General features: G+C 39.4%; 3 protein-coding genes and 1 long non-coding RNA gene across 4 annotated transcripts; 1 reads left to right on the forward strand and 3 right to left on the reverse strand.

Moving 5' to 3' along the window:
• Positions 1 to 3,336: 3,336 nt before the first annotated feature.
• LOC137047783 (uncharacterized) lies at positions 3,337 to 13,286 on the reverse strand. The gene is made up of 6 exons (XM_067425657.1): positions 13,056 to 13,286; positions 11,207 to 11,253; positions 4,349 to 4,636; positions 3,902 to 4,147; positions 3,726 to 3,785; positions 3,337 to 3,642 (listed from the first exon to the last, which is right to left on the reverse strand). Coding segments are annotated over exons 1-6 (696 nt in total). The 5' UTR covers positions 13,058 to 13,286; the 3' UTR covers positions 3,337 to 3,589.
• Positions 13,287 to 13,637: 351 nt separating this feature from the next.
• On the reverse strand, positions 13,638 to 43,675 carry LOC137047429 (uncharacterized). Its single transcript, XM_067425061.1, has 6 exons — positions 43,557 to 43,675; positions 41,866 to 41,960; positions 41,402 to 41,689; positions 40,731 to 40,976; positions 14,383 to 14,439; positions 13,638 to 14,282 (listed from the first exon to the last, which is right to left on the reverse strand). The coding sequence occupies exons 1-6, from the start codon at positions 43,673 to 43,675 to the stop codon at positions 14,122 to 14,124; spliced, it is 966 nt and encodes a 321-aa protein (XP_067281162.1). The 3' UTR covers positions 13,638 to 14,121.
• Positions 19,107 to 27,159, forward strand: LOC137048135 (vascular cell adhesion protein 1-like). The gene is made up of 5 exons (XM_067426148.1): positions 19,107 to 19,688; positions 20,426 to 20,686; positions 20,791 to 21,120; positions 25,382 to 25,624; positions 26,061 to 27,159. Exons 1-5 carry the CDS (start codon positions 19,625 to 19,627, stop codon positions 26,171 to 26,173), a joined length of 1,011 nt encoding a protein of 336 aa, XP_067282249.1. The 5' UTR covers positions 19,107 to 19,624; the 3' UTR covers positions 26,174 to 27,159.
• Positions 43,676 to 50,082: 6,407 nt separating the features above from the next.
• LOC137047327 (uncharacterized) lies at positions 50,083 to 52,967 on the reverse strand. The gene is made up of 3 exons (XR_010899194.1): positions 52,685 to 52,967; positions 50,228 to 50,473; positions 50,083 to 50,135 (listed from the first exon to the last, which is right to left on the reverse strand). It is a non-coding gene; the product is annotated as an uncharacterized lncRNA (long non-coding RNA).
• Positions 52,968 to 66,485: the final 13,518 nt, after the last annotated feature.

The following is a 66,485-nucleotide window of genomic DNA, read 5'->3' on the forward strand; positions in this document are numbered from 1 at the left end:
TTTTTATTTATTTTTTTTTATTACTATCTTTACGACTGTTTTAACTATGCTTGTTTTTAATTTTTTATTCATCCATATGGTATTCTTTTTTTCCCATGCATTTGTTACCACTGTTTTAATACATTTCTATGTAAAGCACTTTGAATTGCCATTGGGTATGAAATGTGCTATACAAATAAACTTGCCTTGCCTTTATTTAGGGGTGGTGTCATGCGATTTGACTTGTTTAACTTTAGTTAGTGTGTAATGTCGCTGCTTGAGCATAAACAGTATCTGCAAAGTTACAGCGCTGAAAGTTCACTGCAAACGGAGATATTGTCTTTTAAAGTTACGGCAGTTTATTGCCTACAAAAATGGCCGGTTTGGACTACAACGAGCTTCTTCCTAAGTTGGTGACATCATAAACCCTCGCTGGTCTCCGCAGATGTGACTTTGGCCGTAATGGGAAGGGGCGTGGCCTTATCCTGTGCTTGGCACTTCAGCCAATAAAAATACAGGAAACTATTTGGCCCTCTGACCAATCTAAGACCATTGCGTTTTTCAGAGGGAGGGGCTTCATAGAAGCAGGAAGCAGACGAGCCGTTCAGAGGACTGTGGAGACAGGTTTCAGAAAATATCGGATTCATACTTCCAAAACGCCAGATCCGTGTGGACGAAATGCTGATAAGGTACAATATATATATATATACGTATACAGCTGAACACGTCTCTGTGTGGACGAGACGATGACGAGACTGCAGCAATGTCCTAAAACTCTGACTAAGACTAAATTAACATGCATTATTGTTGACCAAAAGAGATGAGACTAAAATGTTTTGCATAAAATGAAAACTAAGATAAAATCTCTCCTCGTTTTTGTCTACAATCGTCTCTACTTTTTCATCATGAGATGTTTTGCCTTCAAAATATTGTGAATGAGTTCACGCTTTTACTCAAGTACAGGTCTCCTGAACCCTCCTGTGGCTGCAACACGAAACTACATGGAGCAAGAACACAACACCACAAACACGAGCACCGACGACATGCTAGAAGGAAGAGTCTCAACATTTGGTCGCATTTAACGTACAATGATATTGAGAAAAAAATCAGAATGTGTCATTATAACTGACGGGAAGCACTGCGGACAAAAAAATATCTGGGAAAACACCACCAACCTTAAGCGACATCTTAAGTCTAATCACACACTCATTCAGGTAAGTTAACTTAAAGGGATATCTTGCCCTGAAATGAAAATAAAGCCATATTATACTCACTCTGGTGTTGTTCTAATGCCATGTGTCCTATCTTTTTATGACCTCAAAAGCAGAAATTTAAAAAAATAGTCATTTAGCAGTGAATAGCAACCAGGCTAAAACATTACAAAAAATATACAAAAGTATCACGCAATGATACAGTGAGACACGTACCATATATGGAGCGTGTTCAGGAGGCACATACTTAAGGTTTCGAGAGAAAGAAACTATTAGCCTAATCAGTCAAAATACTGAGCTTGGCCGTGCACTTTCCCTTGATCAGTGCGCACATCACAGGAATGCGAGTAATAAGTCTCATAACGTCTCAATGCTGATTTTAAGGCATCTACACTGTAAATCAACCAGTTAGCTATGGTGTTGTGGCAAATACATTATGCAGGTTTTATATATATATATATAGATTTGCATATCGCACTCTGCCCTGCCACGCGGGTATAAAGTGGAAGCGATCACAACGCACTGTTGTCATTCACTTCGGAGCTGAATGGCGTTGATGAAGCATTTGACTGCCTAAATATTCAGAGAGAGAGAGAGTGTGCCATTGGGGATCGCTCGTGCTGGTTAGGCGGCACAAAAACAGCGCGACCGCGTGCTCACTGCTGAGGAGACAAGAAAACCAACTGCTGTTTTCACAACAGCTGTTGCAAATTTTCTGAAAAACTGTAGGTTCCTTTTAGAGCAGATACAGGCTGCACCATATCCTGTATTCTGTCATGGTCTTCCCTTGGTGCTTCAGCACTAAAAGTGTTACCTCACAAAAGAGCAACACGGGTGACGCTGTGTCTTTTTTAAGAAGAATAAATCGGCCTCGCCCTCCCTCGATACCCTCTTGGGACCTGTCTCTGGTGCTGACTGCACTACAGAGACCTTCCTTTGAGCCATTGCAGTCACCAGAGTTAAGAGTTCCTGTCTCTGAAGACGATACTCCTGACTGCATTGACCTCTATCAAGAGGGTAGAGGCCCTGCAGGGATTTTCGGTCAACGAATCATGCCTGGAATTCGAGCCGGACAACTCTCACGTGATCCTGAGACCCCAGCCTGGATATGTGCCCAAGGTTCCCACCACTCTCTTTCGGGACCAAGTGGTGAGCCTGCAAGCGCTGCCTTTGGAGGAGGCAGACCCAGCCCTAGCTTTGATCTGTCCCTTCCGTGACCAGCAGACGGTCTTATGTGGACAGACCGCAAAGCTTCAGGACCCATAGAGCAGCTCTTCGTCTGTTACGGAGGCCAACAGAAGAGAAAGGTTGTCTCTAAGCAGAGGATGGCCCAATGGACAGCGGATGCCATCATCTTGCCGTACGAATCCAAGATGTGCCCTGCCCGCTCAGGGTTTAGAGTCCACTCCACCAGGGGTGTGGCCTCTTCCTGAGCGTTGGCTTCAGGCGCCTCGCTGATAGATATTTGAGGAGCTGCGGGCTGAGCAACACCCAACACGTTCGCTAGATTTTATAGCCTCTGTGTAGAGCTGGTATCTTCCTGTGTGCTTACTTCCTATAGTCAGTAACAACAAAGTGCCCATTCTAAGTGTCGGCTTGGTGCGCCATTTCCTTTCCCATTGAACGGGTACATGCGCTTATATTCTCCAGTTGGGTTCCCCAGAATGGAAAACCCTGTCGAGTCCTCTGCAACCCGCGGCAGTCGGACGTGGCCGAGTATCCGACGCCAGGTCTAAAACTCGTGTGCATTGCCTGAACTTGTGTTAGGCTGGGTTCCATATGTTGTGACCCTCACGTTGGTCCCATATGTGTATTCTTCCGCGGTAGTGATCCCTACGGCGAGCCCGTGTCTTTCCCGGGCTCTGCCATCTCAGCATGGTGTTGTTCCCCTGCCTACAATGGCCGGGCCACCCCTGGGACTTCTGTATGTTGTACTGCCCACGGCCAGTCCATACGTGTGTTCTCCACATGGTAACTCCCTCTGGGCATGATCTGGCTTCCGGCCTGGCGATCACTTCCACTTTATACCCGCATGGCTGAGCGAATTGCGATATGCAAATTTTGTACACCAAATGTTCATTGGCCCGTTCTCTATATCTCGAAGATGTTAGGAGCTCCCTGAAGTGATCCCAGTTCGTTGGTCTCCATTCCCTCCTTCAGTCTAAAATGACAAGACTTTTAGTCAACTAAAACTTGACTAACAAAAAAAAAGATATGTGAATGACTAAATATGACTAAAATTAACAAGGACATTTGGCACTGACTCTAAAAAGAAATAGGTGACAAAATTAACACTAATCTGGGCTACTGTACACTTTCTTCCATTGGGACTTTTTGGGAGGAATCCTGTTCTGTGTTCCTGTTCATAGACTTGTGTTTCTTGATAAGAGAAGATGTAATCAGCGCAGAAGTGCTAAAACACTCAGTCCAATTAAAATCCACACCATTGCAGCTGGAAGGAGAGAAGAGAACACAATTTTTAAAATGTTTAAAGTCACGGTTTAAATATTTTGTAAAGCTCTTAATTTGACTTACTGTGTGGTTCAGTGCCATTAGTGGTGCGTTCAGCTGTCATCATTGATCCTGTACCAGTTTCTGTAGAGGAGATCGAAAGGTTAGTTAGTTTAGCAAATGCTGTTCATGAGAAATCATGATGAATAAACCTCAGTGTTATATGTGTTTTTTCCCCTCCTCCTCTGCTGTCCTCTGACCTGTGAGTGTGAGTGTGATCAGGATTTGTCCTTCAGAGTCCAGAACTCTGTATGTTCCAGTGTCAGTGGATGTGAACGCATTAATGGTCAGATTCCCATCACTGTCGGTCAGTCGATCACTGCTGACCCCGTGACCTCTCGTCCACACCTCTGTCCACTCTCCACTGGAGTTTGTCTCCACTTTATCAGCATTGATCAACAGAAGATCCAACTTCAGCTCCTCACCTGTGTTCACAGAGATCTCATCTGAGGAGAAACATACACACACTCATTATTATTATAATGTGTCAATCAGTCAAAGCCAGAAACACAGATTTAGGGTTAAAGGGACCACTTTTTTTTTTTTTTATCAGCCATTGGAAAACCCATATCGGAGACAATATGGCATTGAGAGTCTCTGATGGTTACAGGCCCTCACGCAAGACCAACACACAGTTTTGACTTTACCCTTAATATGAAGTTGGTATTCCCGGATTCGTGGCCTCTGATCATTAGTGTAATGGAGTCTCAGGATGTATTTCCCGGCGTCCCTCAGTCTCAGATCGTTGATGATGACGTCACATGATCCTATTTTAAATACTCTGTCATTTTTACTCTTACAGTCTTCATTCTGACAGACAAGGAGGTTTTTTGAGAATCTGCTTAAAAAAAGATCTGAAATGTCTCTGGCCTTAAATTCACATGGCAGGGTGGCGTCGCGTCCCCTTTTCTCTGTCACAGATCGAGGGGTGGCTCCTGCAAACACAGAAAAATATTCATTCAGTACAAACAAAGTATCAATACTGTAAAGGTTTACCTTTTCATTATCAACTTTGTAATGAATGTCAAGGTCAAGGTATCTTTATTTCGTACCCGAAGGTAAAATTGCTTTGCAGATTAATACAATTTCATAGTCCAAAGAAGAAAAAATACATACAAAGGACATAATACAATCACATACAAGTTAATAACAAAATACAACCAGGCTGCACCAGACACATGCCTACCCCTCTTGCCTACCCAATGTCTCACACTAAAACATCTCTCTTCTTATTATTACTATTTAAAATCTCAATTGCTGCAGGAACAAAAGTGTTCCTGTAGCGTCTTGTTTTCCATTTTAGGGCCACAAACTGGCAAACCGATGGCAGTACCTGAAACCCGTTCCTTAAGGGATGCAACTCGTCTCTCAAAATAGAACCTGCCTTCCTATACAACTGGGTTGTATAGAAGTATTCTAGAGTCCGTTGATTTACCCCTATTATCTTGCTCGCTCACTTGACAATTCGGTTTCAAAGGATTCTTGTTTTTCACTGACTGACTTCCATACCATACCCCAATGGAAAATGACATGATGGATTCTATAAAAGCAGAGTAAAGCAATGACATCATGTGTCTGTCAATGTGACATTTGGCAAGCTTCCTAAGGCAACTCAGATGCTGATGCCCTTTCTTACAAACCAAATGTCAGTATGGAATCAATGACTACACCTAGGTATTTATAACTTATTACACGGCTCTGTGAGATACTTGATTCTGATTGGTCAATCGCGCATTCCAGCGGTATGTTATTTCCAGATAACACACACCGCTCATCCGGGTACTGCGAGTTATCTTGACCGGTTCTACTTCTGTGCTTAACGCTGGCGCCATCTTGTGTCTTAAACAGCCGTGGGTTACACTGGAAGACTTCAAGGCGGGTTTCCTTCATAAAGTTTTGAATATGGATATTTTTCTGACACAAACGCATCGATTGGAATCAGAAGGCTCTATTAACCCATCGGAGTCGTGTGGAGCAGTTATTTGACGGACAGCTGCATTTTTTATGGACTTCAAACACAACTACAACTACTGCTGGGATTAACGTTAGCCTGGACTTTTTAAATATAACTCTGATTGTATTTGTCTGACAGAAGAATGTCATAAACACCTATAATGACCTGAGGGTGAGTAAATCATAGGCTTGGTTTCATTTTTGGCTGAACTAACCCTTTCAGCATTCATTCTCAACATTTAGCAGCAATAGATAAAGGCTTAAAGCAGGTTGGAACTGTTTTTCTGCGCTGAAGCTTTGCGTAAGAGCTAATAAAATATTAAATCTCTAGACAATATTTTGTGTCTAATAATTTTTTTTTTGAGACTAGTAGCCGTGTAATAAGCGAGATAATGTCCACCCAGCCGGTTGTTATCGCAGAATAAACCCCTTCAGAGTGATCAGGACCCCGAGGCGAAGCGGAGCGTCACTCTGAAGGGGTTTATTCTGCGATAACAACCGGCTGGGTGGACATTATCCCTTACTCAACACGCTCCACAACTTGTCCTTTAATCGTTGTGTTAATGTGATTCACAGTAGATGTTCTAAAATCAATAATCATGTCTTTTGTTTTAAAGGGGGCGTGAAACACCATGAGTTTCAGGCAATCTCATGACAATCTTGAGTACCTATAGAGTAGTATTGCATCCTTAATATCTCCGAAAAGTCTTTAGTTTTATTATATTTATAAAAGACATATGGGCTGTACCGAGTCTTTCTGGAAAAAAACGAGCGGCTGGAGGCGTATCGAGTGGGCGGAGCTAAAGAATGACGAGCGTGCAAAGCGGTGACGTCCTCAAGCGTGGAGAAACCCATCGCTATCTCAGCTAACACAGATATTGATCCAGAATCAGATCTGAGGCTGAAATAAACTGAACAGGAGAAGCAGCAGCAGCAGGACGTCCGTCTCTGTGGTATGGACTGTATTTAGTGGCCTGTCAACATTTGTGTGTGTTTACTCGCAGTTTATGAGGACATGATTCGGTTTATGGACTATTGTATGCGACTAAACCTTAGCAGTTGCAAGCAAAACGGTTTCGCACGTCAGACTAGTGTAACGATATATAGATCAACAATGGAGTCCGTTAGCGCATTTGAATGACGAAGCACGCGATCGTGTCGTTTACTGATGTTTACTCACGCGACGATAGCCGACAGCACAGACATCTGAAGCAGTTTTACTCACCGGCTGCTTCCAAAGCAGGACCGAACCTTTATCGCTGGGACCGCTCCGGCAAAAACACACTTCTTTGTTATGATTTGGTGAAGTCCTGACAGCAGTGACTTGCTGTGCTGAAGCGTTGAAGTCGCAGATAGGAATAAAGTGGAGCGCGGCGGGAGTGTTTACGGCCGTGCATTTCCTCTCTCGCTCTAGTCACGCGCGCGCACCCTACCGGGAGAAGAGCCCGTACGGCCCATACAAGGACCTTCCGCTCTATTAACGTCAAGCCGACCCATACTCGAAAAAAACTCTCCGAAACTTGTGAGAAACCGGAAGGAGTATTTTTGACACAGAATCTTCTAGCTAGGATGTGGGGTTGAATAGTATTGAAAGCAGAAGAAAAAAAATCAATAAATAAAAGTCTTGCATGGGTTTTCTTCCCCTCCAGGTGTTTAGTTGATAAATTAATTAAACCAAGTGAAGCATCCTCAACACCTCTCTCCACTCTGTATGCAAATTGCGTCCTGATTCTCTGTGGTCATTAAAAATCCCATGGCCCTTCTCGTAAAAGAGTAGGGGTGTAACCCCGGTGTCCTGGCCAATTTACCTCGATTGGCCCTTACCAATCATGGCCTCCTAATAATCCCCATCCACTGGATTGGCTCTATCGTCCTCTCTCCTCTCCACCTATCGCTGGTGTGTGGTGAGCGCACTGGCGCCGTTGTACTGTGGCTGCCGTCGCATCATCCCAGTGGAGCTTCATACTGGTGGTGGATGAGGAGAGACCCCTGACATGAGTGTGAAGCGCTTTGGGTGTACAGTAGTACATATGAAAGCGCTATATAAATGACTCATTCATGTCGTGTCTCCTATCAAATCAATGCTTCTTGACTTATACATTCATGCATGTCCCTTCCTCAGAGGATGCAGTGTGTGTTTGGAATATAAATGGGCATAGACCCAATGAATCAAGCTTGAAACCAAGAGCCATAAATCTCCCATAGAGGAATTTCCCACTGGGAAATCCCAACAATCCCATTGGGCAACTCGACCATTGAGGGTGAGATTTCTCTAAGACTCTTAAGAGAGACACACAGATCTGCCCACCCTCTTCTCTCTCTCTCTCTCTCTCTCTCTCTCTCTCTCTCTCTCTCTCTCTCTCTCTCTCTCTCTCTCTCTCTCTCTGGCTGTACCGACATATCATCTTGGCTGGATCCCAAGATGATAAGGCCTACACACACCTCACACCGTGTGTGTGTGGAACAGGAAACCCAATGCCACCACTTGGCCGGTGGGCTAGCAGGCCAAACTCTTAACACCATGTGCAATGTCCTCAACCTCGGCAGAGTCGAAATAACCATGCAAGTTTACTGTTGTTCCTTCACTTAATACAGAAGGAATCGATTGCAACTGGAAAACCATCAGACGGAACCATCAAGACGCGCAGCCGCGACTAGAGAGAGAGAGCAACCGCTTTAGGAAGGCCAGCTTCACGAAACCCACAATGTCACCAAAGAAGTGTGTTATTGGTTGTCAGGGCAAGACAACCCTGTACATCTTCACAAAGAACCCAGCATTAATGGGACAGTGAATGAAGTTTGTTTTTTCCGGAGTTATGCAAGTGTTTTTGTTTGTTCCCTGCATTAATAAATTAGGTACAGTTCAACTCCGGATTTGTAGCTCGTCTAATGCTGAAAGATGGAGCGGTTTTCCAGTGATTAAGGTTCACGGTCATATGTTAGAAGCAGGCGGTGAGTAACTGCTTCAAATGTCTTTGTGTTGTTAGCTATCGACTCGTTCATTCAAATGCACTGCTACTCTATTGTACACTAGTCTGACATGTAAAACCGTTCCGCTTGCTACTGCTAACATTAAAACACATACAATACTCCATAAACCAAATTGTCCTCATAAACCCTGAGAAAACACACAAAATGTTGTAAAACTCACGAGCATGACAAGGCGCTAAACTAATACAGTTGAGTTGTCCTGCTATAGTCATTGTTGCTGCTTCTCCTGTTCAATTTCAGCCTCTAGATCTGATTCTGGATAATATATTTATGACTAAATCTGATTGATCACAATGGTTTATCTAGGATAACGTTTTTTTTCTCCACGTTTAAGGACATCAGAGCTTTCAAACGCTCTCAACACAACACAATACCTGCAAGCGCTCGTTGTTCTTCAGCTCGGCCCACAAGATACGCCTGCCGCTGAAGAAGACTGTTTTATTAGAATTAATTAATACTGTTTTTAATTAATCAAGTTAATTTATTTAACTGATTAAAATATTCATAATCATAATGAGCTATGAATAATTATTAGTATTTCCCCTCTGAGCTAATTTGCTACAACTTGCAAAAAAAATCAAACTCAAAACTCCCTTCCTTCTTCCATAAAATATTCTAGCGTTATTTTACTGGATTTTCTTTTGCTCAAGATGTTTCCACACATCCGAGAGCGCACAGTCCTTGCACAGCACTGAATGAGCCAATGAGCACGTCCAGACAATGAACCGCTCCAAAATAAACTGACTCATTCGGTTTTTGACTGAGTGAGACTGAGTGAGACTTGACCTTTCTATCAGAACCAGCATTAACTTCTGGAGCAGTTTGAGCTCCAGTAGCTCGTCTGTTTGATCGGACCCCACGGGCCAGCCTTCGCTCCCCACGGTCATCAATGAGCCTTGGCCGCCCATGACCCTGTGGCCGGTTCTCCACTGGTCCTTCCTTGAGCACTTTTGATAGATACTGACCACTGCAGATGAAGAAAATTAATGCCAAATGTATTTGGGAAAAAAAGTTTGTTGAATTACACTAAATCGAAACTAATAGGAGGTTTCTATAATATAAATTAAGAAAACTAAACAACCGTGTCCTGTCCCGTCATAATAAAAAGTCCCGCTGCTTGCGAGGCGTGTGTTGCAATCGCTCCAGCAGCTGCGCTCAGCTCCACAACACTCGCTCCTGCTCTGCTTCACTACAGTAACGTTAATAACCAATCGCTCCAGCAGCCGTGCTCAGCTCCTCAACACTCGGTCCTGCTCTGCTTCACTACAGTAACGTTAATAACCAATCGCTCCAGCGGCCGTGCTCAGCTCCTCAACACTCGGTCCTGCTCTGCTTCACTACAGTAACGTTAATAACCAATCGCTCCAGCAGCCGTGCTCAGCTCCTCAACACTCGGTCCTGCTCTGCTTCACTACAGTAACGTTAATAACCAATCGCTCCAGCAGCCGTGCTCAGCTCCTCAACACTCGCTCCTGCTCTGCTTCACTACAGTAACGTTAATAACCAATCGCTCCAGCGGCCGTGCTCAGCTCCTCAACACTCGGTCCTGCTCTGCTTCACTACAGTAACGTTAATAACCAATCGCTCCAGCGGCTGTGCTCAGCTCCTCAACACTCGGTCCTGCTCTGCTTCACTACAGTAACGTTAATAACCAATCGCTCCAGCGGCCGTGCTCAGCTCCACAACACTCTCTCCTGCTCTGCTTCACTACAGTAACGTTAATAACCAATCGCTCCAGCAGCTGCGCTCAGCTCCACAACACTCGCTCCTGCTCTGCTTCACTACAGTAACGTTAATAACCAATCGCTCCAGCGGCCGTGCTCAGCTCCTCAACACTCGCTCCTGCTCTGCTTCACTACAGTAACGTTAATAACCAATCGCTCCAGCGACCGTGCTCAGCTCCTCAACACTCGCTCCTGCTCTGCTTCACACTAACGTTAATAACCGCATCCATGAACGGAGTCCTATTTTCCACCGGCTGTGAGGTGAAGACCTAAGATGCTGCGCTCAAACTTGGCATCATCAAACTACCTACGCTTTTGTTTTGAATAGGCGACGTCTAGCGGACGGAAGGTTGCATAGTGCACCTTTAAGAGGGAAACAAGAAACAGATGAGAAAAATAAATGAACTAATAAACGAAGAAAACTACAAACAAAGACTAAATCAGGAAACTAAAAGACCAAAAGTCTAAAATGGGAAATATATCCAAGCCGGTAAGAAACACAGTTTGTGACTGAATCCCAGTTGATTATTCTCAAAGTTAAAGCCTGTTCAGCTTTTAGGACAGCGGTGTCTTGTTCGATTCTCAGCGCTGATAGGCTTCATTCATGAAGTGAAGATCTGAAACTATCTGTAAGTGCTAAATAACTGCCTGTAGTGCAATCCTGAACCTTAGGTGAGTTTGGGATGAAGGGAATGTCCCAATGATGTCATGGAGTGATGATGTCATATGCTGGGAAATTCCCACGAATATCAAGCAAAGTCACTGCAAAATAGACCCAATCGACTACTAGATCAACAAGACTTGTTACAATTTATAATAAACAACAATGATACTCACCGCTATAGTTGATAAAGCAAAGCAGCAGAAGATGATGTTTTGAGAACCTGACGATAAAAACAGAAGAGCTGGTTATGTCACAGATACTGACACGGTGACAGGGTTGCCAACTTTTAAGTTCAGGTTGGAGTGAGATTTTTTTTTGGGGGGGGGGGGGGGGTGTAATGCTTTTGATCTTGATTCAGTATCAGTTTATATCTAGTATATATACTATACATAATTAGAAAAAATATGTTTGTTTTAGCACTAGTTTAAACATTTCTTGGGTCCAATTACATGTGCAATTCCTTAATATTCACTTGTGAGTGATTATATAAGTATCATTATTTATTAAAAATATTAGGATGCAAGTTATTCAAGTTTTGAAATTTCACATTTAAAGAAATCTAGTGTTTGATCAACCTATCTAAATATTTATTAGAATGCAAAGACTGCAATACTTTTTTGAGCAACTAGATTAGATACATGTATATTTATTAAAGAGCCATAAAGCACCTAATGGCATTACAAATAAACTTTTTTTTTTTTTTTTTTTTTGCCACAGAATGACTGTATTTGTCCTCTTTGAATTGGAATTCTCTATTTTAACATTAATTACTAAACATATTGTAATATAAATATTAGAAGAAATATATACAAATATTAAAAGAAAAACATTTTAAGTGGTCATTTATTGACAATAATTGTTGCACAAATAGTATTTAGTACCAAAAGATCTCCTCAAAATATTCAATAAATATAATTTAATGAGTATGAGTGTGACCTATTAGTAAGGAATACCTGAGGGCTAAATACAAGAATAACATTAATGTTAACAATGTTGAATCTCTATCACTCTCCATAATACAACGATCCTGTAAATATGGCTGACTTAATAATCAATACACACTAACACTATGCTGTACTGTTTACCAAAACTTGCAGCAAACATCTATATGGTGAAACTGTTGTGTATCCGCTTAAGCCATTTAAATTCATTGGCACAGCGCTAGAAGTATTGAGCGCTCATGGGCCACGTGACCAGCGCGCGCCGCAGGGAGACGAGAGCATGCAACTCCGCTTTTCAACGCCTCTGGCTTTAACATTATGCCACAGCGCCAAAACGCTATTTATTGTTTTAATTTCATTAAAACACATTTTAAAAAATTAAAGCTTATAGCTTTGTTTAATATCAAAAGCAGGTTTGGCAATTTGGCGTGAGATTGAGTTGGGCGGAGTGAGAGCGTGACACAAAGCCTGAAAGCCAGATGCGTGAGAGTTGGCAACCCTGCTGACACAATGTGCTTACAGACAGACAGAGGAATAAAGGTCAAAATTTAGTTTAATCACAAGTAATACATAGCAGACAGACAGACACAACACAACTAAACAACACGGCGACCGGACAAAGAGAGAGCAGGAGGAGGAATGATAACTTAAGTAGTGAAAACACACACACACACACACGCACACACACACACACACGCACGAGTCGAGGAGGATAAATGCACACAGATGCCACAACTAATAATGACAGTAACCAAAGAGACAGACGAGTGGTGGTAATCTGAACAAAGAAACACATGACAAATGAAAGTCTGTGAACTAAACTAACAAAATGATGACAGATACAGACACACACTTAACCATCACTAAAACTATAACACCTGATATCATTAGCTTTTATAAATGATTCATGTATAAATGATCAGTCAAACTCAAGACACAAACAGGCTTTAGAAACTCATATTATCTCTATAAATAAAAAACCTTGTGGATTCAGCATGCAGGATTAAACACGGAGAATCACAACTATTGCTATAATAACACAAAACACGCTGGATTTACATTTAAAAACATGAAAACTTACATGGCGAAGGTTCCGCGTGGATTTATGCTCAGGCATCAGAATCCACAGCTGAAGCGAGACACGAATAAACACGAAACCGAAAGCCTACAGGAGTAGCCTAGTCTTCGGGGGAATCCCGCGGGACAGCACCACTTCTTCCACATAAAGCCGGTTTCACGGGGACGCGGAAAGCGCAAGTCGTAGTTCATTTTCAACAAAAGACACAAATCGCAATTGATTCTAGTAGCGAGGAAGCTCGTGCACCCGAAATCCCGATGCTTGCGCGTGCACAGCTTTTCATAGCGGTTAAAATAAATAGCCTATTCAATTATATACAGCTAGTGTATAATAATATGTATAATATATAACAGGTATGATAATATTATATAGCGTTTATCTGCAAGCTTATATTGTCATGATACAATAAGATGCATAAATATAATAAATAAACCAAAAAAAAACAGCATTTATGATTATTCAAGATGTTTTACATCACATATGGTAAAAATTCAATTACACTCATTATGGCAAATTCTTACTAAACAGGTCCTCAAGTGAGTGATCTTACTTAATAAAAACCTCAAATTGCATTAAAAGCCGGAAAGTTCAATACTGCATATGCCTCAGTCTGTCAAATGTTGTTTTAAAGGGGAATAAAAGCCACAGAGACCTCAGAACAGATTTCGTGTCATTTGTTGTTGGCACATGAATTCACTCTTGTTTAATATGACTGACAGGAGCTCTATAAGGACTAAAGGAGGGATTTAACGTCCTTGTGCTTCCAGATTAATGTTGTTGTCCACTCAGTCCTCATTGTTGTGGTCAGCCAAAGGGTAACCAGTCTTATTCTTCCTATTCAAAAACCAAACTACATTTTTAAGTAACAGACTTTAAAACGTTTTTTTTTTATCTTAGTTATTTAAATATTAAATGTATGACTGGTGTTAGCAATTTATGCAACCGGCCACAGATCTTGAGGTCAACCATCTGAATCGTGATGTGTCAGGAATGCAGTCCAGATGTCCATGTGTGCTGTAAATCATAGATAGGCGTACAACATGTGTGTTACAGGTATTCTGAGCCATGTTTACAGTTTCTTGTTATGGGATCTCTTGCTAAAGATCATGATCTGCAACCCTTTAGAGTTTATGTTTCTGGATGACAGCAAACATGCACAGATTGAGAACCACCAGACCCAAAAACACAGACACGCAAGCAGAACAACCAACAAACTCCAGAGCCATTGAGCTGGAAGGAAGAAGGAGGGAAGAGAACACATTTTTATTTCATCTTTTAACTCACTGCTTAAAGATTTTGTAAAACTCTCAATGATTCCTGTTTTACTTACTAGGTTTTTTAGAGCCATTAGTTCTGAGTTTATCTGTGTCCAGTTTTCCCTTTGATTCTGTACCAGATTCAGTGGAGGATATCAAAGGTTAGTCACACCGTTTAGCTTTTACACGTCAGATCATGATGAATAAACCTCAGCTGAGCTCCTCTGACCTGTGACTGTGAGTGTGATCAGGATTTGTCCTTCAGAGTCCAGAACTCTGTATGTTCCAGTGTCAGTGGATGTGAACGCATTAATGGTCAGATTCCCATCACTGTCGGTCAGTCGATCACTGCTGACCCCGTGACCTCTCGTCCACACCTCTGTCCACTCTCCACTGGAGTTTGTCTCCACTTTATCAGCATTGGTCAACAGAAGATCCAACTTCAGCTCCTCACCTGTGTTCACAGAGATCTCATCTGAGGAGAAACACACACACAATTATTATAATGCAGTCAGTCAGTCAAAGCCACAAACACAGATTTAGTACCAAGGGAACCAAATGTAAACACTTAAAAATAAGCCATTGGAAAGCCTCTATTGGAATCAGTAATCTGAATATTGAATAGGACGTGTCACTCGTAATGTCTTTGCTGGTTATGGCTCTGTGCGCAATTACATTTATCAGGGTATTTGTGTTGGATTGGGTGTTTTGACTCGTGTAGCATAAATAACTGTGTTAGTGATACGTGGATTTATTGACCATTCAACACATCATCTCACAGCTGCATATCTAACACCAAACACCCGAGGGGGGCGGGGGGGACACCCAGAGAGAGCTCATAACCACCTACACCTGATGTCACACATACTGGTGTCCTACGGGTGTTTAGGTTTTTCCTTTTGTGTCTGGGATCTGATTTAAATACGAGCAAGATGTTCTCGGACGGCTGCTCAGTGCTTTTTTAGGAGCAGTTATGGTATGTATGTATGTGTGTGTTGTGTGTGTGTGTTGTGTTGTTTTACATGAATTTCTTGGCACTAAATACTTCATTTGCTGCATTCACTCATGGAAAAAAAATCATACTGGTTGACTTTACTGATATTGACTTTTTGATGTTATTTTGGTTGATAAATATTATGTTTGGATTTATTCTGACGTGTCCTCTCCCTTAATGCTGCACTGCTGAGCTGGGTGTAACACATTGTTAGATCTATTGATCAGTTTTGACTTTACCCTGAATATGAAGATGGTACTCCAGGATTAGTCGCTCCAGCTCTGTCTGATCATTAGTGTGATAGACTCTCAGAAAGTATTTCCCAGCATCCCTCAGTGTCAGATCCTTGATGATAATGTCACATGATCCTTCTCTAAACACTCGGCCGTTTTCACACTCTTCATTCTCACAGACGGGGATGTTTTTAGACTGTCTGCTTAAACTGATATCTGAAATCTCTCTGGCCTTAAAGTCACACGGCAGGATGGCGTCTCCTCCCCTGTTCCCTGTCACATGTTTAAGATCGGTTCTTAAAGGGTCGGTTCCTGCAAACACAGAATATAATTCATTCAGTACAGTGTCAATACTGAAAAACATGTTTGTCTATTCTTTGTAATCAAGGCCATCATTAAATATTCTTATTTATCATAAGTCAACTGTACTGTAAACCCTAACGCTCAAAATAATGAACTGGTTTGAGTAGAGCCAACTCAAATTAAACAAATGAGGTCAAACTAATGAACTTTTATGAGTATTTAGAACTTTCTTTTTCTTTTAAGTTTCCAAAACTGACACATTTTAAGTTATCTCAATTATTTAATTGGTTTGAGTTTCATGAACTTGTTTCTTTTCTAATTTAGACTAACTTAAATTTAAGAGCTGCAGTTTTGGAGATGCTCTGACCCAGTCGTCTATAGCCGTCACAATCTGGCCAAACTCGCTCAAATCCTTACGCTTGCCCATTTCTCCTGCTTCACACATCAACTTTAGGACAAAATGTTCACTTGCTGCCTAATATATCCCACCCACTAACAGGAGCCATGATGATGAGATCATCAGTGTTATTCCCTTCACCGGTCAGTGGTCATAATGTTAACCAATGTAACCAATTCACAGCAATTAAAATGTATGATTACAAAATAAAAAACAGCAAATTCTGCTTTTTAACTTTAAATTTCGAAACCTAAAACATTTTAGGCAATCAATTTTTTTGAGTTGCGCAAAATTATGGACAAAAATATGTATATTATTGAAAAATGATACTGACCGCTATAAGTGATAAAGCAAATCAGCAGCAAAAGATGCAACCTTATGAACCTGATTATAAAACACAAGCACTGGATTAAATCACAGACACACACACACACACACACACACATTTATAAAGGGAGAAAACTATAGATAATGAACACATCTACATGACAAAATGTCCAATAAGAAAACTAGTCTTAATCTTTTGTTTTCATAAATGATTCCTTGTGTTATGTAATACTGACATGATCAGTCAAACGCAAGCAACCAAGAAATGTAGTCACAATAATGTAGTCACTATTATTAAAAAACATCACCACAATCAGACATTCGTCATAAACATGATTTCCGCGTTATCAGCCGGTTTCGTTTCTCACAGACAGAAGCACTTAATATAGCCTATCTATAAATAACGCAAAAACACCGACCGGCTGGATTAATATTTTAAAAAACTAAAATGAAAACTCACATGGTAAAAGTTCTGCATGAGTCTTGTGTCCATCGGATGTCAGAACATTATAAACTCGAGCATGTTTAGAGATGTAAATGTAGGAATAAAACCGAAAGTCTCCTCAGGGGAGCGGCGCGATAAAATTTTAACATTTTGAAACAGCTGAGGAAAATCAGGGAGTGTCTACAAAGAGTTCACTCCCGGAAAACCGGGATCATTCCGTCCTTAACAAACGACGCTACCGTCATATAATTTATTGATATAAACCACATCCATAATATGATGCCTATAAAATAATAATTGTAAAGTTATTCACTAGGAACTGTAACATTATACTAACACTATATTGTAACATTTTCTTTGGCAAATACCATTTTGCTTGTAATTCATAGAGGCACGTGATGTCACCAACTGCAGCGCATCTCAATCTTGGAGAAATTATTTACATTTAGTTTTCTGTGTTTTTGTGAATTCAAATTGTAATTTAAAAAAAAAATCTATTTAACTTCCAGGTCATGTGACCGTATGATGTCACACTCACTCTAAAAAATGCTGGGTTAAAAAACAACAATGTCTGGATTATTTGGCAACCCATCACTGGGTAACTATTTGACAGAAGACATGCTGGGTTATTTTTACCCGAGTTGGTGGGTTTTATACATAAACCCATTGGTTTGATTTGTGTTGTTGTTGCAGTGCTGTCAGTCAATTTGATATTTTAAGGTTTTGCATTTTAAATAATAAAAATGAACTCTAAAATCTCTGTTTTATACATAACACACACACACACACACACACACACACACACACACACACACACACATCATAAATCACACAAAAATGCTTGCCAACAAAAGTATTATTTACAAATATGTATTCATATATTCCAGTAATGTCAGAAAAACTCCCAAAATCTACACAATGAAGACAATTTAAGGCTGGAATAGGCCTACACACTTTTTTCCCCTTTACAGTCTGGACAAGTGTACGGCACTGTATAAAAACCATCCTGCAAGATGTTCTTCTAACAAATATGAAATAAAATTTAAAAAGTAGCTTTAACAAAAAGGAAGTCACATATTAAAGCAGTTCAAAAAGAAGTTTCAAAGGCTTGTTTGCAATCTGCCATTAATAAAGAGAAGAAGAAGAAGAAGAAGAAGAAGAAGAAGAAGAAGAAGAAGAATCATCATCCTCAGACTCTCAGGGGGGGAGAAAATTACTGATGGAAGAGATAAAATTACAGATTGAACTATCCTTTGTAAAATTGTATGTGATTATTTATTGCCTCAATGTTTCTTTTAAATTTCAATTCCAATGTTTCTTTCAGGTCCCCCTATGCTAATGGTCTAATTAACATATTATACTTTGCTAGCATTATAAAACCTGCTTTTTTTAATATCTGGAATGCAAAGCAAAACTCAAACAAGAATAGACAAAACACCAATAATAAACATATCTGTACTATTAAAAAATTGTACTACCAACTGTAAACTGTATTATTTACAGTAGTTATTATTTTACCTTATGCAATTGAAGATGCAAAGTAAAGTCACTAACACAATTCTTTCTTCCTTTTGTCTTTGCGTTGTTCATTTACAGCAAGATGATGTTTATGTGATAGTTAAAGAACAGACTCGTTTATTATTGGTGTTTTGTCTATTCTTGTTTGAGTTTTGCTTTGCATTCCAGATATCAAGGTTTTGTAATGCTAGCAATGTATAATATGTTAATTAGTCCATTAGCATAGGGTGACCTGAAAGAAACATTGGAATAAAAAAACATTTTAGCAGTATAATATCACATAATATTTTGCAAAGGATAGTTCAATCTGTAATTGTATCTCTTCCATCAGTAATTTTCTTTCAATTACCCACACTCAAAAAAAACAAAACAAAAAATATCTACTGGGTACTTTGTTAGTCAGAGAAAACAATGATATTTTTAGGAATGCAAATATATTTTCAAAATCGTTATTTTGTGTAAATTTATTTTTAAATGAAAACTTAATATTGTAGGCCTATCCTATTTGGATATTGGTGTTATGCGATCTTCGGAACAGCAGGAGGAGATGTTTGAGAGGGGGAAACGAGAGGGTGGAGGACTCTGAGTGCGGAACTGAGGATGATTTTACAGGCGGACAGGATTTGTCATAACAGCGGACGTAGCTATGCTAACACGGACGTAACTATGCTAACAGCACTTATCATATTTATACAGATACACGCGCAGTTATCTCAACGTATTGCAGAACCGAGGCGCCAGAATGCAATAATACCAGACACAGTTGGCTGAGGCAGCTTCAGTACATGTCACTGAGTCTGAGGTAAACCTGTGGAAGGCTTTCACCGAGCCATGGCATCGTGATGGGACCCATGTGGAAATCAGGCAGACAATCATAGCGTGTTTCTGCGTTTTCATGTGGACAGAGATTTGTTTTAAACCTTGCTTTTGTGGACGCGATTGTTTTTTTAAAACGGAAGAGGAAAAACTCCGGTTATAGAAATACTCGTCTTCGTGTGGACTAAGCCTCAGTCACAGACTCACAGTCAGTCACAGTGATAAAGTTGCGTCTTATTTACAGCATTTTCTGATCAGTTGTTTTTCTCTGAGCACATACAATATGCTTCAACATTTCTTTGGACTTATTTATCTCTCGGCAGTTTCACAGCTTGTGTGTTTCAGAGGTTAGTATGCTGACTTTATTCTGTCTTTTATTCTGCATTATCTGAAATGAGACTAAATATGTTTTAAATGATTATAACTTTCTGTCTAAGACCAGAGTTGGGAGTGTTAAATTAATTTCTGTTCAGCTGATATGTTTGAGTTTGGACTAACCCTGCCAAATGTCTTGCTACTGTATAAAGCTTTTTGTTGGATATCATATGTATGACAAAAGATGAGCTTTTACAGCAACCCATTATATTTTTCACAAGCTATTAAGTAAAATACCATCGGTCCAACTTTATAAAATAGAAAACTCTACAGGCCCGTGGACCAGCGGTCAGTTTGTGTCTGCTTGTAATCCAATTCTTTAGTGTTGAATCTTCTTCCTTTTCGCATCACATCCTTCTTAATGTGTTTAACAGGTTAATTAGTCTCTTGAAGCATCCAAAATACATTTGGGTCCAAAAATAAAGTCGTAGTTTTTGCTATTTTTGGACCCAAATGTATTTTGGATGCTTCAAGAGACTCTAATTAACCCACTGATGTCTCATATGGACTACTGTGATGATGTTTTTATTCCCTTTCTGGACATGGACAGTATAGTGTGCATACACTTGCATACGCTCTCGGACTAAAATATCTTAAACTGTGTGTGAAGATGAACGGAGGTCTTACGGGTGTGGACCGACAATAGGGGGAGGAGTTAATGACAGAAATTTCATTTTTAGGTGAATTAACCCTTTAATGTGTTTATCAGGTACCCATGCTGCATGTCCTGTTCAGATCAACCCACAGAGAGTTGTTGTGAAGTTCGGCGGGTCTGTTTCAGCTGACTGTTACACTTCTGTCCTGCATGATGGGATTGGATGGGAGGCCAGTGAGGGAGCAGTTCCTATGGGAGAAGACAGTCTGATCACATGGAGAGTCTCAAACCTGAGAGAATGGGACATACAGCCATTCTGCTTCATAAACTACAATGATTCACAGTGTGGTTCATGGCTCCCAGTGACTGTTTACAGTGAGTTTCTGTTATTGATATTTTTATCTTTTCATTCTCAGAAATATCTAACATATGTACATTCATGGCAGCAGAAATCAGTGTGTGTAAATCTTCCTCCACAGAGACTCCAGACAGTGTGTCCATCAACACTGTGAATCGCACCGGACCGATGATGGAGAGAAACCAGTATGAGCTCCAGTGTGATGTTCTCAATGTGGCTCCTGTTCAGAATCTCACTGTCAAATGGTATAAAGGACCGACTCTGGTGGATCTAAACAACTTCTCTGACACCATCAATACTCCCATCAATAAATCATCTAAACTCCTGATCCGTCCAGACAGAGCTGATGATGGAGCTCAGTACAGATGTGAAGCAGAGCTGGAACTGGGAGAAGAAGGACCTCAACCTCCTGCTAAAGTCTCATCAGATCCTCTACACATTACCGTATATTGTAAGAAAGATCCATCAGCTTCTATGATTAATTTTTTAGGAACATCTGTTGTCCAAATCAGACTTTTGGTGGTTGTAGCACTTACCATATGAAGCATAGCTGTCAACCCACCCGTTTTTTCCGGGTTTCTCCCGTATTTTTGCTCTTTTCCTGCTGTCTTCTCGCTTTAGTATTTTCCGGTAAAATATCCCGTATTTTTACACTCTGATTGTGTTATTAGAATTGCGCGTGACAATAGCGCGTTTCCATCTTACGCGAAGACACGCACGTCCGTCATCTCTCATGAGCATTTTACCGTTTAAAGGAATAGTTCACCCAAAAATAAAAATTAGATGTTTATTTGCTGACCCCCAGGGCATCCAACATGTAGGTGTGTTTGATTCTTCAGGAGAACACAAATGAAGATTTTTAACTCAACCGCTGCTGTGTGTCGGTCATATAATGATGTGAATGGGTAACAAGCCTATGAGAGGAAAACAAACAAACAAAAAAACATGCTTAGAGAACGTGCACAAAAACCCTGCTGCTCCTGACGACACACTGATGTCTTAAGACACGAACCGATCGCTTTCTGTGAGAAACACAACAGTATTTATGTTATTTTTTTTACCTGATATCTTGAGTCTCATCAAGTTTTCCCATCGGCAGTAACTTCCATCTGGTGAGGTCAAAACCGACGCTTTCATAGATATATATATATAAAATCCTCTGCCTGCGCTGATCGATCAAATGAGGACACTACATGGTATATCTATGATCGTGTCGGTTTTGACCTCACCTAACGGAAGTAATAGCAGACCGGAACGCTAGATGAGATTCGTCTGGATATGAAGTAAAATAATAACATAAATACTGTTGTGTTTCTCACAGAAACCGATCGGTTCGTGTCTTAAGACATCAGTGTGTCGTCAGGAGCAGCAGGGTTTTTGTGCACGTTCTCTAAGCATGTTTTTTTGCTCTCATAGAATTGTTACCCATTGACATGCAGTATGACCGACACACAGCAGCGGTTGAGTTAAAAATCTTCATTTGTGTTCTCCTAAAGAAACAAACACACCTACATGTTGGATCCCCTGGGGGTCAGCAGATAAACATCACATTTTCGTTTTTGGGTGAACTAACCCTTTAATTTGAGAAAAACTATTGTCATATCACAGAAACTCAAAGGTATTCAAGGCAAACCGTAAAAAATAAAAGTTCGATTTAACTTGAGAAGTGTCTCAGTGTAATAATAATAGGCTACTAACACTAATGTAATAATTATAAACTATAAAAACTTTCTTTTTTAAGTAATATATCACATTTTTTCTTCCATGTTTTATTTTTAACAGTATAAAGCTCAGTTTCAAAAGTTTCATTAAGTATAAATAAATATTATATGTAGTGTAGTGTTATTATATGTTGGTGACCTCCCACTACCTGACAAGCGGCCATAGGTCCACATCATGCCTTCTGCATAAGGCTGTTTACTTTGTTCATAAATAAAGCACTTTAAACATGTCCATTGGTCTGTCATTTTATAATATATATTGTGTAGTTATAAACTCTTTAGACTAGTGATCGACCGATATTGATTTTTAATAACCGATACCGATTATTTGCATGTTTATGTGCCGATAACCATGGGCGTAGGTTTAGGTGGGGACGCTAGGTACTAGTCCCAATCAAAATTTTAAGATGGCAAAATTGTCCCCACCAATATTTTAGCAAACTCCTTCGTGCTGCTATATGGATCGATTCCTTATCGTTCCATATTTACAAGCAAAATGACGCGTCCCGCTGTATCAAACCAATAACGGGACGCGATGCACAAGTTTGCGTTTGAGCAGCTTTGCTGCCATAGCGACGGAGTCTCGAGAACATGCTGTAAACTTGCGCGCTTTTTTAAAAACATGTCGAGCTCGCGTCCACCGTTTAAACGCAAGAGGATTTCCAGATATAGGGCTGAATAGAAAAAAAAGGTATCAGTGGGTCTGTCCAGTAACTTACGATGAACCAAAGACAAACTGCACCCTTTGCAGAGAAGCATTTCAGTGTCTTAGACTGTCTGACTGGAAGCAGCAGCGATGACGGACACATCCGTGCTTCTAGGTAGGCCTATTGTTTTTTTAATGGATAATATATTAATATAATATTCCATACATTATTAAAGCTTGGCAGACTTATTTTTCTAGACATTAGACCGGTATAGCCTAATTAATGTTATTAATTCATCATTTAGCTATAGGCTATATTAATAATAAATAATCCTATAAAGTTTGACATTTAAAAAAATATTTAGATAAAAATGGGACAAATAATTGCATAATAATATAGTCATAATAGTAAATTAATATAGAAAATGTAATTACATTTTTGAATTTCAAAACATTTTTGTCAGTAAAGTGGTTACTGGTTCAAAATGTCTGCTTAAAGAGACAGTGCACCCAAAAAGTAAAAATCTGTCAATTTCCTTTTTAAACCTGTAGACATTTCTTTGTTATGTTGAATTCCTACCATGGAAGTAAATGGTGCCCCAAAGCAGCCTGGTTACAAACTTCCTTTAAAATATCTTCTTTTGTGTTCAGCAGAACAGAGAAACTCATACAGGTTTGGAACATCATGAGGGCGAGTAAATGATGACAGAATTTTTATTCTTGGGTGAGCCATCCCTTTAAAGTGCACCAATATAGGCTATTAAAGAGTTCTTTAGAAAGAAATAAAATAATCAAATGTAAAATAATATAAAATGTGTTCTGTTGCAAGTTTGCATAGGCCTACTTGATTCCATGTTTATTGTTGAGCTGCTGTCAATGTTTAATTGTCACTCTTATCAATACTATCACTCTTTAAATGCCAAGTTCATAAATGATTTTCAAAAACTGATTCAAATCTGATTTTGGAAAAAAAACCGTACACACAAAATAACTTATTTTCAATATAAAAAGTGATTGTGCATGATTATATACATTATGGCTTTAAAATAAAAAAAAATGTGGTTATAATGGAAGTCAATGGGGCAAAAACAGCCACGAACAGTAAATGAGGGAGAAACAAAAACTGATCCTGTACAAAAACTAACAATGCATCAAATCTAAAGTTGTTACTAATCTTTGACATGCTCAATAATGTGATAAGAGGTAAAAAAAAAAAAAAATCCAGTCCACAATCATTTTTTATATTGAAAATAAGTAATTTTGTGTGCATGTTGGGTTTTTTTCCAAATCAGTTTTGAAAATCATTAATGAACTTGACAATTAAAGAGTATTTTGTTTTTTATTATTATTATGGTACTGGATTGGGCTGAAAAGCCTCATAAATTATACACTATATAATCTGGGCAAACCTGGTGGGATGTCCCCACCAAAGCTGAGACCAAACCTACGCCCTTGCCGATAACCGATATAAAGAACCGATATTTATTTATATATTTATATTATATTGTGTTATTTCAGTTTTTTACACTTTTTTACAGCAACATCACTGAACTGAGTTTTTTAAACACAGTATTTTTTGCAGTTTCACTCCCTTACATACAGAACAAAACACATTTACATCAATAAATAGTCTGAATTTTTTTTTTAAATACAGTGCAGACTTTTTAACATTAATGCTGTTTCACCTTTTTATTTATAAATACAGCCATATTAACAACAGGCAAAATACATTTATAAAGTCTAATGTTTTCAAATGAGAGTCGAGTCTATTAACTCCCCATAACTATGAGCATAAATATAAGCGTTCATTTTAAACTACAGTTTTAAAAGGTTATGTGTTTAATAGACTAAAGAGTGAATATTCTCTGGATTATGCAAACATGGTAAAAGCTGATGTATTCGCCGGTTTATTTCTTTTTCTTACGGAGTCGATCTCATCTAGTGCGGTATCAGAATGATGTTTGTGTCGGTCTATGAAATGCTGATGACAGAGCGCTGTTTTTACAAAACCGATACCCGATTATAGGAAAATGCTTAAATATCGGGAATCCAATATATCGGTCGATCACTATTAAGACTATTATGATTAGTACTTTTTATTATTATTATTTTTAATTATGATTATAAAGTTTGTGGGTAAGAATCGTGTAAAATAAAAATCCCTTATTTTGGGGATGGATTCGGGAAATCTCCCTTATTTTCAATATTGACAGCTATGATATGAAGCAGCGTCAAGCGTGGGGATAGGGATAAGATGTAACATTTTTTGTGAATGAATATAGATGAATATAGATTACCATAAGATGCAAAACCTCTTAAACGGTGTTTTTGTCTCCATCCTGCAGTTAAACCGATCATCAATGAGACTAAACTGCCCTCCGTAGTGCCTGTGTTTCGAGGATATCCAGTGGTGATTGTTTGTGAAGCCATGGGAAACCCAAAACCAAAAATCAGCTGGAATCTCGGCACAAATGATCCAGTTTATAGTGAAACTCTTACTATAACAGATTCAACACCTGAGGTTGTGTGCTGCATCGCGAACAATTCTGTTGACACCACCACCAGATGTGTCAAACTGTCCTTTCAAGGTAACTAAGCATTTTTGAGTACATTTCAGTTCTGAGTGACTTAGTTTAATTGACAATTCCTGTTCAGCTGGCTTTAGTAATACCGACAGACAGTAAAAGTACAGAAAGAAACTGTGGCTGTTTCAAAATTATTTATCTTTTTGTGTTGGTTTGTTTGATATTATATAATAATTTAGTAATCTAGCACTTTTGTATGAAGCCGTTTGGTGTGTTGGTCTTGTAACGCTCAGCTGTAATCAGACTGATAGGATCACTAAGAGTTATGGCTTGTGGATCGTGTCACCATTGCTGTCTTGCATGTCTTTATTTAGATTAGCTGCTGACTTTTGATACGTTAGAGGCATTATTCAGGCTTGATATCTATCCCAAGTTTTGCACGCTTGGATTTAGTTCCCTAACTTGCTGATTTACTCATATATTTTCTTTCTTTTGACAGAGAATTACATCCCCCTAATATTAGGCATTACTGTTGCTGTAGTGCTCGTCATCGGTGTCATCATCATCATCATCTACATCTACTACAAAAAAACCAGGATGGGCATTATTTAAAGAAGCCCAAAGCACGGAATGGACTCTTAGCACAGCCAGCACTGGACCCATAAAGGAACCGTCAGAGCAATATCTCTGCTAATGTTAAGTGTTATCTCCATCTGCTATGAGAACAATCGGAGCAGAACAAACATTCTTACGCTGCATTCACACGGGGCGTAGGCGTTAACGCTTGACGGAGGGCGTGGCTGAAGCTGGGTGCTGACGCGATCGTCATAGTGACAACAGCCAATTACTTAAATTAAAAACGCTTTTTTTAATTTTAATTTTAAAAACGTTTTGAAGCCTAATAATAAATGTAAAAAAAATAATTAAAATAAATCAGTAGCTGTATTAATATCAGTAATACTGGTCTTCATTCATAAAAAGATGCCATTTAAACAAGTATTTAAAATATAATGTCTTTATGCTGTTTCTACATTAATTTGATTAACTGTGAATTTATTATATTAAAAAATATATTAAAAATGTACAAAAACATTTTTTTTTATTGCGATTAATCACAGAAAAAATGTGTGATTAATCTAGTTAAAGTTTTTAATTGATTGACAGCACTTTTAGTATTTTGTTAAATTCACCAACTTATCACAGTTATAGAAATGTAATATTATGCTCAGGTTTTGTTGTTTGAAAAAAAAAACTAAATAATTGAATTGCTGAATTACCGATTATTAATGTAAATCAGATGTGTGTGCAGTAACGCTTCTCCTTCACCAGCCTTTGTGAATGTTGAGATCTATTTTACCGTGTCTGAATGATAACTTATAACAGATTTCTTCCTGGTGTCGATTCTAAATCTATTCTTTTTTGTATGTTATATGTCCAAATCTGTGTAAATAATAGAAAGGTCGCTGATTAACACTTGCAATTCAGTGTCGTGATGATTTTAAAAAATATTCTGAAGGTAGTAAAAAAGGATTAAAAAGTAGTAAATTTAACTTAAGGATTGCTGTATATACCCTGGAATAAAAACAGTTCCAGACTGCTTTAAGCCTTTATCTATTGCTGCTAAATGTTGAGAATGAATGCTGAAAGGGTTAGTTCAGCCAAAGATGAACCCAAGCCTATGATTTACTCACCCTCAGGTCATTATAGGTGTTTATGACATTCTTCTGTCAGACAAATACAATCAGAGTTATATTTAAAAAGTCCAGGCTAACGTTAATCCCAGCAGTAGTTGGAGCTGTTTCTGAAGTCCATTAAATGCAGCTGTCCGTCAAATAACGTGCTCCACACGACTCCGATGGGTTAATAGAGCCTTCTGATTCCAATCGATGCGTTTGTGTCAGAAAAATATCCATATTTAAAACTTTATAAAGGAAACCCGCCTTGAAGTCTTCCATTGTAACCCACGGCTGTTTAAGCCACAAGATGGCGCCAGCGTTAAGCACAGAAGTAGAACCGGTCAAGATAACTCGCAGTACCCGGATGAGCGGGTGTTATCTGGAAATAACATACCGCTGGAATGAGCGATTGACCAATCAGAGTCAAGTATTTCACAGAGCCGTGTAATAAATATTGTTCATGGTGTAGGAATATGTACCACCCTAAATCAGAAAAAGTTGGCACAGTATGGAAAATGCTAATAAAATAAAACAGAAGTGATTTCTAAATTTACTTTGACTTGTATTTCATTGCAGACAATATGAACACAAAATATTTCATGTTTTGTTAGGTCAACTTCATGTCATTTGTAAATATGCATCCTTTCCTGTCATTCAGACCTGCAACACATTTCAACAAAAGTTGGGACAGTAAAGCATTTACCACTTTGTAATGTAATGCCATTCCTTTTCAAAATAGCAGGATGGTCAAATACTTATTTTCCTCACTGTATATTATGCCTAGTTAAATTAACATTATAGATATCTTTAATGCATATTTTGACTAGTCACAATCACATTGTAGATCTTAATTCCAATTACAACTAGTCAAAGTTGCAGAGGAGATATCTGGAACTGGAATTATGACTAGTCAAAACTGATTTATGACTAGTATGGGAAGGTGTATTTAATGCTAAAACGGCTTGCCATATTTGGCAAAATGATTCTTCCTGAACCACTGAGACTTCGTTCATTACCCGAAGCTTCATTCATCAATGCTCGCTACTGACACCTAGCTACTGAGCAAAGAAATCATAGACGAATCCATTAATCCTGAATATAAAAGTCTTGGTATAAAATAAAATATGTATCTTTCTCTGTCTGACTTTACTTACACAAAGACAACTGTCAGACACACCCTTAATTAATTATTTATATATACTGTGGTCAGTATGTGGCCAGCAGATGTTAAAGGACACCTAATAAAAGGGAAAACTCTACTAGAGAAAAACTATCTAACCGAGTAATAATGTAGTATAATAGCATAATGTAATAATATATATCCCTAACACATATGAACCACAATAACGACCATGACACAACTTAGTCAGGAGGCCAAAACTGATATTAAAACTTTGTCGGACACTTTTTGGTACAAGTATACAACCTATCCAGTATTAATATTTAACCCCCCAACATGTGTTTTAGCCAGGTTGTCAGCTTAGAAAATGTTTTTTTTTGTCCATTTTAACACTATAATCTTAAAAGTGGTAAAAGCGGATTTTCCCCCCTAAAGTGCTTCCATTTGCTAAGTTACCTACTGTAACTTTGGGCAAATGTGCAATATAATCCAATTTGTGTGTAAGCATGATCATTAAAAAATAGTAATCAATAAATACCACAAGAGTAACACACCACGAAGGGGACTGCTGTGTCAGTGCTTCTTCATTTGGCATGAGGCAGCAGATCCTAGGCTAGTGGATCTGCTGGAAGGCTAATGAAGACAAACCAACATTTACCTTCTGGCGACAACATGTATCTTATATCTCTTCTTTTGGCATTCACACGGGCACTGAGATGTGGTGACTGGAAGCTTTCCATGTCCACCTTCAAGAGCATGATGCCCTGGTTTGCTGCATATGATCACACAAAATGGGGTGCTGTATTCATAGCAGACATGGTACATCTGGCACAGACGGCACCACGGGTCTACCAGGGATTCCTAGATGGATTTTGTAGCCAAAGAGGCCAAACACAGCTTCAACCAGGTGCCATTTGATCTTTGCCTTGAGCACTCGAAATGAGACCGCTAAACCCTTGGTCCATCACCTACAATGAACGTCATCTTTATCACAGGACACTAGATCCCTGTTTGTACTGACACATGATGAAGAAGATGATGAAGACCACCACCAAGACCGCCTTAGTGTTAAAATGGACCAAAAAAAAATATAAGCTGACAACCTGGCTAAAACACATGTTGGGGGGTTAAATATTAATACTGGATAGCTTGTATGCTTGTACCAAAAAGTGTCCGACAAAGTTTTAATATCAGTTTTGGCCTCCTGACTATTTCATAGTTATTACTACTAACTAGTTACTAACCCCTAACCCCAAAGAAGTGAGAGAGCAGTTTTTTAAGGATTGAATTAATAACTACAGTGATATGTCAATTAAATATAATTTGTTTTACACCATTGTACATTAATGAAGTCAAATAGCACCATATATCACTATCTACACTTCTACATTTCCGCTTAGACATTAAAGTATTAAAACTTGTGTAACATTGCACTGTCTCTTCCTACAAGCTTTAATCTTGGCCTGACTCATTCCCATAGATAGGGGTACTGATTGATAGAGGTTTTGGGATACTATGTTATGTTTCCAAGCTGATATTAACTTTGAAAACTGGTTCTCTTTAGGCGGAGATTGTTTTTTCATGTTCTAGTTCTGTTTTCTCTTATACTGTACAATAAATGTTCATCTGTTCACGTTAGCAGACATCCCATGAGTGTTAGCTTTCATTTGATCCCCGTTTTTATGTATATGGTCCTTGTGGTTGTGAAGATATTCAACATTTATCATGTCAAGTTGAGCAGGAAACCAAAACATTGGCCTGAAAATGCTTGTACAAGTCACACAAAAAAATTCAGCTTGACAACCACCCTAATATCTTACCTATGAATGTCTTCTAACAAAAGAAATAGGGTGACAACTTGTACCAAAACATGTCCGCTAAAGACTTAACGGAAGCCCTTTTCAGAATTGCCCCCTGACTACATTACTGATCTGATGTGATGGGGAAGTGAAGCTCAAAAAGTTACTCAAAGCTTTTCTAATCACAGCTCGACGAGGACCTCTGCTGGAGAAACGGAGGGCAAACTGGTGCTCTAGACATTAATTCATGGATAATTAGGCCTAATAATTATCCATTGCTTTACGTCGTGCCGTAAAGCTGTATCGCCACACTTTCCAAATGGTCATAACCTGCAAATACACATAAAAACATTATGTTCGTGGTAATAGCGAATACATTTATTTTGTAGACAAAAGAGAACTGGAGCGCTGCTGGAATCCCTTTCACCCTCTGGTGCTCTTGGAAGGGTTAAATGTAGAAAACAAATTTGGAAAAAATCCAAGTCCAGGCACTCAATAGGATGCAAAAAGTAAAAAGCCTTTAATGGTAGGGCTAAAACATTAGAACACCAACGCGTATCGGCCCATAGGCCTTCATCAGGGTGTTGGTAACAAACAGACAGGATCAAGCACTACTTAAAGTTGCATTGGTTTCAGGTGTGCTACTCTGGCACTTGCAACACAACTATTTGCCACTAGAGGCAATATTTCGGATACTGGCTAATGTCAAAAGTTAAACCATACAAATACAAGGAAAAATTAAAGCTGCAAGCAGCGATGACGGGCCCAAGCCGGGGGCACCGCCACCCCGGTGGCATCAGCTTAACTGTGCACAGCAGGCCAATAGGCATTTAATATGGGAAAAAATAAATAAAGGGACTATGTCAAAGTCTTTTGAATTCACCTCATTAACTGCAGCAACTGGTGCTGCTATGATCAGGAACCACAACACTCACATCTCTGAGATCAATTACATTTTATTCTTTAATTTTATGTCAGATGACGTCAAATGTCAATTTCAAAATGAGTGCAGAATACTGTCCAAATGCTGAAGTTGTATTATCCTTACACTTCTCTTAAAAATAAATTAGGCCAAATCACAGAGACCGCAACAATGATTTTAATATCATATAATATCATAATATAATTTAATATCATTGATATTTTAATATCAGTGTCAGGTAAGAGTAATATGCGTGCATAAAATTTATGGAAGTTTATTATAAACAGCCACTTTTATAAAATCATGTGAAATTTTATTTTTTAATTCATTTGAATTTTATCAATAAATAATTAGTTTAAAGAGGTGTCATACGTGATCTTTGCAAACACAGCACATGACCTTCTTTAAAGCCCATGTTATAGAAAACAATTAAAAGTATTAGGATATCACTTTCAATTATGTGCAAATGTGTTTTTTGCAGCTCAAAATTTTGTAAGTTCAGAAGACCAGTATTTAATTAAAGATATAATATATGTTTTTGTTTTACTTATTTTTCACAATAAAGTGATAGATATTTGTGGTAGCCTATGAAATGAAAGGGTTAAATTATGAAAAAACAAGAGACAAGGTGACACAGACAGAGTGAGAGAGACCCCCTACACACACACACACACACACACACACACACACACACACACACACACACACACACACACACACACACACACACAGAGAGAGAGTGATCCTGAGAGAGGGAGAGGGGGGGTAATTTTTGTTATATTTATATTTTTTTAATTATAATTATTTGTATTAACACAATTATTTAACTAATTATATAAAACAATATTGTCAATGCCCTACAAATAAACCGGTTTTATACATTTTTTTTTTTTTATTCAAACCCAGAATAATATGTTTAATCCTTTAATGCAGGCCAAAGCATTCAGAGATAATCTTTTTAGACAGAAAAGTCTCTCTCTCTCTCTCTCTCTCTCTCTCTCTCTCTCTCTCTCTCTCTCTCTCTCTCTCTCTCTCTCTCTCTCTCTCTCTCTCTCTCTCTCTCTCTCTCACACACACACACACACACACACACACACACACACACACACACACACACACACACACACACACTTACACTCATGTCTGGTTCACTATCTTTTTGGGGACTCAGCATAGACGTAATGGTTTTTATGCTGTACAAACCATATATCCCGTCCTCCTACACTGCACCTACCCATCACAAAACTTTCTTCAAAAGAACTCATTCTGTATGATTTATAAGCTTTTGTGCCCATTGAGAAGTCCCCATGAGTCTGTGTGCATTCAGGTTTAAGTCCCCACCAGGCTAGAACAACACACACACACACACACACACACACACACACACACACACACACACACACACACACACACACACACACACACACACACACACACACACACACACACACACACACACACAGTAGTAATGCTGAAGTATGCTGCAGGCAACTCAAATCAGCTCAGCCCATCCCCCCATTCCCCCGTCCACAACACATACACACACACACACACACACACACACACACACACACACACACACACACACACACACACACACACACACACACACACACACTCATATCTGGTTCACTATCTTTCTGGGGACTTACCATAGACGTAATGGTTTTTATGCTGTATAAAACATTAATTCTGTCCTCCTACACTGCTCCTACCCTAAACCTACCCATCACACAACTTTCTGCATTTTCACATTTTCAAAGTAACTCATTCTGTTTGATTTATAAGCTTTTGTACCCATTGGGAAGTCCCCATGAGTCTGTGTGCATTCAGGTTTAAGTCCCCACCAGGCTAGAAAACCATTCACACACACACACACAGAGGCAAGGTTTTTTGCTTGAAAACTTATACAATATTGCCCTCTACTGGACATTTAAGGGAGAGCATGTGTTGAAAAAAAAAAAAAAAAAAAACACAGTGTGATATATAGAATAACCAGCAGGTGGGAGTATAGCCTTATATATGAACCAGGCACGTGTGTCCCTATTTTGTGTTTTTTAGCCTTTTGCTACGGGAAAACCGTTTGAGATATCCAATAACCGTTCGCATTTTAGCATCTTCTGTATATTTACTTCATGTTGTCCGAGTTTGGAGGAGATTGAATGAATCGCTTTTGAGGAGAGGGTAAAAACTCAAAGCTCGTTTTGCCACTTCTTGTTATCTTCCAACCAAATTATCTGACTTCCTGTTGGTCAGAGCTAATGACTGTAAATTAGAAAGTTTTCCGGCTCGAAAAGTACAATATATATACCGAGTTTGGTGACTGCAGATAAAACTAACCCCCCCACTTTGGACAAAAGTGACACACTTCCTGCTGCCAATTGGTGGCGCTATAACTTTGACTCACAAAAGTCATATCCATGTGATCGGCCTCTTACAACGAACACACAGCTGAAGTTTCATCAAAATGAGTTAATGTATGCAAAAGTTATAACACACTTCCTGTTTCCCTTTTCTCGCCATAAATTCGTCTCTTCGCCACGGCCAAACCGTTTGAGGTTTCAAAAAGTTGCTCGCAATTTAGCATCCTCAGTGTGTTGACTTCATGCTGACCGAGTTTGGTGCTGATCGGGTGAATCGTCTAGGAGGAGTATCGCAAATTCCAGAGCATGCGTTTTCCGAACAACCCATAATAGCTCACTTCCTGTTGGGCGAAGCTTATGACTATGAGTGCGGAAGTTGTTTGGCCCGATGAGATCTATAAGTGTACCTAGTTTCATACATGTACGTGCAAGTGTGTTTAATATATAGACCCAGTTTTTCAAGGGGGCGCTGTTGAGCCCCCCTGCCACGCCCGGGTCAAAGGCCTCTGCCCGACCCTGTTGGCCGCGCATTCCGATGCGTGTGCAAAGTTTCAAGAGTTTTCGAGCACGGGAAGGGCCCCAAAAATGCCCAAAAGGCGAAAAGATAATAATAATAATAATAATAATCCTTAGAAGAACAATAGGGCTCTTCGCCCTTTCAGGGCTTGGGCCCTAATAAGAGATCTCCAAGTGGTAAAAATAGGAGTGACACCAATACAAACATCTTGTGTACTTTATACAGTTATGTCCCCAAAGTCAATAAATGTGAATAGGCTAGTTACCCATCTTACTTCTGAATTCAATTGTCAAGATAGTTCTAAAACAACAAAAGAAAAATGTTATGGGCATTACAGTACATTAAAAGAATAGTAAACATTCACGGACAACAATACACTGTCCCTATTAAGACACAACCATTACAAAAAAGGTTACAAAAAAGGTGAGAGGTCAAACTCTTCGTTGAGACCTGGATGACTGGTGGCCCTCAAGGAATAGATCCAATATGTCTCCCTTTGTTTAAGGCGTTTGATAATATCCCCACCCCTGGCATCAAGGCGAATAGCCTCAATGCCCACTACTCTTAGGGTCGAATCACTCCCATGTTTTGCATCTATATAATGTTTGGCCATTGGATAGTTCATATTTACAGTCCGAATGGCATATCTATGTTCAGATACCCTGTCTCTTAGTCTCCTTTTAGTTAGGCCTATGTAAAAACAGCCGCAAGTACACTCTAAACGATAAACAACATGGGTAGTATTGCAATTTATAAAACTATTAATAGTGTAGGTCTTATTGCTAAAAACATCCAAAAATTTGTCAGTTTTAGCAATATTCTCACAATAATTACAATTACCACAAGGGAAGTTACCCTTGGGTTGACGAAGCCAAGTTTCACGTTTAGGAGCAGGGAGGTAACTTCTTACTAACTTGTCTTTAAGTGTGGGGGCCTTCCTAAAGCTGATCCCAGGGGGTTCCGTGAATATTTCCCGTAAAGTCGGGTCACATTCAATAATGTTCCAGTTTTTCTTTATAATGTGTTTAATCTGGACAGCCTCCTTGCTGTAACAAGTGACAAAATAGGGTTTCTGTGTTGATACTCTTTTGGGTCTAGACTGAAGCAGGCTCTTCCTTTCAAGTGATTGGGCTCGATTATGAGCTTGAACGAGAGTTTGTGTTTGATAACCTCTTTGTCGAAAACGCTGCTGCATATCCATAGATTGATACTGGAAATCCTGATCTAAATCACATATACGCCTTAGTCTCTGGATCTGTCCAAAAGGTATGTTATCAATGAGCCATGAGGGATGAAAACTATTAGCATGCAATAAGGTATTACGATCCGTTGCCTTTCTAAAGATAGATGTATGTAAGAATCCCTCATTATCTTTTGAGATCCGTAGATCCAGAAAGTTAATAGTGTGTAAATCATAGTCCAGACTAAATTTTAGGTTCTCATTTAAGGTATTTACATATACATGGAAGTCTAAAAGTTCTTTTTCTGAGCCTGAGAACATCAAAATCACATCGTCAATGTATCTACCCCACCACAAGACTTTATCTTTAAAAGGGTTAACTTGGGAAAATATATAGCGCTCCTCCCATAAGCCTAGAAAAAGATTGGCATAATTGGGAGCAAAACAAGCACCCATTGCAGTCCCCATTTCCTGTCTATACAATTTGTCTTGAAAGAGAAAGATGTTGTTCTTTAAAGTCCACTCAGTAAGTTGCACTATAAAGTCACTGGGAGGCATCAAATGTTCAGGTCTAGATGAGAGATAGTGTTTTAAAGCCTCTAGACCCTCATCATGTACAATATTGCTGTATAAAGACTCCACATCCATTGTAGCCATAATACAAGAGCCTATATTACCTATTTGTTCAATTTTCTTTAAAACCTGTGTAGTATCTTGAATGTAAGAAGGTAAATCTGCCACAAATGGCTTGATAAAATAATCCACAAACTTGGAAGCAGGTTCTGTTATGGAATCATTCCCGCTAATTATCGGTCTGCCAGGTGGATTTTCCAGATCCTTGTGGACTTTGGGGAGCATATAAAAAGACGAATAACGTGGGTGTTGACAAAGCAAAAACTCATATTCTTTCTTAGTAATCCAATTACGTAATTTTGCCTCATTAAGCAATTGCTCCAGTTCTCTTCTTATAGTGTCCATTGGGTTGGATGAGGGCTTTGAGTAATACTGAGTGTTGTCTAGTTGGCGAAGAGCTTCACTTATATACTTCTTCTTGTCCCACACACAGACAGCACCACCCTTATCAGCACTTTTTATGATTATATCATCCCTCTCCGAAAGCCACTTAAGTGCTTGAGATTCATTTTGTGTGAGGTTATACTGGGAGATCTTTTTTTGTTTACTGTAAAGCTTTTCTACTTCATAGGACACCTTTTTGGTGAAAGTAGTCAAAATGGGATTCGTGGTGCAGGGTGAAAAAGTAGACTTAGGCCGAAAAGAAGAGTTTACCGTGGTGGTTGAGTAGGTAGCTGAACCCTGTGCGTTCTGAGAGTACCAGGCCTTCAAATGTAGACTTCTATAGAATCGAAAGAGGTCCACTTTGGTGTCGAATGGTCTACCTGAGTTTGTAGGAGAAAATGAGAGACCCTTGGACAAGACAGAAACGCAATCATCAGAGAGGGGGAGGTCTGAGATATTGATTACTACCGATGTTTCAACCGGCTCCTTGTGATTGGTGGTTCCTGAGAGTGGGTTCCGCCGTTTTCCACCCCTCCGCGTTTTCCTCTTCCTCTTTTGTAAGGTTGGTTGTGCTGTCTGGGGCGAGATTCCAAAAAAGCATTTCTGTCATACACATCAGCAATTTTGTCACGATCATTAGTGACATGAATTTCATCATAGTTCTCATCATCAGTGCTTGGAAGATTAAAAGACACTCTTCTTTTTGTCAGATGTCCCTTCTTACCCCAGCCGTATATAGAACCATTACTGTAGTCATTACGGTCTCGCTTAAACTTGATTATTTTGCCTTGTTTCAATTTTGTTGATAGTCTCTCAAGATCTTCTTTTAATTTATTTTCAAAAGGCAACCTGTGTTCCTCTGATTCTGTCTGAGTGAGCTCGGATTTCAATCCCTCAATCTGAGATTGTAGAACTGACTTCTGCTTTCTGGCTTCTTCAATTAATAAGAGGATTAAGTCTAGGGAGCATTTATTGAGAATTGCTTCCCATTTATCCTTAAAATCCACATTATCATAGCCAAATGAGGGAAATTTATTCAATCTCAAACCTCTTGGGATCATATCCTGCCTCCAGTAATCAGATAGGGTAATGATATGAAGATTAAGCTTCACCTCTTTTTCAGAAAGTTTTTGAAGATCAAAGTGCAGTTTACGTGTATCTGGCCTCTGTGCATGTTCCTGATCAAAGTCCAGTTCCAGAAGAGTGTCTTCTACAATGATAGCTTTGCCCTCATCCTTAGTGTAGGAGAAAGATTTGTTAACGGCCATGTTGATATTGTAATGGGTCCTCCACGTTCAAAAAGTACAACGGAGCTGCTCCTGTCCAGGATCACCCAAAATGATCCTCATGAGACTAGACAAAAGAGAACTGGAGCGCTGCTGGAATCCCTTAATTAATCCCTACATTTATTTTGTACTAACAGTGTTGAGTGGTCAGGTAAGGGGGTTAGAAAACACACAACGGACCAAAGATCCTGTAGTAAATACTCGACCACGCCACATAGGGTCCGTTCTTTGTACCTCTAATAGATCTGAGATATCCTGACTCTACAAATGTCCAGTAATAAAGATCAAACTATGAATATTTGGCTTATTATAGATTTCAGTGTAATCATTCGACTCTCATTGATCCATCAAACCAAATGTCCAGTGCACACTGTTAGGGGTTAACAGCTTCTGACCCAGGACCAGTAGTGAAGAAATGAAGACAGAGTCAGGATTGCAATTAATTAAAAGAAAAAATTACTTAAGAATAGTTTGCAGTTTCAAAAGCAGAAGCCAGCTTCAAGTCTCACAAGGAGTTCGTAGGCAGCGCTCCCTCTCTCACCGTCTCGTTGCCTCGCCCTATCGTACATACAATTGTCCCAACAGTTATACGGGTCTTATCCACGTCATTACTGCAATGTGGATGCTTCGGATTGGCTCAGAGACAATGCACAGTCATGGTAAATTTCCACTCGAGTCAGTTAATCTGATGCTCGTTTCCACTGACGTGTCACTTGTTGGTAGCCTGACAACCCAGAGCCTCATCCAGATGTTTGGTCTGGAAACTCACCATTGACGGCTCAATCTGAGGGGCGGATAAACGGCTGTCTGTCAAACTCCCTCTGCACGCGATAGGATATCGCTACACCAACCAGAGCAACGAAGGTGAAGCAGAGCTGACAGATTAAACATTCGCCGTATCCGGTCGGCTAAACTCGAACACATCTTCCCTTCTTCAGAATGACTTCAGTGCCGTTCTTTGTTCTTTTCTCAGAGAAAAGCTTAACTCAAGTCTTCCAGAGTCGCGGTCAAAGCTGATTCGACAGACGGCCGTTCACCAGTTTCTGTGTTTACTAGAAGCACGCAAACGCAACTCGGCCGTCGTCATTATGGCCCCGCCCACCGACTCTATACACGATGTGATTGGCCCGACCAGAGTTTGGCGTTTACAGCTCAGAAGGGTATCGAGAGTTCCTAGATGACACTCGGGGCAGATTAGATTTGCTGCCGCTAGGGTGTGTCTAGATTTCTAGGCTAACTTGTTGACGCTTTCACCCCTGATTTAGGCCCATAGTGACCTTCCAGATCTGGAGCAGGCGCCAGCTTGCCCAGAACAACAAGTCCACCCATAGGGTGCCCATTAGACACCATTCTCAACACTGATATGTAACAGTGAATATTGCGCACATACACAGATACACGTACAGTCTCTCCACGGTTGGAGCTGATTAAGCTCCAGTTCTTACCAAAACATACTGATAACATGTGCTTTCTCTCAGTGAGAGGGATACACAATAGTACAGGCAATATTCATCTTGAGTCTTTAGTGTTTCAGTAAAAGGAAATATAAAAGGAATAAAATATAATAAATTAAATGAAAGACAAATCCATATTTCATATCTGGAAGCCAGGCTAAGTGAGCAAACGCTGTTACTGCACTCCTGACATGTTAGGGGTGTGTGATACCTCAAATCCACACACACGACCTTGTTGATCAAGTGTTTAGTGACACAACACACATCTCTAAGCCAGACCCTCAGTCACTCCTCAGAGACCAAATACACACTTTAGAAAACAAGAAACTAAAGCAAAATCATAACTGGATAGAATCATTATAATAATATAGGAATATACTATTGGATAAATTGAATATACTATATAATAAAATAGACTATTGGAGTAATAACACAAAACACTCAAGCTTTATATTTAAAAGCATTTACAGTTTTATTGCAAGTTCTGCATGGCTCTTACATTCTCTGTGTGTGTGAACAAGATTTGAGTAAAGCAGAAACAGTAACAATCATCCCTGAGGAAAAAGCTTCCAGAGTCTGGGAATATGACCAGCTCTCTAATGGTCATTCCCACTGCAGATTGAGCTTTAGTTTTCACAGACACTGGGCTAACACACACACACACACACTCAGAGAGAGAGTCCAGTCGATTCATGAGCAGTAATGTCGACAGAGACACTGAACATTGAGCTTCTCCTCTGTTTAGCTCCACATGATTTTTAGCCAGATGCAACAATTTAGACTCTTCATATTTCATTGTATATACTAAAAAATAAAAAAATAAAAAAAAACATTTTTCTGAACATAGCAACAAAAAAAGTCATAGATTCATACAAAAATACATACCAAACTTTTTCAAAAATACATACAAAAGTAGTTTCATTTGATTCATTTTTCACAACATAGAAGATACCTGCAGATTAACAAAGAACAGTGAAGATGAGCTAATAAACAGACAAAAGCAACAAATACATTATTTAAACACACACTGTATACAGAAGTGTGTCTCCACTGATTGTCTTAAATAGTTTGGCACAGATACACACTCTCAGTCATCCGTTGATGGATTAAATAGAAACAATTCAAATACATTTGTTAAGGTCAGACCAGATTTTATATAACGCTGCTTTACATAAATACTAAAAATACTAAAGTCAGATCCTGAGGTGCAGCCCAAATGTTCAAATGCCCTGAAAATTATACTATCTCGAAACGGACAAACTTCTTCAGAGCGCTAGTCAGTCTCAGCCGTCTCAGACGACCACATTTTTGTCCAGTGTCGGCCACCGTAGTTTCTCTATTAGCTCTGAAAGGGAAAGGGGACCAGTGGGAGATTGCAATTCATACTACTGTGTTCAAAACATGAAAATGCCATGTGGTGAATTCCAGTATTAACTAGCTGTAGAGTTAAAGGCCCTCAGCAGACACTGTCCTGGACCCCCATAGAGTCTCCGGAACTCTGTTCCCCTTTTCCTCTTCTAGCAAAACGTTTGTATAAGACGACAGCAGTCAGAGCCAGAAGCAGACCCAGACCCAGAGTCAGTCCAGCTGGCCACATCCAGTCCCCTACAGGAGGAAGAGAAAAGAGGGAAGAGAGTTTTTAAATTCACTGCTGAGGAATTCTGTAAAGCTCTCAATGTCTCCTGTTTTACTCACGCCCGATGGTTTTGTCTTCATCTGTGTCGTCCAGATTTCCCTTAGAGTCTGTGCAGAATATTATAAGGTTAGTCCTGCAGTTTAGTGTTAATTTACTGATTAAACCTAATATTCCCAGTCCTCCTCTGCTGTCCTCTGACCTGTGAGTGTGAGTGTGATCAGGATTTGTCCTTCAGAGTCCAGAACTCTGTATGTTCCAGTGTCAGTGGATGTGAACGCATTAATGGTCAGATTCCCATCACTGTCGGTCAGTCGATCACTGCTGACCCCGTGACCTCTCGTCCACACCTCTGTCCACTCTCCACTGGAGTTTGTCTCCACTTTATCAGCATTGGTCAACAGAAGATCCAACTTCAGCTCCTCACCTGTGTTCACAGAGATCTCATCTGAGGAGAAACACACACACACACACACATCATTATAATGCTGTCAAACAGTCAAAACCACAAACACCGATTTAGGATCGGTGATCAGATTTAAACATTTATCATTACACCGGTATCGTAAAGAACCCAAATGATACTCAACCCTAACCGCGTGTCGCCGTCGCTGCTGGTTAGGACAAAACCTTGCATTAACAAAAGATACCTTGTATTGCGTGTCGCGTGTATTTAGGACACAATTATAACTGTGTCAATCCATCAAGGCCATAAGCATATATTAATGACTGGCGGCCAAATGTAATCATTTATTATTTAAATTAAATCATCCGTTATAAAAACATATAAACTAATATTCAGTGCCCCTACTGGTGACATTCAGTATCAGACAATGACTAGAGGAAATCCAGAAAACTCAGCTCTGACTTTACCCTGAATATGAAGTTGGTACGTCCTGACGAGTCGCTTCAGCTCCGTCTGATTATTACGGTAATAGATAAGCAGAAAGTATTTCCCAGCATCCCTCAGTCTCAGATCCTTGATGATGACGTCACATGATCCTTCTCTAAACACTCGGCCAGAACAATCTTCAGTCTGACAGATATCAATGTCTTTTGCTTTGCTTTGTAAACTGATTTCAGAAATCTCTTCGTCCTCAAAGGCACATGTTAGTTTGGCGTTTCCTCCCTTTATTCCTGACACAGATCTAGAGGAGACTCCTGCAAACACACACAGGAGATGAACAGATACAGCAGTGATGTGAGTGTGTGTTATTTGTGTAATATGATGGGAAATGTCCAGCCAATCACTGAGTGTCAGAACAGACGCACAGGTGACTAGAATAACTCTAGACACTGGAAATCAAAAACTGTGTCTGAACATAAATGATACTGACCGCTAGAACTGACCAAGAGCAGCAGATGAAGAAAATGAAGAGGAAGATGATGAAGAAGAAGAGGAAGATGATGAAGAAGAGGAGGAAGATTCATCCTGATGAGGAAACACAAGAGCTGTTAGAGACACACAGAGCACAGATAAAATACAGCCAACATTAAACTTTCACTTTATTTAATGATTGTGATCCACATGTGGCTGTCAGGACCACTATCAACAAAGATAATTGACTATTGGCATATATTTGGATAGCAAGAGACTCCAGAACAACCATAAAACACACACACACACACACACACACACACACACACACACACAACAGTGGATCATCAGGGTACGACACACATGCTCTCGCACACAATGCACACACACTCATCAGTTTAATAATTTCAGCTATTTTTTGTCCTGTGGACTATGTGTATAATTTGTTTTATGTCAAATGTCTTATTCAGGACAGCTAGTGTAGACTTTTAATTTGACATTATACAATTAAAAGGAATAATAGTAGTTAATAGTCTCTTATTGGCCTGTTTAGCTGAGCCATCCACGGAATAAAAAAAGCAATTCGTCAAAATGATAAAAGAACACATATCACACAGATGCGACTTTATGTTTCATCTTATTAGAGGATTAGTTAATTGCCTTTGATCGAGATTATACTTCTAGTAATTTGTTAAAGCTGTTGTTCTGATGTCTGTCCAGCAGGGGTCGCCAACATCGAACGATTCAGTGAATCATGTGGCGAAGCAATCGGTTCAATTGATTCGAAGCTTTAAAAGCTCCATTCTCCCATCACTACAGGACAGCACTAAATAAAAATAACATACTAATAAAAAAAACATTATAAACTGGTATGAAAAGGAAAATGATTATAGTTTAGGCACAAGTAGGCGCGGCGCTGAAACTACAGCAAAACAACAAGCGAAATATTTATTCTTTTCTCCTTTGGACACATTCAAGTCTCATATCATTTGGTAAGACTATTGACAGTCACAGTACAATATAAAGAATTTCTCCATTAAGTTTGATAAAATGTAATTATTTTTATTATTAATTAACTTTAATGACTTCTTCAGCGATTCCATCTCTATTAAAAGTAAATTACATTTAGCTATGCATTCTGCTCTTGTTTATGGATGTAATATTTATCATGCAAAAGAAGTTCACCACATATTCAAACATATAGCTTCTGAGCAATTAACATAGTTTAGCGATAATTTAACACTTCTTGGGGCAACGAGAAAATAACTAACATCAGTCCAAATTTTAAAGATCAATCACAGTTGTAAAATATATGAGCTCCCCACAGCTTTCGCCGGTGTAATATACACAACACCGGCTTCGTTACATCAGTAAAAAATACTATACTGCAGTTCATCGACTAGAGTCATGTTAAAATGCCCAAATTTACAGCAGAATGGTAGAACACAATTATATTAATAACCACACTATAAAAATCATCATCATCGTATCCACGGATAAATTCAGCATTTTAAATTCAGCACTTTAACTCTCCTCTCATCATAGCAGGTTTAGTTTTACACAAACAGACAAAACTATTGATATAATAACTCAAACACACACAAACTGGCGTTACAAGTTATGAAACGCTGGCGTTATATTTAAAAATATGAACTTTACAACTTACATGGTAAAAGTTCTGCTATCTTCTGTTCAGATCGGCTATCACACTTGTTCCCAGCTGGGGAATACAGTCGGATAAACTGCTGCGGCGGGCTGGCTGCTGGCTGAGTCAACTTCAACTTTGTGAAACTCTGCTGCGGCGGGCGGAGCCAATATGGGTTTATCATTTCATCGGTTTAATACAGAGCAAACCTACTTTCTTACTGGCGCAGAAGATGAGTGAGGCTCGAGTGTCAATGAATAATCTAATGAATGACGAAGGAAATCCGCTGAGTGCAAAACCGCAAAAGTAGGCTAACACGTGTTACAGTTGCAGTACTGCGCCTCTCGCTGTTGTTTTGTTTTCTCTGCTTTCAGTGAGTCCATACAATGAATCACACCACACACACACAACTGTTCTTTTTTAATTTTTTACTGTAGCCTAACTGAAACGCGTCTGTTTAGGCTATAGATATTGTTTAGTGTCTTAGAAAAAGTAAATCTTAAAACATTTTCAGAAGAGGAAGTGACTCATGTTTATGAACGTTTGCGATTTTGCAGTTTTTCTCGCTGAATGCAATGACTGCTGCTGCCCAAGAAATAGATGCAGAGGAATGTCTGTCTCTCTGTCGTATTCGCCAATATTTTTTACTGTGTTTTGGTTTATATGTATTCTCTGTAATATTTACAGTATTTCAGTTTTCAGACATAGTTGAAAAAAAAAGTCATGGAATCAATAAAAAAAATGCATCAAAGCATTTCTTCACACCGAGTATATTATTATTTCTATTTCCTGCATTTCACCGCTACTCTAGCGTGTTTCCTTCTAATAAACCTGACATTTTGTGAAATTTTTATTCATGGAAAGCCCCTTGAGATGCAACATCTCGTTTTCAAGGGGGACCAAGAACATACAACAGATACAGTACACTCAATACAATACAAAACAAACAAAACATTACAAGACAAATCTGCTCAAAAATCCCCCCTACCCTCCCGGAACCATTTCAGAGTCTGCAGGGTATACAAATGTTCAGGGGCGTAGCCATCTTTTCAGAAGTGAGGGGGACAGAAATGTCGTAATACCCCCCCCTCCCCCCTTTTTTTTGGACCAATATAATTTATCACATCTCTTGCTTTTAATTGGGCAAGATATCAAATACACTGCTGAACAATAACCACTAATTAATATCTATAATATTATTCTCCTATTTTGTATGCCAATTTTATGATTGGTTTATATACTACAAACAATTGTGCATTAAGATTCCATAGATTTTATGCAATGTAAAAAAATATAGATATATTCTGATGTAAACCATGCTGTTCTCCATGTGAAGATATAGTAAAGTGTCATTTATTCCTGTGATCAAAGCTGAATTTATCGTCATTACTCCAGTCTTCAGTGTCACATGATCCTTCACTAATCATTCTCAGATGAGGATCTGATGATCAACACACATTTATGATTATTATCAGTTTTGCTGCTCAAGGTGCTGCTTAATTTTTGTGGAAACCATCTAAACATTTGTGGTAAAATTAAAAAAGAGAGAAATTAATACTTTTATTGATCAGGCATGCATTAAATTGATCATAAGTGATATTTTTAATATTAAAAAAGATAATGTATTTAATAAATGCAAATAAATGCTGTCCATTGAACGTTCTATTCATTAAAGAATCCTGAAAAATAACATGTAGGCTATCGTGGTTTCCACAACATTTTTAAGCAGCACAACTGTTTTCAACACAGATAATAATTATAAATGTTTCTTGATTATAAAATTATTTTTTATATCTTATATCTTGATTATATCTTGATTATTATATCTTGGTTATAACGATTAGTGAAGGATCTTGTGACACTGAAGACTGGAGTAATGATAATAAATTCAGCTTTGATCACAGGAATAAATTACTATATATATTCACATAGAAAAAAAAGCTGTTTTAATTTGTAATAATATTTCAAAATAGTACTGTTTTAACTATTTTTGATTACATAAATGCAGCCTTGGTGAGCAGAAGATACTAAACATTAAAAGCTGCATTATTCATATAGCCTACTTTATTGTCAATAAATAGCCTACATTGAGATGACTTGGAAAAACACACATAAAGCATATATTGTCATTATTTTCTTTTTGTTAGAAAAAAGGCTAACGTTACTTGTTTTACTTTGACAACCTGTATGAACAACCTGAAGACCTAGGTTGTGTAAAAGACAATGCTGACATTGCCTTATAAGAAACTGTACAACCACATACCAAACAAGCTAGCAACATTAACTTGACTTAGCTCACAAACGTCTTTTTGCTTATAAGAGTCAAAATAACCTCTTAAGTAACAGAACATTTAGAAAGACAAAATGGGCCATTTATTACTTACAGACATGTCAAAGCTTCCCAAAGATATACGGGGTCGGAGAGGAGTGTATAGCATGTCAACACCTCCAGACATTTTCTCACACTGAGGGTAACAAACTTATTTCCTACTGCCTCAACATATCACCAACAGAGAGCAGTCATAGCACGTGCAAAATATAATCGATGATGAACCCCAAAAAACACTAAAGGAGATCCCTAATCTCTAACCGGTAGATAGTGACCCCTATAGCGAACTAATACAATACTATAGAACATAGAGGGACAGAATAAGGACTATAGTCCCGTTTGTATTGTTTTACTATTTACAAGACTATTTTAACTATACATCATTATATTATTTACAATACACAATGAGTTTTTATGATATTTTTAGGGAGGACAACCCAGTTTGATTCATTCGGTCAGTTCACGCATTTAGTTAGAAGTGGTTTCACAGTGGAAAAGTTACGGGATATTTTATAAGACAGAAAACAAAAAGAGAGATGGATGAGGTGAATGTTACAATAGAGTTATTTTAATAACCACACTAAAATCATTATCATAGCATCTCCTTAATCATTGACTTTCCTTAACATCACTAACCGGTTTATTTTCCACAAACAGACAAAACTTTTGGTATAAGAACTCAAAACACACAGGCAGGCGTTATATTTAAAAATATGAAAACTTACATGGTAGAAGTTCTGCAGTCATCTGTTCAGGCACTTTTGGGTCCAGGAAGACGCATCTGTTGAGGGCGTTTACAGCTGAGCTAGCCGTCATCCGGACAGGGGGCGGGGTTTGTAAGCATAAATCTGCCAATTGAAATGTTCAGCGCTGAGGCGTTTGAGAAGCGCCTCGGCTGAAAGATTGAGAAGGGTCTGAATACAGCCACATAGAGACTCACAATAAATGTGCTCACTCACACACACACACACACACACACACACACACAAGTGTAGAAGAGCGCTTATTAAAGGGACAGTTCACCCATATGTAAGGGAGAGCGGGACACAACCTAACGCTTTGTGACTTTCTCTTTATCTCATGGTTTCTCAATAGAATTAATAAAAGTATAGAATATAATATGATATTTCTAATAGAGGCTCAGTGTGACAACATGCCCCGCCCGCTCCACTGGATTAACCCTGACTCGATCTTCTGCTGTCAGATCTCCATTAAAGAACATCTCAACTCTTAAAGAACACATAAAAGATTACAATTATATCAGATTTGTCTAGTTTTACATAAACACAACAGAGATGAAAAATAAACTTAAGTAAGAAATTTTTGGGTAAATAAATGTTAAGTCGTGTGTGTGTGTGTGTGTGTGTGTGTGTGTGTGTGTGTGTGTGTGTGTGTGTGTTATATAACCCCGCGTTAGTCCCGCTCTCCTCTATTAATGAATTACTCTCGCTCATGTCGTTTTAAGATCTTCGTTCATCTTCAGGCACAAATGAGATCTGAGCGCTCTCTGAGCCATTGACAGCTGTTTAATGAACACTTTCAAGATCCAGAAAGGAAATAAAGAGATCGTTCAAATAGTCCATGAGACTATCCACATGTTCAGCCTTAGTGTTATAACGCCACAAGAATACTTTAGTTTAGTTTATTGATTCATAAAACAACAGAGGTTATAACCAAAGTGCTGTACGAGAAAAATAAAAACAGAATTACATATTTGATCTAAGCCGTTGAGGCAACATGAGAAAACATACAAAATAGGCTACGTCAAGACATAAAAAATACAAATGAGTTTTAAAGAGGATTTAGAAGTGGCAGCAGATCTAATACTAAAAGCGAGACGTCAGAGTCGAGGAGCCGCCAGAGAAAGGCCGATCATCTTTAGTTTTATAACGTCAGAGAAACGAAAGAAGAGGATTAGAAGAGGGTCGAAATCTTGAGGCAGTGCATGACGAGAAGATCACTAATACATTTATCTTTAAATAATTGTTCACTTTCTTTAATATATTAGTATATTTATTTTATTAATGTATAATACACCATTCAAGCATAACATTATGAGGTGTGCTGTGGTATCTGGCACCAAGATATTAGCAGCAAATCCTTTAAATTGCGAGGTAGGGCCTCCACAGATCGGACTGTTCAGCTCATCCCACAGATGCTCGATTGGATTGAGATCTGGGGAATCTGGAGGCCGAGTCGACGCCTCAAACTGGTCGTTGTGCTCCTCAAACCATTCCTGAAGCATTTGTGCTTTGTGTCAGGAGCATTATCCTGCTGGAAGAGCCACAGCCACCAGAATACCGTTTCCATCAAAGGCTGAACATGGTCTCAGCAATGCTTAGGTAGGTGGAGCGTGTCAAAGTAACATCCACATGGATGGAGGACCCAAGGTTTCCCAGCAGAACATTGGCCAAAGCATCACACTGCCTCCGCCGGCTCGCCTTCTTCCCATAGTGCATCCTTGGGCCATGTGTTCCCCAGGTAAGCCACACACACACACCCGGCCATCCACGTGATGTAGAAGAACACGTGATTCCTCAGACCAGGCCACCTTCTTCCATTGCTCTGTGGTCCAGTAAAATTTACACTCTGCATCTTTAATGCAAGTGTTTTTAATATGTTCATTTACCGTCAGGAAGTGTGTGATGCCTACTGTGTTCAAAATATGTTCATGTGGTGAATTCCTGTATTAACCGGAGACGTCACTGTAGTGTCTGGGGGCCGTTAGAGGTACATCATGTTCCTCAGGCCCTCGGTCCCCCAGTGTTTCTGGGTCTCCTGAACTCGGTCCCCCATTTCCTCTTCTAGCAAAACGTTTGTATAAGACGACAGCAGTCAGAGCCAGAAGCAGACCCAGAGTCAGTCCAGCTGGCCACATCCAGTCCCCTACAGGAGGAAGAGAAAAGAGGGAAGAGAGTTTTTAAAGGGTGGGGGTGAAACACTCAGTTTCAGTCAATCTCATGTCAATCTTGAGTACCTATAGAGTAGTATTGCATCCTTCATATTTCCGAAAAGTCTTTAGTTTTATTATATTTATAAAAGAAATATGGGCTGTACCGAGTCTTTCTGGAAAAAAACGAGCGGCTGGAGGCGTATCGAGTGGGCGGAGCTAAAGAATGACGAGTACGCACAAAGCGGTGACGTCCTCAAGCATGGAGAAGAAAACGCTACCCTAATAAACCATGGCTATCAATCAGATTCAACTAATACAGATATGATCCAGAATCCGATCCGGAGGCTAAAATGCAGAGCTGCGTTCCCAGAATGCTGTGCTGAAGCTTTGAAGTCGCTCGACGTCACCCATAGGAATAAAGTGGAGCGCGGTGTGGACTATAACGCTGTAAGTGTTCACGGACGACTGGTGCTGCGTTCCAGTTCGTTTTTATCATGCCCTTCACTCGCAAACTTCCCTCCGTCTCGTTCACTCGGATGTGCTTACGTTGCATGAGTGCCCACTACTGGCGGAAACTTTGCAATGGCCTGATCTGGAACGCCCTAAGCCCTTGATCACTTGGAATCCACTATGGAGTTGATTTATTATTTATTTTTTTCCTTTATGAAATTGTTTAATGCAGCATTCTATATGTATATGGATGTGTTTGGGTTGTTTTAAATGTTTTTAAAAATATCCTAGAGTTGTTTGTGGTGGGGTAAATTAAACGTGATATGCAGTGACGTCACAATCGCGTTGCATTGTGGTATATGAAGCTGTCTGAAGTGTACATATGAAGTAGACTCGCTCACTCGGTCAAAATCGAGGGAGCAAGGGTCTGTCCATATAAACTTCCCTTGTCCACTTCAGGAAGTGGAACGCACTTCAAAATGGCGGCGGGGATTCCCCCAAGGGGAAGTGCTTAGGGAAGTTTGCAAGTGCGTGTCTAAAAGTGGAGTGGAACGCAGCATGGATCTGCACCTGAGAGTGTTTACGGGCGTGCATTTCCTCTCTTGCTCTAGTCACGCGCGCGCACCCTACCGGGAGAAGAGCCCGTACGGCCCATACAAGGACCTTCCGCTCTATTAACGTCAAGCCGAGCCATACTCGAAAAAACTCTCCGAAACTTGTGAGAAACCGGAAGGAGTATTTTTGACACAGAAATACTCCATCAAACGTCCAACATTAGTTTTTGAAACTTTGTCTATGTTTAGGATGGGAATCCAAGTCTTTAACAGTGTAAAGCTCAGTATGCATGAAACAGCATTTCACCGCCCCTTTAAATTCGCTGCTGATGAATTCTGTGAAGCTCTCAATGCCTCCTGTTTTACTCACGCCCGATGGTTTTGTCTTCATCTGTGTCGTCCAGATTTCCCTTCGAGTCTGTGCAGAATATTATAAGGTTAGTCCTGCAGTTTAGTATTAATTTACTGATTAAACCTAATATTCCCAGTCCTCCTCTGCTGTCCTCTGACCTGTGAGTGTGAGTGTGATCAGGGTTTGTCCTTCAGAGTCCAGAACTCTGTATGTTCCAGTGTCAGTGGATGTGAACGCATTAATGGTCAGATTCCCATCACTGTCGGTCAGTCGATCACTGCTGACCCCGTGACCTCTCGTCCACACCTCTGTCCACTCTCCACTGGAGTTTGTCTCCACTTTATCAGCATTGGTCAACAGAAGATCCAACTTCAGCTCCTCACCTGTGTTCACAGAGATCTCATCTGAGGAGACACACACACACACACACACACACACACACACACACACACACACACACACACACACAGGTTTGTTTCACTATATTAGTGAGGACATTACATAGACTTACATTGATTTTATATCAGGTCAATGATATTTTCTATCCCCTAACCCAACCCCTATCCCTAAACCTACCCATCACAGAAACGTGCAGATCAACAGATTTAAATAAAAACATGTTCTGGCCGATTTATAAGCCTTTTTATCTACAGTCCCTGACAAAAGTCTTGTTGCTTATCTATTTTATAAAAATACCTGATATTAACCTGACTTTTAATTAATTAATTGGTGTTAGAAATAGCTCATATGAAAAGCTAAAACCCTCCCGAATGATGTTTAATGCACTGAAATAAAAAAAATTCACAGAAAAAATATTTATCATTTAATCAAGACAGAAAGGTCAAATTTTGGCAAGACAAAAGTTTTGTCGCCTATACAGAAATTGAACAAATTTACTGCAAATACAAAAATATGTCAGCAAATTAAGTTGTGGTGCTGTGAGATCCAAATTTAATATCTTTTATGACTTCCATGAGCTTGAAGGACTGCATCCATGCGGTTTGGCAAGGATTCATACAATTTATTGATGAAGTCATCAGGAATAGCTAAGAAAGCAGTCTTGCATGCCTCCCAGAGTTCATCAATATTCTTTGGTTTCGTCTTCCATGCGTCCTCTTTCATCCTACCCCACATATGCTCAATGATGTTCATGTCTGGTGACTGGGCTGGCCAATCCTGGAGCATCTTGATCTTCTTCGCCTTGAGGAACTTTGATGTGGAGATGGAAGTATGCGATGGAGCACCGTCCTGCTGCAGAATTTGGCCTCTTTTATGGTTGGGAATATAAGAGGTAGCTAAGATTTCTTGGTATTTTAGACTACTGATGTTGCCTTCCACCCTGCAGATCTCTTGCACACCCCCATACTGGATGTAACCCCAGACCATGATTTTTCCGCCACCAAACTTCACTGTTTTCTGGGTGAATCTCGGATCCATTCTGGCTCCAGTAGGTCTCCTGCAATATTTGCGGCGACTGTGGTGTAATTCAACAGAAGATTCATCTGAAAAATCCACCTTCTGCCACTTTTCCAGCGTCCATCCTTTTAGCAGGCTGTGGGCCTTGGCAAATGCCACACGGTTTTTCAATTGTCTTTTGTTTAGTGCTGGCTTCTGGGCACTGATTCGACCATGGAGGCCATTTCGAGACAGAATCCGACAAACTGTTCTGGTTGACACAGGGACTTCAGGTGACCAGGTCTCGTGGAGCTCTGCTGCAGTGGAAAATGGGCTGGCCTTGGATTTTCGAGCCAACAAACGGTCCTCTCGAGCAGTTGTCTTGCGGGGTCTGCCTGACCTGGGCTTGTCAAAAACGTCTCCAGTCTCTTCAAATCTTTTTTTTATCCTCTGTACTTGACGCTGAGACACATTGAAGGTGTCTGCCATCAGCAGTGGATCTGGTCTTCAGCCTCTTGATAATCAAAACTTTAGTCTCAGGGTGAATCTTAGGCATGTTTGCAGAGGTCTAGTTGCAGTTGATGTGAAGGTCTAGTGTACTGGGGTTCTTTTATACACACTTGAGACTTAATTGATCCATTATTAGTCACAGGTGAAGCTCATATGACAAGGTGACAACACTTATGTCTTTGCAAAAATTGACTCAATGGGCTTTACCAAGCTGTGAATATTAGAATACTTTTTGAAAGTTTAGTTTTTCACTGAATCATTATCACATAAGCTGGTGGGATTAAAATGAGCCATTTCTTCTAAAAAAATCTTGATTAGAAATATATTTCAGCGGCACTTTAGGTCAATTTGTACACAAGCGACAAGACTTTTGTCAGGGACTGTAGTGAGGACCAGTCCAATGTCCTCACTAGTGGGTCATTTTCATGTTTTACTATATAAGTGAGGACATTTGTGTCCTCACAAGTATTGCCAAACAAGGAACATACACACACACATCATTATTATAATGTGTCAGTCAGTCAGAGCCACACACACAGATTTGGGATCGGTGATCAGATTTAAACATTTATCATTGAGATAAAATCATCCACTGGAGAAACCCAATCCGATCTGAATATCAGAGTCTCTGCTGGTCTCAGTCCTGAATGCAGAACTAAAGGAGATCCAGAAACACACACTGATGATGGTTTGATCCGCTCGGACTTTACCGTGAATATGAAGATGGTACGTCCTGACGAGTCGCTTCAGCTCCGTCTGATCATTACGGTAATAGATATACAGAAAGTATTTCCCAGCATCCCTCAGTGTCAGATCCTTGATGATGACGTCACATGATCCTTCTCTAAACACTCGGCCGGAACAATCTTCAGTCTGACAGATATCAATGACTTCTCTCAGATTGTTTAAACTAATAACAGAAATCTCTTCGTCCTCAAAGGCACATGTTAGTTTGGCGTTTCCTCCCTTTATTCCTGACACAGATCTAGAGGAGACTCCTGCAAACACACACAGGAGATGTTCAGTAAATGACAGTAAAATAATATTCATATTTTCTTCAATCAGTGTGATCATAAATACTCTATAGAGTTACGTCAGTGAACTGGATTAAATATAAATGAAGGCAATAAGTTCTCAACAATATTAGAAGTGTCACATGACTAATGTTTCTCATGTTGATGACTATAGTATAAATCTGAAGAACATTTATTAATCAATAAACTAATGAATGATAAATGATACTGAAATAAATGATACTGACCGCTAGAACTGACCAAGAACAGCAGATGAAGAAGGAGAGGAAGAGGAGGAAGATTCATCCTGATGAGGAAACACAAGAGCTGTTAGAGACACACATGTCTCCCAAATTTGCCTACTTATACTACGTCCTAAAAGTATGTACTGTTTTGTGAATAAAAGGTATATATACTTTTGAGTGTGTAGCAGAAGAGTATATAAGCTTCGGGACTACTTCGCCATCTTTAACAGACTCTGTTGCTTTGTTACGAGCATCTCATCAGCGTTAATCTGCCCTGTCAATCATCGTCACAGTCCAAATCCTCCACATTCAGTTTAATCTGCAATTTGTTGGTCTTTAATGCAGAGACTCTCCTCATGTGTTTGCAGTTTAAATATAATGACGCATTTAAAAGTTAAAGGGTTACTTCAGCGATTAGCATATGGCTTTGTATCAGTAGAAACCCTGGAGTATAATCAAATGATTGTGATTGTGTGGTCGCGATTTCCTCGCAACCTTTTTTTCCCCTTTTTTTTATTAGTGTATTATACTTCCTACACTGTAAAAAAATTTGGTTGTTTTTTGTTGGTTTAACTTAAAAAAGTAAGTAACCTGGTTGCCTTAAAATTTTGAGTTTATTGAAATTAAAAATTTGAGTTGGTAAATTAAGGGAATTAGTTTACTAAATAGAAACTCAAAATATTTTTGTATCTGAACCACATAAAAAATATGATAAATCATGAAAATAGCACAATTTGTGTTTCACTGCATCATCAGAAATAAAATACACACAATTACCAATATGCTAACAACATATTTTAATAATATTTTAATAAAGGTTGTCGAATCTCAAAAAATGTTCATTGTATTAACTAAAAATTCTAATTTCAATTAACTCAAAATTTTAAGGCAACCAGATAACTTTTTTCTAAATAATTTTTTACAGTGTATAATACACTAATAACTGATCTACTGCGAATTAGGCACTATATAAATAATATAAACCCACAAAGATTATTTGTGGAACAGTTGCCAAAGAAATGAGCAAACTGGGAACATAGTCAGGGAACGTTTGATTTGTTATTCAGCACAGAATTGAAGCTGAGTTGTGTGTGATATTTCTGTCACGATGCATGTGGTGGTGAACGAATATTGAATTTGTTCACATCTTTCACGTTTTATCATTAAAGCTTTTTTACATTTGTCAAAATATAGTATTTGTCTTATTAAATAATTATTCATTAATTAAACATATTCATTTCATTTTCAGGGATAAAAACACTTCAATCTTTTATATTCTATTTCTGCAGAAATGCAATGATATGGGCTTAGAGTCATTTTTCCACAACTGTTTTTGCATGTTTTTATTTTTATTTTGTTTCTTTTTATGTCTTCTTTTCTTTCAGAGAAACACATTTCACTTTGACATTTGAAAAATAGAAATGTCCCATTCTGTCTATATTTGTATAGAGTCAAATGGGAAACACTTTATAGCATGTTACGAATGTCTTAGGCCTAAAATATTTTAAAAATAATAAAAAAGGTTGTAGTATTGTTAATGTAACTTTCTAGCCTGGATGCCAGCCGAACTTAGCCCAGCCCACAACATTTTTAGGTCGGGCAGTTCGGTCTGGCCTCAATCCATAGAGGAGTAATTATCCCTAAACAAAAACTGACCAATGAGATCATCAGGGCGGGCTTTAGCCGATGACGGACAGATGATCAACAGAATCTGACCAATGAGATCATCAGGGCGGGCTTTAGCCGATGACGGACAGATGATCAACAGAAACTGACCAATGAGATCATCAGGGCGGGCTTTAGCCGATGACGGACAGATGATCAACAGAAACTGACCAATGAGATCATCAGGGCGGGCTTTAGCCGATGACGGACAGATGATCAACAGAAACTGACCAATGAGATCATCAGGGCGGGCTTTAGACGATGACGGACAGATGATCAACAGAAACTGACCAATGAGATCATCAGGGCGGGCTTTAGACGATGACGGACAGATGATCAACAGAAACTGACCAATGAGATCATCAGGGCGGGCTTTAGCCGATGACGGACAGATGATCAACAGAAACTGACCAATGAGATCATCAGGGCGGGCTTTAGACGATGACGGACAGATGATCAACAGAAACTGACCAATGAGATCATCAGGGCGGGCTTTAGACGATGACGGACAGATGATCAACAGAAACTGACCAATGAGATCATCAGGGCGGGCTTTAGCCGATGACGGACAGATGATCAACAGAAACTGACCAATGAGATCATCAGGGCGGGCTTTAGCCGATGACGGACAGATGATCAACAGAAACTGACCAATGAGATCATCAGGGCGGGCTTTAGCCGATGACGGACAGATGATCAACAGAAACTGACCAATGAGATCATCAGGGCGGGCTTTAGCCGATGACGGACAGATGATCAACAGTAATGTAATCATCACGTCATCAAAGGTGCTTGGGTTGAATTTGTTCTAATCCTAAACGGAGAGCTTGTTTGTATCTGCATCACCTTCACTATTTCTCTCAGAAATGAGGATCATGTTGGGTAAGTACTCTGTGTATCATTAAATTCTTTTTTTTTTTTTACAACACCGGCAAATATCGTTTATCCAGCACGCATGCAGACAGGGTTGCCAAGTTTTTTCAACAAAATCCGCCAACTACTAGCCCTAAACAATAGCTTCTCGGGGGGTTCTCCAGGGGAAATGGCGTTTGGGGGTTAAATTGTGTGTTATTTTGGTAAGGTTGCTGCTAAAATTCAATAATAACCAACTGCAGAACCGCAGAACCCATATACGTCACTCACAACGCTCTGAGGACAACAGCGCCACGGCACAGTCTCATGCCGGAAGTGGGCGGAGTTAACGAAAACTAAACAATCGGCACGGCTGAAGAAGAGAACACGGTAAACAGCTGTTTTGTGTTGTGGTTTTAATCTATCAAGTTTATTTGTGTTGTGTATTTGATCCATCATTGTTGTATTAACACTTTATACAGAACTTGGCTCTATTTTTTTCTAATGTGCTCTGCTTTACGATGTCTATCGCGTCTGTTGATATGGTCTTGGTTTAAGTAACATAATTGTTTGTGATTTTACTTTGTTGTTGGCGCCGTAATTTTTATTTGCTTTTATCTGATAATGATCAGTGTTTTATGCGTTTTCCCCACTAATTTATAGAGGCATTACGATTAGGAGAGGATCAACTTTACTTCATGTAACGTTACATCAATGCAAGACATTCTGCAACAGTTTCTACTGCCCAGTGTTTTACTGACCAGATGGCACAGTACCCCTTCAAATTCACTTCAAAAAGCAGCTGTCCATGGAGGTATGAAGGTTTGGAGTTATTTGTTTATACACAGTAGCAAGAAATAGTATTTATTTGTTGTCCCTTTTGAATTAGTTGGTTATAAAGTTGGTTATAAAGTTAGTTTCAAGTGTGTGTGTGTGTGTGTGTGTGTGTGTGTGTGTGTGTGTGTGTGTGTGTGTGTGTGTGTATATATATATATATATACTGAGACAATGAATTACAAGCAATTACTCTCCTTAATGATGTTCCGAACCTGTATGAGTTTCTTCGTTCTGTTGAACATAAAAGAATATATTTTGAAGAACGTTTGTGACCAAATGTTTGCTTTGGGGGCAACATTGACTTCCATGGTAGGAATGTGTCTTCATATGTGTTCTACATAAAGAAATGTATACAGGTTTGGAACAACTTGAGGGTGAGGAAATTATGACAGATTTTTCATTTTTGGGTGCACTGTCTCTTTAAGCAGTCATTCTGAACCAGTAACCACTTTACTGACAAATCTGAAATTCAAAAATGTTTAATCCTCTTTATTAATTTATTATTATGACTATATTATTATGTAATTATTTGTCCCATTTTAATCTAAATATTTTTTAAATATCAAACTGCTAAATGATAAATTGATAACATTAATATGCTATAATCTATTATTTAACCCTTCTAATATCTAGAAAAATAAGTCTGCCAAGCTCTGATAATGTATGAAATATTATATTATCCATTAAAAAAAACAATAGGCCTAACGTTACCTTTAGTTCACGAATGTGTCTGTCATCGCATGCTTTCAGTCAGACAGTCTGAGACACTGAAATGCTTCTCTGCAAAGGGTGCAGTTTGTCTCAGGTTCATCTTAAGTTACTGGACAGACCCACTCATGATACCTTTTTTTTCTATTCAGCCCTATATCTGGAAATCCTCTTGCGTTCAAACTGTGGACGCGAGCTCGACATGTTTTAAAAAAACGCGCAAGTTTCCAGCGCATGATCTCGAGACTCCGTCGCTATGGCAGCAAAGCGCCGCTAAAACGCGGGTTGAAGAAGTCACCCCATTTGCTAATAGCAGGGAACCCTGCAAAAAACTTATATTTTACCCCACAGAATGCATTTTTACCAGTGTAATCCGTCTCCACTAGTTTTGAGTTGCAGTTGGGCAGGTTTTGTTGTGAAAAGAGAGCGATCAACTGTTTCAGTGCAGCCTCGGTCACTCATCTATCTTAAAACCATCGCCGGATAAGAAGATATTTTAAAAGTAAACAAGAAAGCACTGTCAACAAGCCACACCACGTAGCCTACTAAAAAAAATAAGACTCAAGATGCAATCACACTCACTAAGCACCAGTTTTACACAAACAGACAACTGTTATAAGAACTCAAAAAAATGGCGTTATATTTAAAAATATGAAAACTCACATGTTAAAAGTTCTGCAGTTTTGTTTCCAGATTTCGCGTGTCGCGTCATATCATTATTCCCAGAGATTTCAGACCTGTCTCTTGCGAAGCATCGTGGAAAATAATGTGCTTTATGCTTTTAGTTCCGTTCACTCGCTTATTTCCATAGACATATACGTAGACGCCCCATAGACTGACGCAGCCTATTGGAGCGGTGTTACGAGATTTTCTATTTCAGTGGGCGTAGCTTACATGAATATTCATGAGTTTCCCGCACATGCGCGTGAAACTGAGAATTTTAGCTTGCTCCTCCTTGTATCTCAGCAGATATAATCTATTGATATAATCTATTGTTTCAAAAAAAGGTCAATCGTTTCAATGTCGCGCGAATTTATGCCTAAACTTCAATTGTTTATTGCGTTTACGAAATATGTATTAGTTAGCAAGTTTTGTGCAGTGGTAGTAGCTATACCTGAATAAAAGATTGCAGGCTTTAAGCAAGCTTCAACTAGTCGTAGCCTACTGATTTCATTTCGTTGTGATTTTCCTTTCTTTGTACCATGATGCTTTAAAACGGTATTTTAATAATTGTCATAATTTTTCATAAACCTGTATTTGTTTATGTGGACTAAAAAGTTAATCTATCCTGGTGTGATTTGTTCTTAAATTCTTGTTCATTTTTATTTATCAAATAACTTAAAACCACACACAAGCATGAATGTGTTGCTTTAATAGGTCTACAGAAGTACAATTTGAATTAAAAGTGTCATGAGAAAAGTCTGCCTGTTTTTCTATAGGCTAATAATACTGATCAAAGGTCTTTCTTTTTTATGTTCACCAAGGCTGCATTTATCTGATTAATAAAATTAAAACATATTTTTACCAAATGTATTCTTTATATTTATTTTATTTTTTTATCTTGTGATGGCAGAGCTCCAGTCTTCAGTGTCACATGAGTCATGACCCTTCAGAAATCATTCTAATATGGGGATTTTCTGCTCCAGAAACATGTATCACAGTTGAAAATGGTTGTGCTGCTTTTGCTGCTGTTTTCCGGATTCTTTATGAATAGGTAGTTTAGAAGAACAGCATTTATTTGAAATATAAATTATTTGTAACATTTTGTCTTTACTGTCTTTTTGTTGTTGTTTGTTTACCAATAGAATCCTTTCTTGCTGAATAAAAGTTAACATTTCAATCATAGTGATTCCAAACTTTTGCCTGGCAAATCTTAAGAGTGATTTAAAAAGTCAAGATGACAGAATGTCCTAAATGTTTTAACATAGATTCAATAGTTTAAAGATGTTTCATTTTTCAAGATTTAAAGTCAAAAGTGTTTCTATGAAGCCCAATTAAGTACCTACATGTTTATTAAACACATCCGGTTTCACAGAAAAGTCTAGCTGTTTTAACTGAAAGCATATCTTAAAATATGTCAGTTCCATTGTTTTGTCTCAAGATGCACCCACCCATTAATGTTTTTTTCTAAGGCATGTTTAATATTAAATATTTTAAATATCCTCCTAATTTAACTAGGCCTAATTCTAGTTAATCTAAACCCTGTCTGTGAAACCAGGCCTTTATGACTTTATGACTGATAAATTAGTGTTTGTTGTGCATCAAAACAGATCAGATATAAATGATCATCAATGTGTATCATCCAGGCAGTGCAACTGAAAGAAAGGTTCAATGAAATGGTCAAAGAAAGAGCAGATGACAGAGATTAATATCAGTATAGGTTGCAAAATCTTTATTAGGCCACTGACATGGTTGTGGGTGTTATTTCAATCATTTGCAGAGGGATAACAGTTTTAAAGCTAACAGAAGTGTATAACAATAAATAAAATGATAATCTGTTCATAAGCATATTATTTATCTGTTCTTCTATTGGAAATCGGATATGTGTTCTGGAATATTTGGTTTCACAGGGTAAGTGGAACCTTAAACTGTGTCATAATTTTTATTTGTAAATTTATATTTGTTTGTAAAACAATTAATTTCAAACTTTAAAATTATGATTTTATTCATATATTTTTTAATTGTAAACATGAAAAAACAAAAACAAAAATCAGCAACATTTTTCAGGACTGTGACTAACCACACAGCAGACAGTTCACAATCAGAGAACATGGAGAATGTTCAATTGTTATGCTCATGAAAAGGGAAAGGTAACACATCATCAGTAGGCTATATGTTACAAAAAATATAATGTCCACAGATACAATATAATAGGTTTATTTCAGTTGTTACAGGCAGTTCATAATCTGATAAAAGACACTAGAGCACAAAGGAAAATAACAACGAAATGAAATTGCTAAATGTATTCGACTAGGCTGCTTGAAGTTTGCTTCTACCATTACACGTGAATGACTGCATTCATCAGGGACAATTGCACAAAACGTGCGAATAATAATAATGAACTGTTCTGAAACGATAAATAGTTTAGCCATAATCTCGCGCCGAAATGATTTACCTTTTTTGAGATAATCCATTAAACATGCTGAGTAACAAATGTGCGTGAACTAAAATTCTCAGTTGCACCTCCGGGAAACTCATGAATATTCATGTAGGCCCCGCCCACTGAAAACGAAACGCTCAGAAACCGAAAATCTCGTAACACCTGTTAGTTCTCTCTTCTCGTGGTGGATCAGACACCTGTGAGATCAGGTGTGTGTGTGTGTGAGATTACAGTTCTCTCTTCTCGTGGTGGATCAGACACCTGTGAGATCAGGTGTGTGTGTGTGTGAGATTACAGTTCTCTCTTCTCGTGGTGGATCAGACACCTGTGAGATCAGGTGTGTGTGTGTGTGAGATTACAGTTCTCTCTTCTCGTGGTGGATCAGACACCTGTGAGATCAGGTGTGTGTGTGTGTGAGATTACAGTTCTCTCTTCTCGTGGTGGATCAGACACCTGTGAGATCAGGTGTGTGTGTGTGTGTGAGATTACAGTTCTCTCTTCTTGTGGTGGATCAGACACCTGTGAGATCAGGTGTGTGTGTGTGTGTGAGATTACAGTTCTCTCTTCTCGTGGTGGATCAGACACCTGTGAGATCAGGTGTGTGTGTGTGTGTGTGTGTGTGTGAGATTACAGTTCTCTCTTCTCGTGGTGGATCAGACACCTGTGAGATCAGGTGTGTGTGTGTGTGTGAGATTACAGTTCTCTCTTCTCGTGGTGGATCAGACACCTGTGAGATCAGGTGTGTGTGTGTGTGTGAGATTACAGTTCTCTCTTCTCGTGGTGGATCAGACACCTGCGAGATCAGGTGTGTGTGTGTGTGTGTGTGTGTGTGTGTGTGTGTGTGTGTGTGTGTGTGTGTGTGAGATTACAGTTCTCTCTTCTCGTGGTGGATCAGACACCTGTGAGATCAGGTGTGTGTGTGTGTGTGTGTGTGTGTGTGTGTGTGTGTGTGTGTGTGTGTGTGTGTGTGTGTGAGATTACAGTTCTCTCTTCTCGTGGTGGATCAGACACCTGTGAGATCAGGTGTGTGTGTGTGTGTGTGTGTGTGTGTGTGTGTGTGTGTGTGTGTGTGTGAGAGAGATTACAGTTCTCTCTTCTCGTAGTGGATCAGACACCTGTGAGATCAGGTGTGTGTGTGTGTGTGTGTGTGTGTGTGTGTGTGTGTGTGTGTGTGTGTGTGTGTGTGTGTGTGTGTGTGTGTGTGTGTGTGTGTGTGTGTGAGATTACAGTTCTCTCTTCTCGTAGTGGATCAGACACCTGCGAGATCAGGTGTGTGTGTGTGTGTGTGTGTGTGTGTGTGTGTGTGTGTGTGTGTGTGTGTGTGTGTGTGTGTGTGTGTGTGTGTGTGTGTGTGTGTGTGAGATTACAGTTCTCTCTTCTCGTAGTGGATCAGACACCTGCGAGATCAGGTGTGTGTGTGTGTGTGTGTGTGTGTGTGTGTGTGTGTGTGTGTGTGTGTGTGTGTGTGTGTGTGTGTGTGAGATTACAGTTCTCTCTTCTCGTAGTGGATCAGACACCTGCGAGATCCAGTAGTATATTCCTGCACAACCGGAGGCTGCAGTTTCAGGACCGCAATTCTAGGACCCTCGTTTTTTGTGACAGCACCACCTACAGAACTGGATGATATAGCGGTGTGCTGCAGTTTCAGGACCTCAGGTCTATGACCCATGCGGTTTAGTTAGTAGCCTACATAGTATAAAGATATTTAATCTCAGGAGTATATTTTATGTGATTTTTTTTTTATTCAAAATGCATCAGAGGTTAATTACAAAGTGTGTAATACCTGCTTTGAGTCACAATTTTAAATTTAAACACATTAATTTACACAAAATAAAATTTTAAAATGTATATCAATCTTTAAAAAAAAGTTGAGTGCCTTAAAAATCTTAGTTTCTTGAATTATACTGTATATTGATTAACCTCCTTAACTTTAACTAATTAGTTCATTATCAGGTAAAATAAAGATGGAATCAGTATATGCAGTCACTAAATTACAGTCAGATATTTTAAAGATTGTAGAGAGGCAAGACAAGACTCAAGAATGATTGAAGAATATATATTTATGTCATTTTTGCAATAACAACAGCACCAAAAAGATATATATATGATTTAACACTTGTGCACTGTTGGAGTTGTAGAGAGAGAAAGCCAAACAGAATATTAATGTTACTCATGTCTAATTCCAAACTCCAAATTTGTAAGTATATAAGAGCAATACCCACCAATTGAGACCATGGTACTATACAGTTGAAGCTGCATACAGTGTGAGGCAACTATTGTAAACATTTCTTACTTAGCTAAATGGATGATGACTGAAAGTCATTATACTAATCTGGAGAACATGGTAGTTTTGATAAATAAGCCATGACACAAAATGAACTGTAGATGATAACATACATTCAATAAAATACTGCACAATTTATAAAACCCAGCAAGTGTTGAAAATACAAATATATATTGTTATAATACCCTTCTATTTGGAAGCGCTCCATCAGAAGAAGACACCACCACTTTCTAATGAAAGCCATGTCCATCTGAAAGATGTGTGACATTGACAGATACTATATAAGCATATACTTATATAAAATAAAAAAATAAAAATAAAAAACAACAAAAAAACACTGAGACTCTAAAATTAACATGGCAATCCTGCAGTCATTTCTACAGTGATGGCGTGGCAATCCCTAAAAGCAAAAAAAAAAAAGGTAACATGTCAAAAGCCATTGCCATCTCGGTTACATTATGAAATCTACATGATATGCAGAATGAAATATAATAGTATTTGTTTGAAGTAGCTAAATATGCATTTATTAATCACTGCAATATTATGCCCAGTCTTTTCAGTCCAGCTCCAAGGATAACAAAAAAAAAAATTGTGCAAGATTCAGAATTTATTCAGGAAGTTTCCCCACTAATACAGTAAGCTACAGGTAAATCACACACCCTTACACCAATATGCATTTGTCATCTTTTTAAGTTTAATAATGTGCTGGCTAGATGTATTATAGTCATTAAAAATCAAAAAGGATTTAATAAATCATGGCCACGCCACGATCAAGAACATCATAGTAACTAATAAAACTAGCACACAAATGATTAATTCGTGTGAATTTATTCTTAATTCATTGTTAGCAGCTCACTTTAGTACATTTTGTTTTTCGTTTAAACGTTATAAAATAAAACTTGACTGAATATCGGTACTTACAGTCTGATCAGTGTCCATCGTCCATCTTAAATTAGTGTTTTGGTGATTCAATTCAGTAGGTGGTGCTGTCACAAAAAACTAGGGTCCTAGAACTGCGGTCTTAGAACTGGGGTCCTGAAACTGCAGCCTCCGGTTGTGCAGGAATACCCTTCTCGCGAGATCAGGTGTGTGTGTGTGTGTGTGTGTGTGTGTGTGTGTGTGTGTGTGTGTGTGTGAGATTACAGTTCTCTCTTCTCGTAGAGGATCAGACACCTGTGAGATCAGGTGTGTGTGTGTGTGTGTATGTGTGTGTGTGTGTGTGTGTGTGTGTGTGTGTGTGTGTGTGTGTGTGTGTGTGTGTGTGTGTGTGTGTGTGTGTGTGTGAGAGAGATTACAGTTTTCTCTTCTCGTAGTGGATCAGACACCTGTGAGATCAGGTGTGTGTGTGTGTGTGTGTGTGAGATTACAGTTCTCTCTTCTCGTGGTGCATCAGAAACCTGCGAGATCAGGTGTGTGTGTGTGTGTGTGTGTGTGTGTGAGATTACAGTTCTCTCTTCTCGTAGTGGATCAGACACCTGCGAGATCAGGTGTGTGTGTGTGTGTGTGTGTGTGTGTGTGTGTGTGTGTGTGTGTGTGTGTGTGTGTGTGTGTGTGAGATTACAGTTCTCTCTTCTCGTGGTGGATCAGACACCTGTGAGATCAGGTGTGTGTGTGTGTGTGTGTGTGTGTGTGTGTGTGTGTGTGTGTGTGTGTGTGTGTGTGTGTGTGTGTGTGTGTGTGTGTGTGTGTGTGTGTGTGTGTATGTGTGTGAGATTACAGTTCTCTCTTCTCGTGGTGGATCAGACACCTGTGAGATCAGGTGTGTGTGTGTGTGTGTGTGTGTGTGTGTGTGTGTGTGTGTGTGTGTGTGAGAGAGATTACAGTTCTCTCTTCTCGTAGTGGATCAGACACCTGTGAGATCAGGTGTGTGTGTGTGTGTGTGTGTGTGTGTGTGTGTGTGTGTGTGTGTGTGTGTGTGTGTGTGTGTGTGTGTGTGTGTGTGTGTGTGTGTGTGAGATTACAGTTCTCTCTTCTCGTAGTGGATCAGACACGTGTGTGTGTGTGTGTGTGTGTGTGTGTGTGTGTGTGTGTGTGTGTGTGTGTGTGTGTGTGTGTGTGTGTGTGTGTGTGTGTGTGTGTGTGTGAGAGAGAGAGAGATTACAGTTCTCTCTTCTCGTGGTGGATCAGACACCTGTGAGATCAGGTGTGTGTGTGTGTGTGTGTGTGTGTGTGAGATTACAGTTCTCTCTTCTCGTGGTGGATCAGACACCTGTGAGATCAGGTGTGTGTGTGTGTGTGTGTGTGTGTGTGTGTGTGTGTGTGTGTGTGTGTGTGTGTGTGTGTGTGTGTGTGTGTGTGTGTGTGTGAGATTACAGTTCTCTCTTCTCGTGGTGGATCAGACACCTGTGAGATCAGGTGTGTGTGTGTGTGTGTGTGTGTGTGTGTGTGTGTGTGTGTGTGTGTGTGTGTGTGTGTGTGTGTGTGTGTGTGTGTGTGTGTGTGTGTGTGTGTGTGTGTGTGTGTGTGTGTGTGTGTGTGTGTGTGTGTGTGTGTGTGTGAGATTACAGTTCTCTCTTCTCGTAGTGGATCAGACACCTGTGAGATCAGGTGTGTGTGTGAGAGATTACAGTTCTCTCTTCTCGTAGTGGATCAGACACCTGTGAGATCAGGTGTGTGTGTGTGTGTGTGTGTGTGTGTGTGTGTGTGTGTGAGATTACAGTTCTCTCTTCTCGTAGTGGATCAGACACCTGCGAGATCAGGTGTGTGTGTGTGTGTGTGTGTGTGTGTGTGTGTGTGAGATTACAGTTCTCTCTTCTCGTAGTGGATCAGACACCTGCGAGATCAGGTGTGTGTGTGTGTGTGTGTGTGTGTGTGAGAGATTACAGTTCTCTCTTCTCGTAGAGGATCAGACACCTGTGAGATCAGGTGTGTGTGTGTGTGTGTGTGTGTGTGTGTGTGTGTGTGTGTGTGTGTGTGTGTGTGTGAGAGAGATTACAGTTCTCTCTTCTCGTAGTGGATCAGACACCTGTGAGATCAGGTGTGTGTGTGTGTGTGTGTGTGAGATTACAGTTCTCTCTTCTCGTGGTGCATCAGACACCTGCGAGATCAGGTGTGTGTGTGTGTGTGTGTGAGAGATTACAGTTCTCTCTTCTCGTAGTGGATCAGACACCTGCGAGATCAGGTGTGTGTGTGTGTGTATGTGAGATTACAGTTCTCTCTTCTCGTAGTGGATCAGACACCTGCGAGATCAGGTGTGTGTGTGTGTGTGTGTGTGTGTGTGTGTGTGTGTGTGAGATTACAGTTCTCTCTTCTCGTGGTGGATCAGACACCTGTGAGATCAGGTGTGTGTGTGTGTGTGTGTGTGTGTGTGTGTGTGTGTGTGTGTGTGTGTGTGTGTGTGTGAGATTACAGTTCTCTCTTCTCGTGGTGGATCAGACACCTGTGAGATCAGGTGTGTGTGTGTGTGTGTGTGTGTGTGTGTGAGATTACATTTCTCTTTTCTCGTAGTGGATCAGACACCTGTGAGATCAGGTGTGTGTGTGTGTGTGTGTGTGTGTGTGTGTGTGTGTGTGTGTGTGTGTGTGTGTGTGTGTGTGTGTGAGATTACAGTTCTCTCTTCTCGTAGTGGATCAGACACCTGTGAGATCAGGTGTGTGTGTGTGTGTGTGTGTGTGTGTGAGATTACAGTTCTCTCTTCTCGTAGCGGATCAGACACCTGCGAGATCAGGTGTGTGTGTGTGTGTGTGTGTGTGTGTGTGTGTGTGTGAGAGAGATTACAGTTCTCTCTTCTCGTAGTGGATCAGACACCTGTGAGATCAGGTGTGTGTGTGTGTGTGTGTGTGTGTGAGATTACAGTTCTCTCTTCTC

This window comes from Pseudorasbora parva, chromosome 19 (genome assembly GCF_024679245.1).
Source record: "Pseudorasbora parva isolate DD20220531a chromosome 19, ASM2467924v1, whole genome shotgun sequence".
Taxonomy (NCBI): domain Eukaryota; kingdom Metazoa; phylum Chordata; class Actinopteri; order Cypriniformes; family Gobionidae; genus Pseudorasbora; species Pseudorasbora parva.

Bases quoted from the DNA above. Each gene is read 5' to 3' on its own strand.
- LOC137047783 (XM_067425657.1), bottom strand. The intron at 3,786-3,901 runs GTCAGAGGACAG...TCTCCTCTACAG, and splicing joins GATCACACTCACACTCACAG to AAACTGGTACAGGATCAATG. The intron at 3,643-3,725 runs GTAAGTCAAATT...CTCTCCTTCCAG, and splicing joins TAATGGCACTGAACCACACA to CTGCAATGGTGTGGATTTTA.
- LOC137047429 (XM_067425061.1), bottom strand. From the start codon at position 43,675: ATGATAAACCCATATTGGCTCCGCCCGCCGCAGCAGAGTTTCACAAAG. The intron at 41,690-41,865 runs GTCAGTATCATT...GTGTGTTTGCAG, and splicing joins GCTCTTGGTCAGTTCTAGCG to GAGTCTCCTCTAGATCTGTG. The intron at 14,440-40,730 runs GTCAGAGGACAG...AATCTGGTACAG, and splicing joins GATCACACTCACACTCACAG to AATCAAAGGGAAAACTGGAC.
- LOC137048135 (XM_067426148.1), top strand. From the start codon at position 19,625: ATGCTTCAACATTTCTTTGGACTTATTTATCTCTCGGCAGTTTCACAG. The intron at 20,687-20,790 runs GTGAGTTTCTGT...CTTCCTCCACAG, and splicing joins GCTCCCAGTGACTGTTTACA to AGACTCCAGACAGTGTGTCC. The intron at 21,121-25,381 runs GTAAGAAAGATC...TCCATCCTGCAG, and splicing joins TCTACACATTACCGTATATT to TTAAACCGATCATCAATGAG.